The following is a 72,089-nucleotide window of genomic DNA, read 5'->3' as shown; positions in this document are numbered from 1 at the left end:
GACGGCCGTCAGCACAAAAAAAAAGTCTATTAAAGCGATATTAACAGCCAACAGCAGAGGGTGCAAATACAATCACTTATATGCTACGTGTAAAAATAAAACTGAAGAAGAAGAGTCGGCCTACATCATTATTAGACGTGAGTTAATTTCACATCAGCTGGTAAGTGCCAGGAGCAGGAAACATTATAGGCTGCCTTTATCCCTATCTTAGCGAATTGTCAGCTCAACATGAGCATGTGCATCATGATTATGAAAATGATCGTGCCATTTAGTGCTGTCAAACTTAATGTATTTAATAATTTCTGAAAAAAGTTAATTTGAAACATTAAACAAAATGAATCACGGTTTGACCGCGATTTCACTTAGTTGTATATGAGCGGTTGTAGTGAGCTCACTTTTGCTGCTAGGATGAAGACTATGGTATTAAATTAAACGGGAAAACAGCAGGCATGCATTGGTACCACTCTAAACGTGCTAACAAACAGGGAAGGGGGCTAAATAATTCACCAAATTTAACCAAAAGTTTTACCAAAAAATCCTAGCTTGCACTTTCTGTCTTCCATCAGAGTGCAGTTTTTCCTTGTCTTTCATATATGTGTTTACTATTGTGGAACTGGCAAAGACCTGGTGGTTGTTTGTGAAAGCTTCACAGACTTGATAGGGCCTAGTCATTTTCATAATTTCACAGCCTTAATATGAATCAAAAGTGTAATATGACATAATAACTTTACATAATGTATATCATGTAATATGACAAAATATTAAATAGGTGATTCAATGCTAATTATTTAACACAAAGCAACACGTTATATACATTTATATTTGAATAGTTATAGTAGTAACTAACACTCTCAGTGTAGTTTTGGTATAGGCCTACAGAATATCTAACTTCATTAGAGCAATACCCTAAACCCAACAGGAAGTCTGCCATTTTGAATTCAAAGTTCAAAAGTGCGATTTTGGCCATTTCTACATGTCGTACTTTAACGAACTCCTCCTAGAGATTTCATCCGATCAACTTCAAACTCGGTCTGTGTTAAAGATGAAAAGTTGTTAAAAGAAAAACTTTGTCAAGGGTCCAGGCCTGAGGACACCTACAGGCCAAAATCGACTTTTGGTCATAACAGCCATAGCTGGCAACAGGAAATGCGCCTTATATGACAAACATCATCCGATTTACATGAAACTCATAATGTGTTGTCTACATGTGATACTGAGCCACCCCCTATACTTTAACCACACCCACTTACTTAGGCCACGCCCCCTTTCATAACATTTGAACCGTTTAAGGTAGAGTCTTGTGTGAGGTATCATTGAACTCAGCAGAGACTTAATTCTTCATTGGTGATGGTTTGACCCGCCCCCTAAGCTTTAGCCACGCCCCCTTTATAACTAATGATCTGGTTGATGTAGACCCTTGTGTGAGGTATTATTGAACTCAGCAGAGAGTTCCTTTTTAATTGGTGATGGTTAGAACCGCCCCCTATGCTTTAGCCACGCCCCCTTTCACAGCTAATGAAATGTATAATAATAATAATAATAAATTGAATTTATATAGCGCTTTTCATGGACTCAAAGTCGCTTTACAGGGCAGGGTAGATTATAAAAACATAACAAAACAAAACGAGCAAACAAAACAAGTAGAACAAAACAAGATACAGATGAAAAAGGGAGGGGGGCAGGTGGACTATGGGTAGGCTGAGGTGAAGAGATGGGTCTTGAGGCGGGACTGGAAGATGGTGAGGGACTCAGAGGTGCGGATCTCTTGGGGAGGGAGTTCCAGAGCCTGGGAGCTGCTCTGGAGAAGGCTCTGTCCCCAAAACAGCGCAGGTTGGACTTTTGGATGGAAGGGAGACCGGCTGAGGTGGATCTGAGGGACCGTGAAGGGTTGGTAAGGGAAGGGAGGTCAGTGAGGTATGGGGGGCCAGATGGTGGAGGGCTTTATAGGTGAGGACCAGGATTTTGTAGGTGATCCGGTGGGAAATGGGAAGCCAGTGGAGTTGTTTTAGGACTGGAGTGATGTGGTGCCAGGATTTGGAGCAGGTAATGAGGCGAGGCGGCTGAGTTCTGGACCAGTTGGAGTCGGTTGATGTTGGTAGAGCTGATGCCGAGGAGAAGTGAGTTGCAGTAGTCCAGTCGGGAGGAGATGAAGGCGTGAATGAGTCTTTCAGCAGCGGGGGTGTGAGAGAGGGTCTGATTTTGGCGATGTTGCGGAGGTGAAAGAAGGAGGTTTTAATGACTTGACGGATGTGAGGCTCAAGGGGAGGGGTGGAATCAAAGATAACGCCAAGGTTGCGGGGCCTGGGGAGATGGGGGAGACAATGGTGCCGTCGATGGTGAGAGTGGGGTTATTGGTTTTGCTGAGTGTGGATTTGGAGCCGATCAGAAGGAATTCTGTTTTGTGCCGCTGTTGAGTTTGAGGAAGTTGTGTTGCATCCAGGTTTTAATAGCTGACAGACAGGAGTTGATGTGGGGAGAGGGAGGATTGTGGGGGATTTGGTGCTGAGGTAGATCTGGGTGTCGTCAGCATAGCAGTGGAAGTCCAGGTTGAAGTGGCGGAGTATCTGACCAAGAGGGAGGATGTAGATGATGAAGAGGGAGGGGCCAAGTCACGGAGCCTTGGGGAACACCTTAGTGACTGTGGCTGTGGCAGAGGTGTGGTTGTGGAGAGAGATGAAATGGGATCTGTTGGAAAGGTAGGAGTGGAGCCAGCTGAGTGCAGTACCGTCGATACCGAGGTCTTTGAGTCTGGTGAGCAGGATGTTATGGCTCACACAGTATCGAAGGCTGCACTCAGGTCGAGGAGGATGAGGATGTTGAGGGAACCGGTGTCAGCAAAGGTGAGGAGGTCGTTGAGGACTTTGAGGAGAGCGGTTTCTGTGCTGTGTAGGGGCGAAAACCAGATTGGAGAGGTCGAATAGGTTATTGGCAAGAAGATGGGTTTGTAGTTGTGGAGGCAACTATGCGCGTTCCAGGGTTTTTAGACAGAAAGGGGAGGTTGGATATTGGGCGGTAGTTGTTGAGAGAGGAGGGATCCAGACCAGGTTTTTAAGGATTGGGGTGACAGCGGCAGTTTTGAAAGCAGAGGGGACAGTTCCAAGGGACAGTGAGGAGTTGAAGAGGTTAGTGATGTAGGGGCATAGGACCGGGAGGCAGGACTTCAGAAGTGGAGTAGGGAGGGGGTCAAGGGAGCAGGTAGTGGGTTTGGAAGAGCTGATGAGTTTGGAGATTTCAGGAGGAGAGTGACGGGTTAAACTGGGAGAGGAGGAAGTGTGGAGGAGGGGTCGGAGGTCTGGAGGGATGGAGAGAGGAGGGTCCAAGGTAGGTGCTGGAGTAGATCCTGGAAGGTCAGATACAGGGGATAGGGATTTGTAAATGAGATTGATTTTGTCAGTGAAAAAGTGGAGGAATGAGTTGCAGAGATCCGGAGTAGAGGTAAGGAGGCTGTTGGTCCGAGGCTTGATGAGGTTGTTCAATGTGGAGAAGAGGGTTCTGGGGTTTTGGCAGGGGTCGGTGAGGATGGTGGAGAGGTAGGCAGATTTGGCAGCAATGAGGGCATCTTTGTAGGCGATGAGATGGGATTTATAGGCTTCATGATGGACTGTGAGGGATGATTTCTTTGTCAGACGTTCAAGTTGGCGGCCAGTTTGTTTATTTCTTTCGGAGTGCAGGTGTGTACCAGGGTGAAGAGGTGTTAAAAGTGACGGTTTTGTTTTTAGGGGGCCAGGGTGTTGAGGGAGGTAGACAAGGTGGAGTTGAGGTGGTCTGTGAGGTCATCGGGTGAGGTGAGGGTTGAGTCCAGGTGGAGAGTGGTGGAGAGCAGGTCCGAGAGATGGTGGGGATTGATAGATTTGAGGTTGCGGAAGGTGATTTCTCTGAGGAGGCGGGGGGGGGGGTTGGAGAAGGGATGGTGAACCGTAACAGTTTGTGATCAGAGAGGAGAAAGAGGCATGGATGGAGGTCGAGCACTGGTTGGTTGGTGGAGCAGACCAGGTCGAGGATGTGACCTTTTCATGGGTGGGGGAATGTGACATGTTGGGTGAGAGAGAAGTTATCCAGTAAAATTTTGAATTCTGATGAGAGCTTGCAGGTGGGGAGTCCATGTGGATGTTTAAGTCACCGATAGCAGCAGACGTGGAGAGAGAGATGAGGCTAGTGTGAGGAGTTCAGTAAAATCAGAGAGGAAGGAGGGATTTGGTTTAGGTGGCCGGTAAATGAGGATGACTGTCATGGAGGAAAGAGTTTTTGAAGGCAAGATATTCAAACGATGATACTGAGGGGAGGGTGAGTTCTGTGATCCGGAAGTTCTGATTGAAAATGACGGCGAGGCCACCTAACGGTGGGAGGGGCGGGGTTTGCAGATGTAGTTGTAGCCAGGGGGATGCTTGGTTGAGGGAGAAGAAGTCGTTGGGTTGTTGCCAGGTTTCGGTGAGCAGAAGGAAGTCAAGAGTGTTGTCGGGATTAGTTCATGGAGGGCAGGGGCTTTATTGTTGAGCGATCGGGTGTTGAGGGAGGGCAAAGTTGGCATGGTGAATGGGTGGTGGGATGGGGGCAGGCTGGAGAGATCTGAGGTTGTCCCGGTTAGCAGTGCGTGTGGTCGTTGGGGTGTGGGGGTATTGCAGTTGAGGGGGACAGTGAGCCGATTAGCAAATGATTGGAGAGTATGATTGAGTGTATGTGAAGTGGGGAAAGCACTGTAGTCCGGTCCGGGTTTTCTGTGTAGCCTGATGATGCGTTCAGCCCTATGTGAACCAGTGGGTGAAGCATTCAGATGACGCTGGGACAGGTGCAACAGAGCGTGCAGGTGACCAGATGGATGGAATGGATTGTCCGTGGTGGAAGAAAACAAACTTGCGGGCGAGAGCTTCTGTGGATGTAACGGCGTCGACGTAGAAGTCCGAGCTGTTTGATGACTGGGATGCAGGATGGAATGGAGTAGTTGGACGAATTGGACCAGTTGCAGAGAGTTGAATATTTGATCATGATGCCGAGCGGAGGGACGGAGAGCTCCGTGATAGTGGTTAGCCGTGGGCTAGGAGCACAGAGGTGGAGGTGGAGATGGATGAATGAGGTGATTGCCAAAATGATCCACAGCATGACCGAAGGAGAGGAATGTCTAGTCTTGGTCGCGGCTCGCATCTGGTGGAGGTTGCCTATGAGGAGGAGGTCAGCAATCGGGTTAGCCGCCGAAGCAGCTAGGATTTGCCGCCACGCGTTTGGTGAACGGGGGCAGCTAGCTAGCGGCTAACCGACGAGGCAAGAGTCCGGTCAAGGAGCCCCAGCGGCCGGGGAACCAGCAGAGAGACTGTCCAGAGGTACAGAGGCTGTCCAGAGGTAGGGGTACAGCGAACACAAACACAAGAGAATAGCAGATGAATAGCAGACGGAGAAGCGGCGAATAACCAGCGCCAGCGTCCTCTCACGTCGGTGAAATGTATGATGTCTTGTGTTAGGTATCGTTGAACTCGGCAGGGAGTTCCCTTTTCATTGGTGACGATTTGTGGTGTCTGAGTGCCAAAATTTACTTTTGGTCAAAGCACCCCCCGCTGGCAACAGGAAATGCGTCTTATATGACAAACATCATCCAATTTACATGAAACTTATGTGTGGTCTACATACGATACTGAGCCGCCCCCTATACTTATTAGACCTGATCCTGACGATGTATGCTATAAGATGTGGCCCATTTGTAATTTGATTATTTCAATTCAATTCAATTTATTTATAGTATCAAATCATAACAACAGTTATCTCGAGACACTTTACAGATAGAGTAGGTCTAGACCACACTCTATAATTTCCAAAGCCCCAACAATTACAGTAATTCCCTCAAGAGCAAGCATTAGCAGTGGCTGTTGCGACAGTGGCGAAGAAAAACTCCCTTTTAGGAAGAAACCTCGGCAGACCCAGACTCTTGGTAGGTGGTGTCTGACGGGGCCGGTTGGGGGTGTGATGAACAGTGGCAATGATAGTCACATTAAAGATAATGGAACAGTGACTTCGAAGGTAGTCGTTGTAGTTCATATCATAGCAGGACACATCGTGGCATACTGAGTAATGCAGTCTCCTATACCGGATCCTGACTACTCCGTGTGTATGAACATCGCAGCAGGGCGTTGCGGGATGTAACGTGGCGCTGCAGAGCACAGGTGGATGCAGCAGACGCAGCAGGACGCGGCTGGGCATTGCAGGGAAGAAGACACATAAGGACTCCAGGGAGTAAACTCCCCAGAGCTAGGTTAGTAACAAGCAGTTCTGGGACAGGATGCATACAAAAGGAAACAAGTGAAAACAGAGATGAGAGAGCAGCTCAGTGTCTCATAGGAAGGAAGGAACTTCCCCGGTAGTCTAGAATTATAATAGCATAACTAAAAGAGGCAGGTTAGCTTAGAGAGGTGCCGGATCGGGCTTGAACTCTCCCCTGCCGGATCGGGCTATACTGGCCTGCCTCCCTCTACTCTCACTATATTATTGATTATATGATAAATAAATCTGATGACTACGAAGAGAAGCAGGTGGGCCGGGTTAGGCGGACGCTGCAACTCCTCACTCCCTAACTATAAGCTTTATCAAAGAGGAGGGTTTTCAGTTTACTCTTAAATGTGGTAACGGTGTCTGCCCCCCCGAACCCAGACTGGGAGCTGGTTCCATAGGAAAGGAGCCTGGTAGCTGAAGGCTCTGGCCCCCAGTCTACTTTTAGAGACTCTAGGAACCACAAGTAACTCTGCATTCTGGGAGCGCAGTGCTGTAGTGGGACAATAACGTACTAGGAGCTGTTCTAGATAGGATGGTGCTTGACCATTTAGGGCTTTGTAGGTCAGGAGAAGGACTTTAAAGTCAATCCTGAATTTTACAGGAAGCCAATGCAGAGAAGCTAATACAGGAGAAATATGATCTCTTTTCTTAGTTCTTGTCAGAACACGTGCTGCAGCATTCTGGATCAGCTGAAGAGTCTTAAGGGACTTATTTGAGCAACCTGACAGTAGGGAATTACAATAGTCCAGCCTGGAAGTAACGAATGCATGGACTAGTTTTTCAGCATTGTCTTGAGACAGGATATTCCTAATTTTGGCAATGTTACGAAGATGAAAAAAGGCTGTTCTTGAGCTTTGTTTTAGATGGGCGTTAAAGGATATATCCTGATCAAAAATAACTCCTAGATTTCTGACAGTAGTGCTGGAGGCCAGGACAATACCATCCAGAGTGGCTATATCTTTAGATAATGAAGTTCGGAGGTGTTTAGGGCCCAGCACAATAACTTCAGTTTTGTAAGAGTTTAACATCAGAAAATTGTAGGTCATTCAGGATTTTATATCTTTAATGCATGCTTGAAGTTTAGCTAACTGACTGGTTTCATCTGGTTTGATTGACAAGTATAATTTGGTGTCATCCGCATAACAGTGATAGTTAATTGAGAGTTTCCTAATAATATTACCAAGAGGAAGCATATATAAGGAGAATAGAATTGGTCCAAGCAGTGAGCCTGTGGAACGCCATGGCTAACTTTAGCGTACTTGGAGGATTTATCATTAACATTAACAAATTGAGATCGATCAGAGAAATAGGACTTAAACCAGTTTAGTGCGATTCCTTTAATGCCGACTAAGTGTTCCAGTCTCTGTAACAGGATTGTATGGTCAATAGTGTCAAATGCAGCACTAAGATCTAGTAAAACGAGTATGGAGACAAGTCCTCTGTCTGCAGCAGTTCGAACGTCATTAGTAATTTTCACCAGTGCCGTCTCTGTGCTATGATGCTTTCTAAATCCTGATTGAAAGTCTTCAAATAAACTGCTGCTATGGAGAAAATCACATAACTGATTAGCAACTACATTCTCAAGGATCTTGGAGAGAAAGGGAAGGTTAGATATAGATCTATAGTTTGCTAAGACCTCAGGATCGAGGGTGGGTTTTTTCAGAAGAGGTTTTATCATAGCTACTTTAAATGACTGCGGTACATAACCTGTTAATAGAGACATATTGATCATATCTAGTAGTGAAGTGTTAACCACAGGTAATGCTTCTTTGAGTAGCCTCGTTGGGATGGGGTCTAAGAGACAGGTAGATGGCTTAGCTGAAGATACCTTTACCATTAATTGTTGAAGGTCTATAGGATAAAAGCAATCTAAGTATATATCAGGTCTAGGTGTTCTTTCTAGGAGTCCTGCGTTGAAAGGTGAACCGTAAGAAGTTGAGGGCAAAAGGTGATGGATTTTATCTCTAATTGTTATAATTTTATCATTAAAGAAGCTCATGAAGTCATCACTACTCAGAGCTAGAGGTATAGACGGCTCACTAGAGCTGTGACTCTCTGTCAGCCTGGCTACAGTGCTGAAAAGAAACCTTGGGTTGTTCTTGTTTTCTTCTATTGTTGAACGAGAGTATGTGAAAATCCAAAAAACAATTAAAAACTATATTCCTGCTTTTTGAAATATTTTTGCCTTTTGAAATGTATTTGTATTAATCCAAAAGACAAAACTATACTTCTGCTTTTGAAATGTATCAGCTCAAGAACAGTGGAGACTGTACTTCTGCTTTTGACATGAGTTAACCCAAAAACAGCTAAAATATATTTCTGCTCTTGAAACTATAACACTGCCTCTGATTTTGGTTTATGAGTGCTAATGTGCCTTTAGAAATATATGTTTTCGTGTTTCTGATATTACTATAAACATGCCTGGAGACATTTTAGTGTGAGTTACTTTGTGAAGCTGCCTATTTGACCTTGCAGTCGGAAAGAGGAAGTGTCTGCAAGAGGCCTCAGATGCATAAGTAGCTTTGTGTAACTGTCTATCTGAACCTGCACAGCTGGAAAGAGGAAGTGCTGTTGGGGCCCTGTATACATGAGGGGTTAGGCTCTTGATGCATACAAGAGGTGAAAAAGGTTACTGCTCTGACCTATTGATCAATGCAGTTGAAGTGAGCAGTTAGATTCTATGTTAGATAGCAACATGCATATGTATAAAGGAAATATCGTCATATGAGATGGTTTTACGTATATCCAACCTGATTCTTGCTTTAAGACTGTATTACCATGTAAGGTCATATAAAGTGGTTGATCACCCCCAAGCTGCATCTATGAAGGGAGGGGGATGAATTGTGTATAAAAAGAGAAGCTTTGCAAGTCAAAGGGCCTCTTTTTTGGGCAGCACCAGACTCCTAGTGCTCTCAGCACAGGGGTTCAGTACCTCCCTGGATGGCCAGGAAAAGGGCCGAGAGGCACCTCCCTGGGGGACCAAGAAAAAAAAAAAGGAGCTCTCGCTCGCCCGCGCTCGCTCGATCCCTTGGGTTCGTTTTCTGTTTTTTGACCAAGACTCTGTCTTAGAGTATTTTTTGAGTGATTGAACTCTGTTAATTTTTCATTTTATTTTGTTTGCTTGACTTTCTTTCTTTTTTTCCCTTTTTCTTCTTTTTTGTCACTTGCCTGCGTGAGCGGGGACCCCCCGAGAAGAGAAGTGGGGGCCTCCTCTTTAGCCGTGCGGTTTGCAGCAACCCCGGGGACCGACCTGACAAGCAGACCTTTGATCCTCCAGCTGAGCGGAAACCTCTGTGACCAAGGCAGAAGTGGCTGTTCGAGTGTGAGTAATCAATTGTAATTGTTTGGTTGTAAAGATCCTCTGTGTGCTGTGTATTTCACATACGGGGGACATCTAGGTTGTCAATCAAAAGCCTCTTGTCTCGTCATCGGGTTTCCACTGTAGCGAGAACCTGCGAGTGCAGGGGTGTGTGTCTCTCTAAAAATAATCTAAGAAATAGGGAAGTATTTCAATTAATTCCTTTGAACCTATTAATAGTTATAATACAATATTTATAATATTTGAACCTATAATGTTTTAATACCTACAGTATTAAATATAGGGAAGTATCTGAAACAACTCCTCTAATATAGGCTTAACCATCCGCCCCGCTGACAGTATCTGTAACGGCTGTACGGCAGAAGAGGGCTTAGAGGGCGAGGGTTATCGGGGGGGGAGAGGGGGGGTTGGCTTTAAAAGAAAAAGCGATACTATGCCTCGATAACTGTCACATCGTTCCACACTATTAATGATGAGTAATAGTCTGATCTGGCATTTCTTAGGGCCTTCCTATAGGTTTTCAGACTGTCTTGCCAATCCAAACGAGATTCTTCCAGTTTGGTGGAACGCCATTTACTTTCAAGTTTTCGCGAGATTTGCTTTAATTTACAAGTTTGGGAGTTATACCAAGGTGCAAGTTTCCTTTGCTTCATCATCTTCTTTTTGAGGAGAGCAACAGAGTCTAAAGTAGTCCGTAGGCAGGCCGTAGCACCATCTACACAATTGTCAATTTGAGAGGGACTAAAGTTTACATAAAGGTCCTCTGTTGTATTAAAGCACGGTAATGAGTTTAGTGCTGTTGGAATATCTTCCTTAAATTTAGCTATAGCACTGTCAGATAGGCATCTAGTGTAGAAGCTTTAATCTAATTTCGTATAATCGGGTATTAAGAATTCAAAAGTTATTAAGTTGTCTGATAATAAAGGATTTTGCGGGAATACTAATACATCTTCAATTTTTATGCCATATGCCAGCACAAGGTCGAGGGTGTGGTTAAAACAGTGCGTGGCCTCATCAACACTCTGACTGAAACCAATTGAATCTAGTAGTCTAGAGTTGAAAGCAGTACTAAGGCTATCATTGTCAACGTCCACATGGATATTAAAATGACCTACAATAAGTACTTTGTCTGATTTTAGGAATACATATGATAAAAACTCTGAGAATTCCGATAAAAATTCAGAGTATGGACCTGGTGCTCAGTAGACAACAACAAATATAATTGGCTGTACTGATTTCCATGTTGGATGTTGAAGATTAAGAACAAGGCTTCAAAAGAGTTATAATTTAGTTTAGGTTTAGGATTAATTAACAGGCTTGAATCAAATATGGCTGCAACTCCCCCTCCTCGGCCTGAGCTTCTAGGAATTTGGGTATTAATATGACTGGGAGGAGTGGCTTCATTTACACTAACATATTCTTCATGGCCCAGCCATCGGATATCAATTTGTTTACTAGTACTGCTTTAGAAGATAGAGATCTGATATTTAATAGTCCACATCTAATTTTCCTATCCTGTTCTATCATTGCAGTGGTAGTTTTAATTCCAATTAGGTTGTTAAGTATTGCCCCTCTCTTGGTTACCTTTGATCTAACTGATCTGAGTCGAGGAACAGACACCGTCTAATTTTTTGGGACAGGCTGTGGCTGACGTGAACTGGATGCTAAATTGACTGTTTGCAGTCAACTTCTTATTACTTATGGGATTCGCCACTTTGTATGGTCTATTGTTGATTATAACTGGAATAGTACTAGTACTACATGTTACCCTGCAGAAAACATTTTCAGATTCATCCACTTGTATAGTGCTATCAGGATCAATACCTGGGGGGCATGAATATGTGATATTTTCAACAGAATGTCAATACTTGCCTTTTAGTGTGGTCGTTATGTTGTCAGATAGGTTTGGGTGGAGACCATCATGCTTCAGCAGGCTGGGCATTTCCCAGAAAAAGTTGAAGTTGTCAACATAGGGAATGCTCAGGGAAGTAAATGTAAATGGACTGTTTTTATATAGCGCTTTTCTAGTCTTAACGACTACTCAAAGCGCTTTAACATAGTACAGGTGACACCATTCACACACATTCATACAGTGGCCGAGGCCGTTGTACAATCATCAGATAAACATTCACACACATTTACACTCCGATGGCGCAGCATCGGGGGCAACTCGGGGTTCAGTGTCTTGCCCAAGGACACTTCGGCATGGAACTGCAGGGCCAGGGATCTAACCACCAACCTTCCGATTGGCAGGCGACCTCTCTACCACTTAGCCACAGCCGCCAATGCAGAGTGGTTCCAGCCAGGTGTGGAGCCAGAACAGTCGGGACCATCTCTCAGCACCCTTCCTGTAGGTAGGCACAGGTAGTGGGCACATTTGTGGAAAATTCCAGAGCCTTTGCGTGCATTCTAATGTTAACTCAGTTAGCCACTAGTTGGCACTGTTGCATTTTGCTGGTAAATACTGTTGTGCCATTAGAATTAGCCACTATAGTACAGAAATGTCAGTTTATTCTGGATTAATTAAAATTCTTAGTTAACTTGATAATGGGAAATTAACAGACATGTTTTTCTTGTTTGTTTTTGTTTATTTCAGACCACTCACACATAAAAGGAAACAAATATATTCCTAATCACTTCGGAACCTTCCGATTGGCAGGCGACCTCTCTACCACTTAGCCACAGCCGCCACAAGAGAGAAATACCTTGTGTGCTCGCCGGACAATACTGGCGTCTTTTCAACAGAAAGTCGCCAGATTTGTCGCTAGTCATTTTTTTGAAAGAAAGTCGCTAAGGGGGTTTGAAAAGTCGCTAAATCTAGCGACAAAGTTGCTAAATTGGCCACGTAAGGGTTATGAACCTTGTGAACTTTTTGCAGCTGGTGAGAAAGCCCGTGATTGTTTTAAAGTGTCCATGTCTTGATTAGATTAGATTCACCTTTATTGTCATTGTGCAGAGTACAAGTCCAAGACAACGAAATGCAGTTTGCGTCCAACCAGAAGTGCAAAAAGCAGAAAAGTGCAATGTGATATTCAAGTATAGACAGGTGGTGTATAGGCAGGACAAGAAATATATTGCAGTGTTATAAGAGCAGAATAAATATGGCTATGTAATATGAACAGTGTGTGAACAACATGTACAGATATGTACAATGTAGTAGCAGTGACATTATAATAGTAGTAAGAATAATATAGATATATGCAGTGTATTAGCAGAATATATAAAAAAACACAACAACAGAATAAATATGGATATTCTGTATGAACAATATAGACAGATTTCTTTCAACAAACCTACTGAACTCTATCTCTGCATCCCGGTGACAATTAATCTACTAAGCCCCTCCAGGACAATTTGCACTACCCTATCCCACCCATACTGTTCTATTCATTTATTTACAAATGTACATATTGTAATTACACCTATACGTAGCCATATTCTACTGCTCTTCATACTATTCATCCTGCACATACACTTATTCTTACTACTGTAAGAAATCTTAAAGAGAGGTGTTCGTTTGATTTCTGAGGAGGAAGGAGAGGCTGGGGTCGAATTGAAAGTTAAGCAAAAGGTTTAATGAACAACATGATGAAAACGACATGACAAAACAAATGTTACACTGCAGCTGACAGCGGACTGAATCAATGCTTCTCCTTGTGGAGTCACATAAAAACAGCCATGTGACATGACAAACAATTACACTGTAAAACAGCGGTCTGCGAACATGCTTCCCCTTGCGGGGTCACAGTTGCAGTGCTGGGATCATCTAAGGATCCGAATTTCTTCTGAATTTCAGGTCACAGACTAAGGTTGTTTATCATGGTAGTGTCGATTCTACAGAAATATGCATTTCCTTTGTTCTAACCCAGTCTGGCCCCGCAGGGAGTGGCTCCCCAAAAGTTGTTTAAACAATAAGTCTTCTAGAGCATCTACATTCATGCTAAATAACAGACATGACCTAATCAATTCTTTAGAAGCTTGAGAAGGTGTGAGCCAGACAAATGCTGATTAGGCTTAATCACTATTGAAACATTCCTTCACTCAGTCACACAACAGTTTACATTTTTTAAGTTACATTTTTTACCTAAAAGTATATTGTACTAAAACATACGCATGGTTTTAACTTTTTTATCTTCAACACTACTCTTATATTGTTACCACACTGCACATAGCTGTACATACTGTACATATCTGTCTATATGTATGTCTATGGAGATGCATTTATGCATCCAGGTAATTGTAGTTTCAACAAAGCTTTAATTTAAAAACACTGGATTAAAAAATATAAAATACAAGACGTTTCAGTGTTCATCCAAGCACCTTCATCAGTTGTTTAGTGTGCACAGGAAATAACTCTGCTTTAATACACACATGACCTCATGGCATGAAGTCACATGACTGCATTTGTGTTTGCCAGAGAAGATGGTGTCCCAGCAGCTTCAGATAATGCCCCTCCCCCTGCTTAAGAGGTGGAGCAGGATGGTGCATCTGTGAAGTGCCTGTGAATGGTTTTCAGAACCATGTTGTAGACTGAAATGATGTCTCAACCCACCTCCCAACCCACTGTTGTCTCAGTGTCTTTTTAGGTTTAAAATATACAGGGATGTTGTAATTAGAGAACAATCTTCAGAAGTTCTCAGACAGCCCAGCCACATATGGGATAACAACATGGCTTCTTCTGACCTTATGATTTGTTTCTGTTGATGGTTGGGAAACTTTTCGGGGGTTCTTGTGTGTTTTAACGCTCACCAAGGATAGTGACACTGTTTTAATGCGTGTTTTACATGTTTTTGTTCCTCATCCCTGGCCTCCCAATTTGTAGGCACAGTCTCCGCTCGATGTTGCAACATGCGGATAACTCCCAGTTTATGCTCTAGAGGGTGGTGAAAGTCAAACATTAGGTACTGGTCAGTGTGGGTTGGCTTCTGATAAACTTCCACCTGGAGCTCTCTCCCTTCCCGCAATCTTATCCCACAATCCAGGAAGGGGAGTTTATTTTCCTTTCAGCTCCTCTTTTGTGAACTTGAACTGGGCCTGTGTGTGTAATGGCCATTTCCCACCCCAACCCATCTCCCATCCCCTGCCATGACCAACCACACTACCTCTGGACATCTGTGAACTTTCTTCTTATGCTGAAACCTGCTGCCATCTTATACATAGTATGTGTGTTGTCTGGGAAGGACGTATATGTGAGTGGGTGAGTGTGTGTGGGAGAGAGAAAAGAGAGAGTGGAATGTATGTAGGGGATGGGGGGTGTTTGTTAAATATTTTAGATATTTTTATTAATTATTAATCTTTTTTTTAAAAGCACTAATCTGGAGTGGCACCTTGAATTCCGTTGTTTTAATACACTGTATTCACGCAATGACAAATAAAGCTTTATTTGATTGGATTTGATGTGGTTGTCCACTGAATTTATATGGTCTGTGAAGGGACTGATTTCTTTGGTCTTGATTTTCCCCCATGTGTCATCCACGTACCTGAACCAGTGGCTCGGAGGAACTCCCTTGTAGGTCTCTAATGCCTTCCTCTCCACTTCCTCCATGTAGAGGTTGGCCACAATGGGGGACACGGGGGAGCCCATTGCACAGCCATGCTTCTATAATATAAGACATCCTTATATTTGAAATAGGTGGTGTTCAAACGTAGCTCCAACAATGAGTGCACCTGATCTGGATTGAGTTGTGTTCTGTCTTGTAAAGTGTGGTCATGGCACAATCGCTCCCTCACAGTCTCTACTGCCGAGGTAATTGGCACGCATGTGAACAAGGATGTATGACACCATGGTTTCATCCGCCTCCAATGAGAGTCCCTGGACCTTGTCCGCAAAGTCCTTGGAGTTCTGTATGTGATGATTAGTGTTGCCAACCAGTGGTGCTAATATGGTGGCCAGGTATTTAGAAATATTGTACATGACTGAGTTAATATTGCTGACGATGGGTCTGAGGGGATAGTTTTCCTTACGTAAACCATACAGACAAGGTGTGGTATCTCCTGGGTACAGGCGGTAATATAAACTGCGATCTACCACCCCTTGTTTTTCCAGTGTTTGTAAGCAACTGATAACATGTTTCTTATATTTATTAGTGGGATCTCTCTTTAAGGTCTGATATGTGTTGTGGTCACTCAAGAGGGTGGTTACCCTAGAGTGATAATCCTCTGTGTTCAAAACCACTGTGCATCTCCCTTTGTCTGCTGGTAGGATGGTGATATGGGGGGGGGGGGCATCATCTGAAGCTGCTGAGACACCATCTTCTCTGGCAAACACAAATGGACTACATCTTAGCAGTCATGTGACTTCATGCCATGAGGTCATGTGACTGCCTTGTGTATTAAGGCCAGAGTTACTTCCTGTGCACACTAAACAACTGATGAAGGTGCTTGGATCAACACTGAAACGTCTTGTATTTTATATTTTTTAATCCAGTGTTTTTAAATTAAAGCTTTGTTCTACAATTACCTGGATGCATAAATGCATCTCCATATACATACATATAGACAGATATGTACAGTATGTACAGCTATGTGCAGTGTGGTAACAATATAAGAGTAGTAAGAATAAGTGTATGTGCAGGATGAATAGTATGAAGAGCAGTAGAATATGTCTGTGTAGGTGTAATTACAATATGTACATTTGTAAATAAATAAATAGCACATATGGGTAGGGTATGGGTGGGATAGGGTAGTGCAAATTGTCCGGGAGGGGGGACCGGGATGCAGAGCTAGAGTTCAGTAGGGTGACAGCTGCAAGAAAGAAGCTTCCTCTGAACCTGCTGGTACGGGTGCGGAGAGACCTGAGACGCCTCCCGGAGGGGAGTGGGGTGAACAGTCTGTGGTTGGGATGGGAACAGTGTTTGATGAAGCATTGCTTGTCCTGGATGGCCTCGGTGGAGGGGAGTGAGGAACCGGTGATGCGTTAGCCAGTTTTCACCACCCTCTGCAGTGCTTTCCGGTCATGGGCAGAGCAGTTGCCATACCAAACTGTGACATAGTTAGTGAGGATACTCTCGATGGTGCAGCGGTAGAAGTTCACCAGGATCTGAGGAGACAGGTGGACCCTTTTGAGTCTCCTCAGAAAGAAGAGACACTGCTGAGCCTTCTTGATCAGAGTAGAGGTGTTGAGAGTCCAAGAGAGGTCCTCAGATATGTGGACACCAAGAAACTTGAAGCTGGTCACACGCTTCACCTCAGTCCTGTTGATGAGAATGGGTGTGTGTGTGTGCTAGCTTTAGACTTCCTTTGATGTTTCCATTCTAGAGTCCATTCTGTTCTGTTTCTAGAAGTGGTGAGCATAATGGCAGGATTTATTAAAGCTTGCAACATTTGCCAGACACTTGGCAACTTCGAGGAGATGGAGCTGCTGGAGGTTAGGTGTAGATGGATAAGAATAAAACAAAAAAAGTGTTGAAGTGAGGTTAATGTCGAACTTCTTATCTTAATGGTGCTCCATGTCTTGTTAGGCTGTTAGCAAACAAATAATACTGACATTAAGTCAACATCGGTAACACTTTACAATAAGGTACACAAAGAAATAGGTAGTTAATGATTAGTTACTGTTTTGAAAAGGGTAGTTACCCTTTTTGAAAAGGGTAGTTAATATATTATAATATAAAATATAAAAAAGGAGCACAAAACGACAGCAACATTAAAGAAAGGCTTGTTTATTGCAAAGGACATATGGTCAACATTTGATTGATTAATAATGTAATAACATTAACTTCTAACAATTACTTATTTCACCAGTAAATTGCTGGTAAATGACAAAAACAAGCTCAAGATGGGAAAAGGGTATTTTACAATAACTTAAAATGCACCACAAGGCATCTGTGTGCTGTTTTTCCGGCAACGGCAGCTGCGGTCAGACTGTTACTGGTGAAGGAATTCTCTACATGGAAATACAGACACACTTAACTTCGCTGAACATAATCTGTCAGCATTTTAACCGATGTGTTTAATCCAGCTCTTAGCTAACTTTAATGTAGCGTTCCGTGCATCGATGCGTCTTTTTTTCTTATTTGGTCTTGTTACTACCGTTTACATTGCGCTATTGGCACAGTGTTTCGGTACCCAACCATACGTTAAACACTGTGGATGACGGTAAGGAATATATAGCCATTTACAGTGTAATCAATCGTTTTATAATAAACCAAAATCAAAGGCTGAACTTTTTGCGTTTCTTCAGAACAGGCACTGAACTCAAAATAAACAATAGAGCATGCTGTTAGCATCGACACAAATGAAAACATTTTCAACGATTTAACTTATACATATTACGTATGTCATGCACCAATCTTCCAAGGGGACCATCTTTATGTTTATTTGCCAGCCAATGTTTCCATTCAATGAATGCCAGATGTTTTTTCAGTGTCTTCTCTGTTCGGTTTCCCCGCAGTCTCCACACTTGCGACTTGTAGGTTGACCAAGCACAATGTTTTGGGTGTGGGCTCCTGTGTCTGGGTTAATGAATGACTGGCTGTGGTTTACTGAAAAGTGTACAAAACGACTCTCTGCAAGTGCAGTCATGTACGCCCTCCACCTGTCTGTGACAACCTTTGTACCTTGGCGTACATATTTCATGACAATTGGAATCAAGTGTTGCCTTGAACGCTTCTTAACCAGCCTGAGGATAGGTCTTCTCTGACTTCCTTTGATTCCCAGGATTCCAAACACCCATTTTCTCCTCTTCCAGGTATCACCAAATCTCCCCCTACCATACTTTATTAAACAATAAAAAGAAAAAGGATGAAATTAATAAAAGTAAACATTATGACTGTCATTGATAAATAACATAATAATAATAATAAAAATCTAAAAGTCAAAGAATATTCTGTTTCCACAGTTGAGATAGTAATGCTCCTCTGGCCATTGAATATGTTCAATTAAAAATATGAATAATTTTTGCAAGGTAAAGTTACTTAATTTCATATGCACAACGTCCTACACTGTGGCATAGACACAGATAAAAAGATAGACAGATTTTTATCTATCCCAAAAAATGGGAAATAACGGTGTTTCAGCAGCAAAATATCAGACACACACCGCACATATAGAATATACAGTAAATAATAGGAAATAATATACATTAAGTAATAATATAATACTACAAGAGCAAATATTCAAAATATATACAAATTGTAAATAAAATGTACAACTGTTTCACTACATATAGATACACTTATTGTGCAAGTTGGGGAATAAAAATGTACAATTGTTTCACTATTAATGATAGGATGAACCTATTGTGCAAGGTGCATTCAGTGCAGTAAACTATAATTATAAGTGATAATTCGTGCCAACAATACATATGGATAATACATTTTAATTCAAATATTGTAGACTTCATGTGTCACTTCTTTCAGATGTGAGTGTGGTAAAATGGTAAAAAAAGAGGAAAATCATAGAAATAGCATCTCGGTTGATAAAAGTTTGGTTAAAGCAACCTTTTTTGACACTAAAATAAGAGAACTTGAGTCTAAACAAGAAAACAGCAGAAACTCAACATTCATTTAATTGAAGTAAATGTATACATTAGATAAACTAAATCTGTTTGGAGAGATACTTTGTTGTTATTTTTTTGTATTTCTATCATTTCACTGTGTATTTACTGCACCTTGGGCTTTCCTCTCTGTACATGTAACACATGTAAATATTGGAGATGTATTAAAGCACAAAAGGTCAGCGAGTTGGCTAATTTCCTCCTCAGGTAATCATTAAGCATAACGGTAATTGATCAATAGTACTAGGGACTGGCATTTTCAGTCATTTCCACATTAGTGTACTCAGATTGAATGTATAGGGCACTCAAGTTAGTTATTTGCAAAACTAATTGAGACACAGCCAGTAAAGTGATCTAAACTGGTCCTGGTTAATGTTGCCATGCTAACACATGCTACTGCTAACATTGCTGGAAAACCAGGCAAGTCGGCCATGACTGTTTACAACGTGTAGCCTGTTTAGTGCCTGTAGCCTACAAACGGAAAGTAATTTTAAGCCATAAAGGATGGCTGTAAATCGGGTATAGAGGGCCGTGAGTTTAGTTGTTGGTGCCGTAATTTTAGGCAGAGATAGTGTGTCTGTCAGTCGGGTAGAGAGGCTTGCATGGTCATGATGTTTTATCTGTTGTTTCAGTAATTTTAAGCTGAGATAGGGTGACTGTCAGTCGGGTCCAGAGCTCTGAGTGAGCACAGGCTTTTATGAATGTCAATATAGCCAGCATGAGCTTATTTTCTGCGCTGCGGAGTAATGTTTGGCTATGTAAGACTAGCGTCTAGCAAACGTTGTTGGATGCTGCAGTGTAAAACTGGCAATCTCTGTGAACTTTGAGTCTGGGGGGGAGGGTCCGGAGAAGCCAACTTAATCCATTATTTTGAATTTGGACAGCAGTAACTATTTCAAACGCTAGTCAGTATTACATATAGACCACACATTATAATTTTCATGTAAATTGGATCATGTTTGTCGTATAAGGCCGATTTCATGTTGCCAGCACGGGGCACTATGAATATGAATATAATATTGTCATAACGAGCCATTGTTTGATGTCTATTTCTAAAAACACTTTTTTTCAACATTGTGGTGAGTTTTTTAGCATGTTTATGACCTCAAAAGGCAATTAATTATTTTGAATAATAATTGCTTTAGTTTCAAGAGGGCCTTAGTGGATGTTGTCAATTCTGGGGCCTTAATTAATTAACTAATTCATTCAATCATTAATATCTGATCTCAAATGATTATGTTCTTCTCTGGGGTGGCAGTAAGGAGTTGGTTAGCTAGTTCACCTCTTGTGCACTGCAAAGGTCCTTTTGGGCAAGGCACCAAACCCACCCAAATGCTCGGGCGCATGTCCAGCAGTTGCAGCCCCCTCACTCAGACATTTCTCCATTTGTGCATGAATAGGACTTGAGCATTTATGTGTGTATTTCAGGCCTGTGTGTAGTATGTTATAGCAGAGTGTACATATTTTTATTTCCCCACTAGGGATCAATAAAAAGTATAAATTATTATTATTACCCCTGCCATTTTATCCAGACTTTATGTGGGATTGAAGAAAATAAATGTTTAAGTTCTGTAATGTAATGTAAAAGTTGGATTTATGCAAAATGCTTTACATTTCATACACACCTTCCTTTTGTGGTAGAAATTGCTTTCGTCAAGCATGACAAATTCATCCTGTCTTCAAAGTTTCATTTTTCCCCTCCTTTCTCTTCTCTTAATTGCCCTCTGGCATACTTTCATCAACTTGTGGCTCATTTTTGACAGTGTGCGACTGCTTCCTGTAATACCATCCTGCAACATGTCAATTTGCCTGAGCTGCAGCCCCTGGGAAAACCTGGTAAAGATTAATATAAAAATACAAAACATACAAACATTAAACATATGACGACAGATTCATGCAGCACTGATAATGTAATGTTGACGTGTGTCCATATGTAACATACAAGTTCACATTTCTTTTACAAGTTTCCATCTAGTATTCTACAAATGCTCACATCTACTTTATCAGGTCTCACATTTGGCACCATATTTGCCATTATATAATGGAAGGCTTTTTTCAGGTTGCCTAAAGTAAAATTTAATGTGAAACAATTCAGTACATAATACAAAAAATGTCAAAATTGAACTGTTACACTTTTAAGGATTTGCCGGCCACTGGTACATATGAAGTTAACGTTACCTATAAATGTATTTCATCCAGCTGGACAAGGATAATTTGCTCTTTTCGAATAGTGAACTACATCTCGCTGACTTCCTTGTAGTTTGTCCTCTCTGTTGCTTTCCTCGACACTGCCTGCAAAAGATAAATAGTTAATAGACAGATCAAAAATAAATAAATATTTAAAATAACTTTGCATCAACTTGATTATTCTGTTCCCTGAGCTCAATGTTCACAGATTTAAGTTATTTAATTAATTAAACGTTTAATTAATGTCACATTCCAGTGTAACACAGTTTGGCGGATAAAATAGAGGTGTAAATTATAAACTAAACTTTATTGATATTGTTTATGTGCTTACTTTACCTGATTGATTCATATCTTCAACATTCAGTTGAAGAGTAAGTAAGCGTAGTTTTTTTCCCCAACATGTTATCCTCTGGAAAACACAGAGCCCTGTTACATTTATACGCTCTCAAATTGTCATTGTCAGTCATTTCTTTTTCTTGATAAAGTTAAATACTAAAGGTGACATATTATACTTTCCATGTTTTCTGTGAAATCTACAATTTTGTAATGCAGTAATTTCATGTTAAATGTGGCCAAAACTTGAAATAATGATGTAGGCTAAACGTATTTTTATAAAATAACAGTGAGCTAAAACATTGTGAACTTTGTGGTTAAGACAGTTTTGTCTACTCTCAACAAAGTAGTAAAGCAACTCAAAGCTGGCCTTTTATGATTGGTCATCTTCTCCAGATAGGCTTGACTGGAGTGTTTTTTCATTTTTTTTAAATTCCATTTTTGTGTTAACATGTATTTACATGCTACTGTCAGTTAACAATTTCATCGGTGCTGCCAATGTTGTTAAATCCAACACAATTCCAGGTTGCATTACTGCTGAAACATGTCTGATTGGGTAGTGTTTGATTCAGAAGACTTTTTCTACGACTTTTCATGGTAGAAAGTGCTGCTTTTGTCCACTAAAAGCCAACATTAGCATACTGCTAACTATTAAGTAGCTAGCTACATGCAAACGCAACATAAATGTAATCTTGGCCAATGCTGGTCACTTCAGTACTGGGACATGTCCGGTTGTGTAATATTTGTTTTAGAAGCCTTTATTGGTGATATTTCACGGTACATGGTACAAAGTAAGGCAAGCTTCAACTAGTTAAACACGGAGTGTAGGCAAGGGGTTAAGCGAGTGTCCATAAAGCGTAGTTCCTTTGGCACCATTTAGATGCTAACAAGCACTTACCCACCGTTTGCATTCCATTGACTGCTATTCATTTTGGCGTCACTTTGACAGTGAATAACTGTGTCAAATTACTTTATTTGCCCATTGTTTATTTCTTAAGAAACATGACAATGTATAAAAGGCTTCATTACCTTGTATCTCACGTTAAGGCTCCGTAGCAGACTTTTTTGTAAAAATAGGCTAATGATTGTATCATAACCACGCGACTTACTGTCGCATAGTAGAGGAATAGCCGTATAGTACAGGACTTTAGGCCACAGACAGTACCAAACTGTACCAACAGCTCCCGTTGATCTGGACGGAGAACAGTGAAAGACATAAGAAGCACTTTTCCGGTGATAGCTGAGCGTTACCGCACAGCCTCCAACTGAGAGAGACGATGGAGATGTGACTTGGGCAATCTGTCTGATAGTTGTAAGTCTTCTGGTAGCTGTGCCAAAACATATCTCAATCATTTTGAATCTTGCAGAGACGGAGAGCGTAGGTATATGTAAGGAGATATCATATGCACTGGCTAATTAACGCTAACTAAAATGCTAGCTAACATTAGTAATTAGTAAAAACTTAATCAGCTAATGTAAGTCCAAACTGCTTGCGAGTTTCTCCTGTACTATACAGCGATTCCTCTATATGCGACAGTAACATGCGTGGTTATGACACAATCATTAGCCTATTTTTCCAAAATGAACACCAAAATGAATGGCAGTCAATGGAATGCTAACGGCGGGTGAATGCTTCTTAGCATCAAACAGGGAGTTTCGCATTATGGACGCTTGCTTACCCCTTTGGTGTAGGCTCCAGAGATTTCAGGAAACGCTCACAAAATGCTATATTATAGTTTCCCTTTAATTAATGGGACCAAACTTAAATTTCTGACATTACATATCAGGCCCGTTTGTAACAACATGCACCAGAAAATGCACAAACCGCAGAACAACTCACAAATAAATTTACATTAAATATAACTGTATTTATATTTTTTACACAAGAGGCGCTTTTACAGTGCATTGGATATGTTTTAGTGTCAAAGTGCATCAATTACTGTATGTCAACAATCAAGAAATTTCTTGACTGTAGCCAAAGTGTTCAAATCATAGGCCTAAGTAACAAACCTTTGCTAATCATTACGTGATTCAGTAATAAAGGTGAAAAGACACTAAAAAAATAAGAGAATTTTATAGGAGTTGTATGGCAATAACAAACTAATTATAATTTCTTTTTACATAATGTTGCATTAATTTCAAAATAGTACTAATGGCACTTGGAACAGATAAAGAAAGGTATAGTGAAGGGTTAACATTAAATAACTGTTGTTTATAGCAATTTTAAAGATATCAGTCCCTCTTGAATGGTTTATTTTATCCATCACTTAATGCTGGCCCTTTGTATAGAAAATGGCGGTTACTCAGCTTGAAAGCTGCACGCAGATTTGGCGACCTATTCAATATTCTAACCTAATATTCCAACCTCAATTTGGTCAAGTTTGCCCACCACTAAAAATAGGAATAGGGAAATTAAAAACGTACTTAATTAAACATTACTTACCACTGCAATCTATCAACGTTTGGGTGTTTCTTCATTTTCATGCTCTTTTTGCAGATTTTGCATTTCACTTTCGCTTTAAGCAACTTCTTTTTCTGGAGCCATTCTATAATTTTTTTGTTTCTTTTAAAAGTTTGTTTGCCCTCAATGAGACGGCGTACTTTCACGTACAGTACCATACCCTTGTTACATACTGTCTATGGCTACAACAGGCAGGAAGAGACGAGGGTTTACACATGCGCACATGTACACGTGTCGCAGTAATGTACGACACGTTCAAGGCACCTGACGTTTAAGTGACCCGCTCACATTTGTCTTTAGCTATTGCCGAAACCATCACGTTAAAATTAGCTACTGTTTGTTTGTGTTTTATGGAAAATGGCATCCCATACTTAGCAGTAGCTACTGCCTCAACACATTAACCTGTAATGGAGACTGCAAGTAAAAGCAGAAGAAAAAAGATGCCTAACCGGCGTCTTTTAGATAACGAGGTTGTGTCAGTTCGTAAGTACATATTTACAATTTTAATATTAAAAGTGGGTTACATTGCTTCACAAAAGTAGCTAACTTGACATCATACCATGTGCTTTTCGACAAATATTGTTATTTGCTTCATAAATTAGCTAACGTTAATCTACTGACTAAGTAATTGTTAGCTACAGAACGTTAGCTAGCTAGCTATGTGTTTTAAGGTTGAGAGCCAACCGGGTCTCACAGAATTCCGTGAGAATGCCACATATTTAGAGTTGAGGGGCTGTGTTCATTTCACGGCAAGTAAATTGTTAGTCAAACAGTTAACATATAGCTACTCTTCAAAATGACAATTTACAACGTTTTAACATTTTGTCGATTTTTATTTGAATACATAGCTAGCTATGTGATGACAATAGTGAAAACAGGTTTGAAAAGGTACCTTTCAGTTAGCTACAGATGAGATGATGAAGATTTCTCTCTCGCCATTATATATGATGATACATGTTATTATAACCTGTAACAACATAACAAACAATGGGTAACGTTAATGTTATTGCCCGAATTAAAATAAAAACTCTTGACTCTATGTCATTAACATGCATATTGATTTGTAAGTATCCATAACATTTTAAAATTAACCAAAAGTACATTCTGTATTAATTCATAGACGTACTTTCATCTAGTTTTCTGAATTATACAAAAAACAACTGTTTCTGTTTCCAAACATTTTACAGCGGCCACAGAAGGTTCTGAAGAATCAGAGCAAAACAGAAGACAAACTGTGGAAGTGGAAACAGGTAATTCATTGTTAATTTAAAATTTTGTAAATGTACTAAACACATGCACTCAGATTAACTGAGTGGTTACGGAGTACTTGCATTATGGACATAGTTTGAGATGGAGATAAATCTTATATAATTAAAAAATCACGTGATAACATGCCTCAAATCATTCATTTTTTGGTGTGACAAAAGAAATCACACCATTGAGCCATGTGATCATATTTATTTATTTTTTGTTAAAACTTTTTTATTTACCTTTATTTAGTTCATTAAGAACAATGTCACATTTGCAACGCCAACCTGTCACATTCACACTGTTACACATTCATACCTGTAAGCTCCCCAGTACAACCACAGTCTGATCTGCTGGCCACTGAGCAGCTCCACTGAAGCAGTTGGAGGTTAAGGGCCTTGCCTTCCCAAGCACGCTTCCATAAGCCCTAGACACCACTGCCCACGTGATTAATTACGTGAAAATAGCAACTTATATTTAACTCTTAAATTGTGCCTACAAATGTGATGGTGTCACTCATTTATGCCGATGGCGATATATCCAAATCTTTCTGTAATTTAACAGAAGCTAAGTGTTGGCTGTACTCTGTTTACCCTATTAATGTCATTTTTGGTAGATACATACATTAAAGAAGACAAACTCAATTTGATTATACAATACTTTTTGACATAGACATGCACCCCTGAACAATAGCTGCATTATTTTAGTTGTGGGAAAATTTATTATATGCCAGTGCCACGTTATATTTTAAAGTAAAACTGTAATAAGCAAGCTACATATGTTTTGGGAGCTGCAAACATTTATAAAGTGATAGTGTTATTTTCAGGCATTTTTTTTCATTTGTAACAATTATATAGCTTAATGAAAGTCCAGTTTAATAAATACCCGGGAAAAGGTTTTCATCATAACAGCATAATTGAGGAAAATAAAACCAAAGATCCTGTTAGTTTTTATGACTATTCAGGGTTTCTCAAGGTTGGCAAGGGAGAGATCAATAAAGCAACATTTTGAGGAGCAACTACTCACCAAAAAGAGAATAGCTAGTCAACCTTAAAGTCAGCCCATCTTAAGTTAGTTTTGTAAAGTTGTCACTATGTCCATAAAGGCTAACCAACTTCACTTTCTGTACCAGCAGCTATCTCTTTTTTCAATTCTAGACAGTTTTGACAACTCTATTACTACTATATAATTTTGGTTTCTGAACTTTTTGCAATGATGGGTCTGAGTCACCAACAGAAGATCTGCCTACTAAAGGTTAAGTTGTGTCGAAACATTGTATTACATATACATATTATCTACAGTTTATTCAGTTTTATGATTGTGTGTTGTTTTGTAATACACAGTAAGCAAGAACATAACTACTATTTTGTAGAGCTAGGTTTTCATTGTAGTCTAGTAGCCAGCCCATAGAGCCCCATTGTGAACCCAGAAATGTTGAGTACACCAAAGTTTTATTGCAGAAATGTGAAGTATGGGTCCCCAGCACACAGAAACTGCCGGATGCTAATTTGCATATGTTGAGCAATTTGCATAATTAGCATAATTTGCATTATTAGCTTAATCGTCCATTTTGACCACATATTTTGCACTGTATGGCCAATTTCTATAATATGTGAGTGGTTTTATAGGTTTTAGAGGATGCTGAATTCAATTATGGCACTTTCAGACTTCAAAATGGTAACTCTATTTCAAATTTGGATAAATTTAGAATTTGTTTTTATTAATTTCGGGCAAAATATTAAGTTATTTTCATGGTAAACGCAATAATCTCACATTTCACAATCCAAATAGCTCTTGCTCTTTGATGTGAATGTTGATAACCTAAATTTGTTTACATTTCTTGAGGTCCGGTCATGTTTTTATGCAAATAAGCTGTTGCAGCTAGCTGTTGTAGTTGTAATAAGTATGTTGTAAAGCAAGGGAGCATATTCTAGTTTTAAAGCTGCCTAGCTTCGGCCATAGACCACATGAGTGCAAACAAGTCAGTGACTTGGACTGTCTCCGAATTACATGATGTTTTTGTAGCTAATTCTGGGAGTTTGTGCCGGAAGCAAATGCTAGCCAACCTGTGTGATTATTATGGTGATGCCGTTATTGTACTGAGAGTTGAAGGATGCCAGACGATTGTTGGCTTTAGGCAGTACATTGGTAAATCACTCAAATTAGTAGGACAAACTGACCTCTCCAATGACGACGATGATGTCAACAAGGTTGTCAGAAAAGTGCGGGCAGAGGTCCAGAATATTCCCTTGCCTCGTGAATACGACCTTGGTAGCTTTAGGCATGAAAGGGTCATACAAGCTACAAGTCCAACTCTCCTTAGACTTGTCTCCAGTCTTTTGTCCAGGGAAGAAACAGTGACCAAGCCAGCACTCACAATTGCTCAATGCATCCAGCAGCACATCAGTAAAAGCTGGAATCAGACAACTTTGGGGCTAGCTGTAAAACTTCATCATAAGCATGGTAGTTCAGAACTGGTTCGGAACCTAAATGAGCATGGTCTTGCTGTAACAAGTCCTCCGGTTCCGGAAGTCAGCTGCCAAATATGCCTCAGATGATGCAGATAAGTACCTGCGGGGTATTAGGACTGGAGAAGTGCATTGGCCCTATTCACAGTTGGGGTGATCATTTTGATCTTGTAGTCTTCACACCCAATGGTTGCCGCACAACACATGCCATGGCCACTCAGTTTGTGCAAAATCCTGCAGGGATCCTGTTCCCTGGAGTGGCGACTCCAGACGGTGGAATTACATCGCTAAAAGTACCCCGTTTGACAAAGCTCCAAGCTGAAAAATTCTGTCTGGTTGCTAACCAAAATCTTACCATTGAACATTATACAGGCCCTAAGAAGCTGACTCAACCCGCTCGGAAAGAAGTGCCAAGAACACTACTTTCCAAGAGAGGATTTCTAAAGCACAGAGGAGGGATGCTGCCTACAATGTTGTACAAGATCGTAACAGTGATGAAGGTGTGTCTAAAATGAAGACTATAAGTGTCTTTGGACCACTGCTCGGCTCACCTCCTGCTCATCCTGATACAGTGCTCCGTACCATTACATACCTGGACACATCACTCAAGCGGCTTGGCATGAGCTACAGTCATATAACATTTGACATGCAGCTGTACAAGATGGCTTGCCAGATCAAATGGGGTGACCCACAGCGATGGGCATCAGTGGTGCTTAGACCTGGAATGATGCACACCCTGATGTCATTCATTTGCTCAATTGGGGAGCTGATGAATTCAACAGGCCTTGAGGAGCTTGTCTATCATTGATGACAATGGATGCCTCCGAAAGGGCAATAAGTCAGTGCTTGTCCAACTGCAGAGAATCTGGGTGACCAATGTGGTTCCATTCTGGCCATGCATGCTCTTTCGGGATGTGATACCACCTCATATCCTGTCGGGAAGGGGAAGGTGTCTGCACTCAAGGCTATGAGAGTCGTACCTGGTAAGCTTCTCCACTGTATTGGAGAGGCAGAAGCCACAGATATACAGATCAAACCCTTTCTGGCTCTGTACAATCAGAGGAACTCTTTAACCTTGGATGCAGCCCGGTATGAAATTTACCGAAAGCGAAAAAGGCCCCTAGCACTGAAGACACTACCTCCTACAGAGTGCAATATGCGCCTTCATGGAAGACGTGCCCACCTACAGGTGCTGCTATGGAAAGCAGCAGCCCAGCCTGAACCACCGGCTGTGGATATCACCTTGTTTGGGTGGGACAAGAAGATGGGCCTAAAGAAAGGAGAAGAACTGATTATGCCCTCCCAGGATTCAAGTCCAGTTGCTCCTCCTGCTTTGTTAGATGTTGTCAGCTGTGGTTAAACCTTGCACATCAGCAAAGTGCAACTGTGCGGCTGCAGGTCTGGCCTGTACCAGTTATTGTTCCTGCAAAGGCAATGATGGTATATGCTGCAACATACTTACACAACACCAAGAACACAAAGAGAGGGATGAAGGGTCTGGAGAAGATGATGACAGAACAGACGTGGATAGTGAAGATGAGGAGGCTGCCTTTTTGTTAATTAATTGTGAGGCATAGCAGTTTGCCTGAAGGTGGTGTGTGCTTTTTGTGGTGCGGAGGTGAGGCCCTCTTGGTTAGCCTTGCGTCTGGCAGGCTGACCCGGGTTGCCCAGACTCAGTTTTAACTCTTGCGCCTGGCGGAGTTTTAACTGGATCCACGTTGGCTCTTGCAACTTGCGGACCAACCTGGACAGTCCTTCTGCCATTCGGGCGTTGCCCTAGCGACTTGCGTGGTCTTTCTTTTATGGCATGTATATAGTGTATATTTGTACCTAGTTCGTTGATCACACAAGGTGATAAGCTTAGATGATGTCATGTCATTGGGTGTCTTAATAAGCTACCCCATTAATATGTATTGTACAGTAGCAGGATCCAAGTTATGTCAAATACCCGCATTGCTTTTTAACAAAGATTCATCTTTTATTCAAAAAGCAATTTTGAATATTCAAAAGTGTCAGGAGGGGATTCAGTTTCACTACACCCTGAAAACAATGCATCAACATTCACAAGAGCACTCATGATTCTGAAATGTAAGATTATTGTGTTTACCATAAAAATAACCTAAAATGATACCTGAAAGTAATCAGAATTTGCCTAAATAAATCAAAATATGTAATAAAATTAGCTCTTTCAAATCTGAAAATGCCGGAAATGAAATCAGCATCCTCTAAAACCTATAAAACCACTCACATATTGTAGAAATTGGCCATACAGTGCAAAATATGTGGTCAAAATGGACGATTAAGCTAATAATGCTAATTATGCTAATTATGCAAATTGCTCAACATATGCAAATTAGCATCCAGCAGTTTTAGTATACTGGGGACCCATACTTCACATTTCTGCAATAAAACTTTGGTGTACTCAACATTTCCGGGTTCACCTAGTTGGCTACTAGACTAGTGTTTGTATGCAGCTGGAAGCCTCATTGTAGAATTAAACAGTCCATGTTAAGTGTGAACAATTACATGTCTACACGACAACTCTATATTAAAGAGGTGATATTATGCTCATTTTCAGGTTCATAATTGTATTTAGAGGTTGTACCAGAATAGGTTTACATGGTTTCATTTTCAAAAAACATCATATTTTTGTTGTACTGCACATTGCTGCAGCTCCTGTTTTACTCTATTTCAACAGAGACTGTTGAGCTCTCTGTTTTAGCTACAGAGTGAAGCATCTTACCGCTATCCCATCTTTGTTTGGAGTCACACATGCGCAGTACCTAGGTAAGGACAACTAGCCACTTAGATGCAGAGTAGGGCGGGCCCTGATAGCATGATAGTGTGATCCAAAACAAACGGATCCGATCTAGCATCTATCTACCGGTAACCATGGCTTCAGCTCAGCCATACATGTTCGAACCAGAGTCTGATCCCGAAACAGAAGCCGAACTAGCTTCACAACCTAGACTGGAGCAAGATGTTTCAGAGTGGTAAGTTAATTAAGTATTTCAGTTTGAATTCTGCACCGTTTCTATCACAGTAACAACTTTATATCCATTGACTGTCTGGAGGGTGTCTAACGTTTTTTATTTTATATTTAGGTGTACTTGTGGAAATTGCTCGACAATGTCCACTGAAGTTGAAAACATCTGTTGCCAAGAAATACAAATGGTAATTATATTAGAACGTATACAACAGTCATGCAAAGTGGATATGATGTTGACTAACCTTCCTCTGTTGTAAAATACTACAAAATGTGTTGTCATGTTTACTTATACCGTTGTGTAAAAATGTATAATTTCACATCACCTCCTGGATGTAATTATTTGTAATCAATTATATTATATTATAGGGGCCAATCATTTCTATGATCTTTGACAACACCATTTGTTTTATACATACAAGGTTAACAAATAAATGTAGCTTCACCAATCAGTATCTCCATTTTGCAGTAATGTTGCCTCCTCAGGTAATATTTATTCTAAATGAGTTACTTATTTTTATTATTAGGTTGTTACACAAATGCAACAGGTTCCTGTCCCACCTACCTGCATGGTTTACCATCCAGACCTAGAGCCAACCTGTTTGAACCACTACACCCTGCGGAACATCTACACTATATACGTGGGTATCTCGTGACGTCACACATTAAAGACGGCGCCATCTTTAGGACCACCCAGGGACCGGAAGTAAACAGGTAACTATCGGTAACTATGCCTTCTATCTGCTGTGCCGTGGGCTGTGATAACAGCAAGTCAAAAAAATCGGGACATACGTTTTATAATATTCCTAAAAATACTGAAAGGAGACATAAATGGTTAGCTGCCATTAAAAGGGATCAGAGGACTCCCACAGAACACTCCAGACTGTGCAATGAACACTTTATTTCGGGTAAGTTAACTCCTTAACTGACGTTAGCTAGCTAGCTATGTTAGCTACCCTACCGAAAGATAAGTTGACATCTCACACAACAATGTTGATGATGACAGTGATTCACAAAGTAAGATCAGTAACAATTATTGCATCTCTGCTCATCAATGTTGCATTATTTGATTTTCGGTCAAGTAACTTTACTTATTTCTAGAGCTAAAGTTACAGGGAGGCTACACCAGGCACGTAACTGAAGTAACTGATGTGTTCGTTCGCGTTGCGTCTGCTGTAACCTTCTGCTATGATCAGTGAACTGGCTACACCAGATGTGATGGCCGCGCTTACGTTAAAAAATAAATAAAATAAACTATTATTTGCGCGTCGCGAACGGAGCGTTTCACTTACCGGTGTAGCCTTCCTGTTAGTGTCACACACTGTTCATTAATGTGTCACTATATATCATTCTACCCCTGTAGGTCAGAAGAGCGAGAATCCATTAAACCCCGACTATGTGCCAAGTTTGTTTGCTTATCTCACACCTGAGCAACGCAAAAGAAAAATAAATGGTTACAGCAAATTTGAGCAAATGCAAGCTATCAAAAGAAAGAGAAGGACGCATGATGTTGGACCGGTGGCACCCTGTGATACCACCAGCCATATGCGGATGGATGACTGTGGAGACACCTCAGCTCAGGAGGATAGAGGTCAGACAGCTGATCACAGCTGCTGTAATTCTGTAGTCTATGCTGACAGCAGTGTACCATGCTCCAATGAAGCCTGCAAAGAAACTGTGAGGAGACTGACAGAAGAGTGTACTGCACTGAGGTCAGAGGTTTATCAACTCAGGGAAAAGGTTATCAAGTTATCCTTCAGCCAGGAAACCTTCAAGGACAATGATGACATGGTGCAGGACTTAACTGGCCTTCCATCCTTTGCCAAGCTGATGGTTGTGTTCACTTTTGTGTCAGCGTTCCTCAGGGTGGGACCTGGATTGAATCCCTTTCAAAGCTTTTTAATGACTCTAATGAGAATGAGACTGAATTTACCACTGCACTTCTTTTCATATATATTTCATGTGTCAAAGCCTATTGCGGGCCGAATTTTTAACAGTACATTAAATGTCTTGCATGATAGGTTGTTTAGATTTATACTGTGGCCCAGTAAGGAACAAATTCAAATTAGTTTACCCATGTGTTTCAAAAATAGTAGTTACAGAAATTGTACATCCATAATAGACTGCTTTGAAATTTTCATTGAGAGACCTAAAAACTTGAGAGCCCAAGCACAAACATACTCACAATATAAGCACCACAATACTGCCAAGTACTTGATATCAATAACTCCACAGGGAGTCATATCGTTTGTGTCTCGTGGTTGGGGAGGGCGAGCAAGTGACAGGCACATTACAGAGAACTGTGGCTACCTGGAAAATCTGTTACCTGGTGATTTGGTCCTAGCAGATTGAGGGTTCACAGTAGGAGATGCTGTGGGATTGTACAGTGCTCATCTCAAAATACCTGCCTTTACTAGAGGGAAAAAGCAACTGCATCCAAGTGAACTTGAGTATTCAAGGGGGCTAGCAGCTGTTCGAATTCATGTTGAACGAGTGATTGGTCTTGTGAGGAATAAGTACACCATTTTACAAAGCACAATACCCATTTCTCTCTGTCTGACTGCAACTCCAGGAGAGCTTACATCTCTTGACAAAATTGTCAGAGTGTGCTGTGCTCTGTGCAACATTTGCCAATCTGTTGTGCCCTCGCAATAGCATGGCATGGGTGTCAGTAACATTGTTTTCCTTAGTGTCACAATGTTAAATGTACAAATGTAATATATTTTTGAATCAGTTTTTTTATACAAGGCTGTTACTTTAGCCTGACAAGCCAGACCCACATTAAGATGTTGGGTCTGGGAACTCACCATTGACGGGGCTTGATCAGAGGGGCGGGATAAATGGTTGTCTTTCAAATTCCCTCTGCAAGCAATAGGATATAACCAGGCAGAGCAACGAAGAAGGTAGCGGAGCTAGTTGATGGATTAAACTTTTGCCGTATCCGGTCGGCAAAACTCTGAACACATCTTCCTTTTTTTAAGAATGACTTCAGAGCCGTTCTTTGTTCTTTTCTCAAAGAAAAGCTGAACCCCAAGTCTTCCAGAAGACCGCTGTTCCCAGCAGCAGCAGCAGCCATAAGCCCCGCCCACCCACTCTATACACGATGTGATTGGCCTGACCAAAATTTGGTTTTTCCAGCTCTCAAGTCAATGGAGAGTGCCTAGACCCCCCCTGGCTGCATAATAAATTTGCTGCCACTAGGGTGGTCTAGATTTCTAGACTACTGTTATTTATGAGTTTCATGTAAAATTGTTTTGTGTTTGTCTTGTTTTTAAAACAAGTAGACTATCACAAATGTGTGTGTATATTGATATTGGCTGAAATTACTTTGGAAATAAATTGTTATTCATTCAATTACAACACTTTGATGTTTATTTTACATGGTCACATTGCAGTAACAATACATGTGCAATTTATACATTTTTCATTAGGCAGTGTTGTAATGTAACAAAATACAAATACTTCACTACTGTACTTAAGTAGAATTTTCACACACTTTTTTTCCTTCTCTCTCTCAAATATAAATAAATATATATATATATATATATATATATATATATATATATATATATATATTTTTTTCCTTCTCTCTCTCTCATATACATATATATATATGTGAAGAGGAAAATATATATATATATATATATATATATATATATATACACACGAATATATACATATATATACACACACACATTTAATATCAGAAAATTACTTTTATACTTAAGTACGTAAATAACAGACACTTTAAGACTTACTTTAAGTAATATTCTAAAAGGAAACTAACTTCTACCAAGTAATTTTCTGGTAATATATATATATATATATATATATATATATATATATATATATATATAATTTAACGTTTATTTAACCATGTAGGCTGTTGAGAACAGGTTCTCATTTGCAACAGTGACCTGACTAAGAAAGCGTGAGGGTGCGAGACAACATACGGTTTCACATTTAATACAATACAATACAGGAGTACAAAATACAATAGGCTACATAAAAGCTACATAAAGTGCAGAATAAGTAGCCATTACAAGACTGACACAAACGTGTGATGAGTAAGCCGAAGGATATGTGAAAGTGATAAGGACGTAACGCAGTATACATTAATAGACAGTCTGTATCACCGCTTAAAAGGTCAAAATACAGATATTGCAAAATGTGGACTAGTTAGTGAATTAGAACTATTATAACGCAATAAGCATACATAGACGGTCTGTAAGAAGCTAAAACGTAGTGAAGAGCCATATATACAGTGTAGTTACTCATGTAGATGAGAGAGTACACACTAAACCTGAAATGACTGTCTATAAGAATGTTGAATGTAGTAAAAAGTCAATATACAGATAGTGCAAGTATAACAGACAGAATTATACAATATACATAAGAGTCAAAAATATCAATCAGTGTTCAGAACAGTACATGAGTGCAGGGGCAGATGCTTATCTGACAGTGCTATAGCTAAATTTAAAGAAGATATTCCAACAGCATTCGACTCTATGTCATGCCTTAACATAACAGAGGACCTGTATGTTAACCTCAGTCCCTCTCAAATTGATGCATTTGTAGACGGTGTTACGACATGCCTACGGACGACCTTAGACTCCGTCGCTCCCCTGAAAAAGAAGATGATGAAGCAAAGGAAACTAGCACCTTGGTATAACTCCCAAACTCGCAAATTAAAACAAATCTCGCGAAACCTCGAATGTAAGTGGCGTTCCACCAAGGTGGAAGAATCTCGTTTGGATTGGCAAGACAGTCTGAAAACCTATAGGAAGGCCCTAAGAAAGGCCAGATCAGACTATTACTCATCACTAATAGAAGAAAACAAGAACAACCCAAGGTTTCTTTTCAGCACTGTCGCCAGGCTGACAGATAGCCACAGCTCTACTGAGCCATCTATTCCTCTAGCTCTGAGTAGTGATGACTTCATGAGCTTCTTCAATGATAAAATTACAACAATTAGAGATAAAATTCATCACCTTTTACACTCAACTTCTAACGGTTCACCTTTAAACGCAGAGTCGTTAGAAATAAAGACTAGTCTCGACATATACTTAGACTGCTTTTATCCTATAGATCTTCAACAATTAATGTTAAAGATATCCTCAGCTAAGCCATCTACCTGTCTCTTGGACCCCATCCCAACGAGACTACTCAAAGAAGCATTACCTGTGGTTAACACCTCATTACTAGATATGATCAATATGTCTCTATTAACAGGTTATGTACCACAGTCATTTAAAGTAGCTGTGATAAAACCTCTTCTTAAAAAACCCACCCTGGATCCTGAGGTCTTAGCAAACTATAGACCTATATCTAACCTTCCTTTTCTATCCAAGATCCTTGAGAAGGTGGTTGCTAATCAGTTATGTGATTTTCTACATAGCAATAGTTTATTTGATGACTTTCAATCAGGATTTAGAAAGAATCATAGCACAGAGACGGCACTGGTGAAAATTACTAACGACCTTTTAAATGCTGCAGACAAAGGTCTTGTCTCCATTCTTGTTTTACTAGATCTTAGTGCTGCATTTGACACAATTGACCATTCAATCCTGTTACAGAGATTGGAACACTTGGTTGGCATTAAAGGAATTGCTTTGAGTTGGTTTAGGTCCCATTTCTCTGACCGATCTCAATTTGTTAATGTTAAAGCTAAATCCTCGATAAATCCTCCAATCGCGCTAAAGTTAGCCATGGGGTTCCTCAAGGCTCAGTGCTTGGACCAATTCTATTTTCCTTATATATGCTTCCTCTAGGCAATATTATTAGAAAACACTCAATTAACTTTCACTGTTATGCGGATGACACCCAATTATACGCGTCAATCAAACCAGACCGAACCCAGACAGCTAGCAAAATTTCAAGAGTGCATTAAGGATATAAAATCCTGGATGACCTATAATTTTCTGATGTTAAACCCTAACAAAACTGAAGTTATTGTGCTGGGCCCTAAACACCTCCGAACTTCATTATCTAGAGATATAGCTACTCTGGACGGTGTTGCCCTGACCTCCAGCACCACTGTTAGAAATTTAGGAGTTATCTTTGATCAGGATATATCCTTTAATGCCAATCTAAAACAAACCTCAAGAACAGCCTTTTTTCATCTTCGTAACATTGCCAAAATTAGGAATATCCTGTCTCAAAACGATGCTGAAAAACTAGTCCATGCATTTGTTACTTCCAGGCTGGACTATTGTAATTCCCTACTGTCAGGTTGCTCAAATAAGTCTCTTAAGACTCTCCAGCTGATCCAGAATGCTGCAGCGCGTGTTCTCACAAGAACTAAGAAAAGAGATCATATTTCTCCTGTATTGGCTTCTCTGCATTGGCTTCCTGTTGAATCCAGGATTTAGTTTAAAGTCCTTCTCTTGACCTACAAAGCTCTAAATGGTCTAGCACCATCATATCTAGAAGAGCTCCTAATACCCTATTGTCCTACTAGAGCACTGCGCTCCCAGAATGCAGAGTTACTGGTGGTACCTAGAGTCTCTAAAAGTAGAATGGGAGCTAGAGCCTTCAGTTATCAGGCTCCTCTCCTATGGAACCAGCTCCCGATCTGGGTTCGGGGGGCAGAAACTGTCACCTCATTCAAGAATGAACTTAAAACTCTCCTATTTGATAAAGCTTATAGTTAGGGAGTGAGGAGTTGCAGTGTTCACCTAACTGGCCCAACTGCTTCTCTTCATAATTGTTAGATTAATAATACATAACAAAGTAGAGGGAGGCAGGCCAGCCAAGCCAGATCCGGCAGGGGGAGAGTTCTAAGCCCGAAAAAGCTACCTCTCCTTATGACCTGTCTCTCTTAGTTACCTGTTATAGTTACGCTGTTATAGTTCTAGACTGCCGGGGGACTTCCTTCCTTTGACACACTGAGCTGCTCTCTCCTCTCCCTTTCTATTACTGTTACTATTACTATTACTATTTGTGTGCAGCCCGTCCCAGAAATGCTTGTTACTAATCCTAGCTTCTGGGGAGTTTACTCCCCGGAGTCCTTATGCTTTTTTCCCCCAGCGTATTTCCTTGGAGAACGTTGGCACCAAGATCCTGGTTGCAGCTGTCGCCGTGGTCCTGCTGCACTCCCTGCTGAGCTCAGCGATGCCCTGCAATGTCATGCTGCGTCCTGCTGAACCCTGCAGCTTCCCGCTACATCCAGTCACTGTTCCATTATTAATGTGACTACTATCGCCACTGTTCATCACACCCCCAACCGGCTCGTCAGACACCGCCTACCAAGAGCCTGGGTCTGTCCGAGGTTTCTTCCCAAGAGGGAGTTTTTCCTCGCCACTGTCGCACTGCTTGCTCTTGAGGGAATTACTGGAATTGTTGGAATTGTTGGGGCTTTGTAAATGATAGAGTGTGGTCTAGACCTACTCTATCTGTAAAGTGTCTCGAGATAACTTATGTTATGATTTGATACTATAAATAAAATTGAATTGAATTGAATTGCAGGTGCGGATGTGCATCGGAGCAAAAATACAGTGGGGCATGACAGCGATATTGTAATTAAGTTGTGCAAAAACAGATTGTGCAGGAACCAGATACTTGTACTTTTACTCAAGTATTGCTTTCAAGTATTTTATACAAGACAGTCAGCTCCCCTGTCACAGACTGATAATACTAAACTTGTTTTCTGCACTCCACACATTTCCATGTCTTAGGCACCCTTGTCAGCTTAAGGCAGGTCTTGTGAAAGTGCTTTCGCCTACAGTTTCAAGATGTGCAAATGATGACATCTGTGCATGCAGGTTGACCACAGTAGCATCCTACTTCAGGTGGCTGTTTTGTGGCTGTGTTGTATATGGGAGTAAAGCTTCCCCAGAAGCTCAAGTAGCACTCCAGTCTTGATGAAATTCACCACTTTGCCGTAAGCATCGTGGAAGAAGACAGGATCATATGGAATTCGCTGGGTGAAAACTTCCTGTGGTGTCCACACCATGAAATCACAGTAACTCACCTCTGCAATGTGCATTTGTGCCTGCACTTGATACATGTACTTGTGGATATGTCTCAGTGCCATGACCCCATCCTCTCCTATGCCAAGACAGAATGAGGAATCCTTGCAGCTTTCAGTGAGGGAGCAGTTCCTGGTTTTGAAGGGGCATTTTATCTCTAAAACGCCATCTCCATGGCAAGTGCAGGCTACCACACCATCAGGTGATGCTCCAATCCAGGGGAGTTCTGGATTGATGATGAACCCTGATGCCCTCACCTGGAAGTCTTCATGGTGGTCTTGCATCATAGCAACATAGCTTTCCCTTGCTTGGTCCTCATTTTGTTGACCCCATCTGACAAAGATTGGAATGTAAGCATGCAGGTAAATATGGTGCAAAATGTGAGAGCTTGTAGAATACGATGTGAGAACTTGCAGAACAATAAATCTGTACTCTGTACTCAAAATTTGCACTTGTAGAAATGTTTACACACCTGTCACAGAAAAAAAATATTCACAAATGTGTAGATTGATATGTACATGAACACGACAGCTGCAAACATGTAATGCAAAAGTCGAGGCGCACAGATTTGCCACTTTGTGATGCAAGCTCTATTGACAGTGTTTTTATTTTCTTTTGTGTGACTTCAAATTCAGATCACGTGTGAATATTTTTTACAAGTGCAAATTTTAACATACAAGTTCAGATTTTTGTTTTGCAAGTTCTCACATCGTATTCTACAAGCTCTCACATTAAAATGTGAACACGTTTATCATTTAGGTGTTGCATTATGACAATTAAAAAAAAAAACATTGATTTACTGGCTTATAAACAGTGGCTTCACAAACTTGTAAGCACTATTGTATACAAGCTGTAAGCCTTAGAACAAACTAGACCAATTAATCTTGCTTTATGCATGGTTGTCTAGCAAAGTAGGCCTATGAATAGCTCTCCTATGAAACTGTTCTGTTATCGATGTACCTTGTTGCCTCAGTGGAGAACCGAGAAGCACGGGGATAGCAAATTCTTTTGATCAAGGATGCAGGTGTGCCTGCTCTGGCTGCCTCACTGAAAACTGACGCTGTGACTCTTCCTGCCCTCTGATCAAACCATACTCTAGATTTACTTTGCTCCCTGGTCTCCTCCTCAACTATCAAACACTGGGGAAAAAAGTTAGTGACACATTACTGTTTGGAGATTAACCTACCACTGAAGAGTATAGATTGACTAAAACTGATTACATTCAAGAAAATCATCCATAGGAATACTTTCAAAATGGAAAGGCTAAATTTATTTCACCTGAACTGATACACTGAAATATTAAGAGTTGTACCAAAACAGCTTGATCATATTGCACTCCAATACAATTGAAGTAGGCCTATGGCAAACTAAAAGGAGAATGTTTATGTTTACCTGTTGCTTTGTTAGATGTAGATCATCAAAGACCTTGATACTCTCAACCAGCAGCAAGGGAAAGTCCATCTCCAGCCAGGTGCTTGAGTACAATGTGGAAAGAGGAGCTGGCAAGTCCAGTTGCATCACCTTTGGGATGTACCTGTGAGAGAGAAACAGAAACAAGACTATTTAAAGTGACCAAAGAACATATGTGCAGTTAAATATTCTAGTCCTGTAGTAATTACTCATTATAATTAGCCCATGTTTTTGTTTTCCCCCTGTCATAACTGAGATGAGTTGTAAAGTATTATGTGCAAGCCACAAAAGAGCTCTTCAGTCTCTCTGTGGAGCAGAGTATCTTACCTGTGGGAGTGGCCCTCAATGACAGAGAGGATGGCACTCTTCTTTGGTTTGGACTCCTGCAATTCACTATTATGAAGCGCCTCAAAGAATGCTTGGCAGTCTTTATCTGATGGTCTGATATCAGGACAACCAGGACCTTGATCTTCACGGCTTGAACATGGCTCTTGTTTATGAGAGAAACTGATGTTGCAGATCTCTTCATATGGTACCCCTCTGACAGAGTTCATACTTGTCTGAGCCCAAGCACAGGGCTTCTCGGTGCAAGCCTGCCCGTTTTTAATATCAGCAGCAGCCAACACAGAGTACAGAAGAGCTGTTGCATGAGAGCAGACCTCTCCTAGGCCTGCCTTACAGGTGCAATGAGCCATAAGTACTGTCCCATCCTCTTGGACTGTGATCCAGTGTTACGGTCCGGCACTGTTGTTCCTGTCCCCGCTTGTTTTCCTTTTCCCTTTTTCCCTGTGTGTGTTGTCTGTGTCTGTCTCCTCCTGCTGTGCAGCCCAGTCAGAGGATCTAGGTCAGGGGGCGTGGCCATTCTCTCACCTGCTCAGTTACCTCCAGCTGCAGCTCATTGTCACCAATCAACAAGCAGTTATCTACCCGGGCTGGCCACCTCTCCAGCGCCAGTTCGTTCCTACACCACCTGTGGTAACTTGGCTCCGTACTGCGATCTCAGTTCAGTTGTTACCCTCTCAGCATTATAGTTGTCTCTGCCACGTTTGTAACCTGTCTCTCCTTCGACCAGATCCCGTCTGTTCCTGCTGCCTGCCTGCCTGCCACTCCCACGCCGCAACCTGCTCATCTGTTGTCTGATATCCTCGTCATCCAGCTCTCAGTGCTACTGGCTCTCCACCCCACTCAGCTCCTATCCCGGTCTGAAGCTGCTCCACCCTGAACTGTTTTCTCTCAGCCAAATCACGCTGAATAAACAACATCTTAATACACCCTTTTTGTCCGTGTGTCCGTCTCTGCGCCTGAGTCCCCACCAAGCTTAACATCCAGGGATGTGTTGGGGTCACAGAAAGGTTTTGGGAATGCTTAACCTTAAGTTTGAAACACAAATTGAGAATTATAAATTTAGCAATACAGCCAGATTAATCCATGATATTTAAATTCAACATATATAACATTATCTACGACTCATAGCTATTTTCTACATTATGTTTTCGCTAACAAACGTAAGGTCAGTTTTAAAAAACGAAATTCCATTGGCAATTGTTAATTATTATCCTAGCTAGCTTTGCTACCTATCTAGCACCACGTAGCAAGTTAGTAGCGTAGCTAGTAAAGTTAAGTAAACAAATATCTTACCTTTCCTGTAAATAAGAAAAGTTTCTTCATCTCCAGATGATAAACTCGAGGATCATTCACCCATCCTGATTTAAAATACATGTACGCTTCAGTGCTCTTGTATGCCTTAAGGGACTCCCCGGTGTAAGGAGAAGGATTGTGGACGAGGTAGATGTAAATGTCGCCAAAAGACATGTTTGGCAAGCTAACGACAGATTTCAGCAGGGTCAGTAGTTGATTCGGAAGTAAATACGGATCAAAACCCAAAATATCAATTTTATTGTAATAGCGTTGCTTTTCTTTATCAGAGAGATGAGCGATTTTTGTCTGAATAACGTTAGCAGAACCCGTTTCTTTGGCGTTTGCCATTTTCCCTGGAATCATAGACAGTATAATTAAGCCTGGAATCTATGCCTGGAATCGACGGTTGGTGGCACTACGGTCCTAAAGATGGCGGCCACAACAAAAAGGTGACGTCATTGATACCCGTGTATACAGAGCAGACTATGGACCTTTGAGGTGTCGAACAGAAAAAGAGTAAGTTTTTAAAACATGTAATTAACTGTCCCATAAAATTATTTTACCAATAAACCAAAGACCTAATGAAGAAATCACAATTACAATGTCTTTATTTTCATCAAATGTTGAAATGCTTATATAAATAGAACAATCTTAATATACATAATAGGAAAAAAATACAGATATACACTATAAATAAGATTTCACTATTGTCCAATCCTGTACATACAGGCGCTACAGGCACCTTGCCTATCTTGGCTTTGTGAACTGGTGCTGGGGCTACTTGGGAAGGACTGCTAGGGTGGTAATCCCGTCGTGCGTTGTACGCCGGATACGCCTGCAGTTTCTTGATCCGGGTGCATAGTATGTAGGGTTCCGACTGTCCCTTGAGCAAAGCGGGACAGATGGCGGGCAACCACTTCCTCCTTTGAGGGTCTCTCATGTTCCGATGCCAGGTCCTTGGGGATGGGGATCAGTTTTAGCACCTCAACAAATGGAGTTGGGTCCTCAAACACCTCCTTGAAAACCAGCCTCATAAGTTCTTCCACATATTCTGTGAATTAATGCATATAAATAATCACTTAAGTGCTTAAGAAGAGTGTTCTTCTCAGACGCCACCTTATTTCTACATTTGTTTTTTAGACTTAACTATTTATTTGTTACGTTTACAATACTTGTATACACACACACACATATATATACACACATATACACACAAGTGTCACTATTTGTAATTACAAAAGATGTTTTTCTAAAGTTAACACTACTTGTAAATATTCAATGTGTCACTATTGATGTTACATTATTTGTTATATAAATAAAAGTAGTTTAAAACTTACTGTATGTAGGGTCTGGTTTTACTGGCCTCGCAGTCACCTCCCCCTTCCTGGACTTGGGAAACACAACCTTGAATACTGGTTGTCCTGCAGATGTTGTGGCTTGCTCGCGGTCTGCATTTTCATTGTAGTGCATGGCTGCAAGGTACAACCTACAAAAATACAATTGCAAACTGAAGTGACACAACAATTTTGATATTTTATATATATAAGCCATTAGGCAGTAGCTGTGGTGTATAATGTTACTGAATGTATTCATTGTATTACCTGCAAAGCATGCCCATGAAAGGGAAAACCACATTCTTGGGTGTGAAGCGAAGGATCAAACTGTGGAAAGCCTCCAGGGATGATTAAATAGCAAAAAATTGCCGGTGCAACACGTTTTGATGCATAGTTACATCTTCATCAGAGTCCTTGAGGACTCTGATGAAGATGTAACTATGCATCGAAACGTTAGTCATTGTTATGCACCTTAAGAAATAAAATCATCAAGTAGAAGACATCCGGCAATTTTTTGCTATTTATTCTGTTGTGTCCCGCCTTGGTTGCACCGGATTGTTGTGGTCTGCAGAAGCGCAGAGAACTCCCCCTTTTTTCCTCCAGGGATGATGTTTGGTAGTGGTGGCTCAGCTTCTCCACATCTTTGACAACTCTCTTATTGACCAGGATTTTTTCCACTTTGTAGAGCGCCATTGACCCTTAAATAAAATTAAAAAACATTTTATTAAAATTGCAGCCCATTAACACAGTAAATACAGCAATAATATTTCATTATAAAGGGCATTTGAGGTGAAGTTGTTTTTTGTTATTAATATTATAAGCAAAAAAGGTTTTGCATTTTAAACTTCTTTTAAATTCTTTTACTCACATTTTGTTTACATACCTGGTTGAAACCACCCGCTTCGAATGTTATCATTGGATTGAATGGGCGTTATCAGTGGTTATCAGCCTCATAGATATGGGTCAGTAGGGGCCTGCTGCGCCTACTGGTAGGCTCAGAAGGCTGTTATCATCCATTCGCATGGTTAATCACGGATAAATACACGAAGACTCCAGATCCAATCCCAGAACAATCCAGGTCGCCACTAACCGAAGTCTGCTGGATAACGGCATATGTATACACAGGTAAGACCATTAAAATGAGAGCCTTTAAACTGTGATTATTTAGTCAATAAGCGTCAATAAGCGAAAACAATACGAAAAAAATGTTTTATGATGGCGTGATATTAGTGTTGACATGAGATAATTGTTGCAATTGGCGTTAGCTAACGTTATTGTATTATTATTAGCCTAAATGCGATACGTTAGCATAAAACGTTACTAATTAGCATGTTTTGTTTTAGTAAATGTCCCCATTAGCTTGAAAGTAAGTAGTTTTCCACACTGTTCACAGTGTAAATAGTAGTTTTCCACACTGTTCACAGTGTTAATAGTAAGGCCTATTGCATGTAGCTGCTCATTAATGTAATCTACGCCTATTGAGTGAAATATTCAAACCCAAAACGGTATTTTTATGGTTGCACCAAGGATTGCACCTGTAGCATTGAGGATACATCAAATGGACTCCAGGTGTCCAGAGGTTCATTGTATATGCATATCCATGAATTTAAGCCTGCCATGTTTGTTATAAGATGACTGTCAGTCTATTAGAAATAGACGTGGTATGGTATCTATGTTGCTTATTTTTAAAAAAAAAAAAAAAAAAAAACAAAAATTTATTTTTTTTCTGACAAAAAAAAAAAAAAAAAAAAAAAAATTTAAATAAAAAAAAAAAAAAAAAAAAATAAATTTTTTTACAATACCCAAAAGCTAGGTCTGTCTGTCTGTCTCCATGTATGTTTGTATGTCTGTCTGTCTGTCTGTCTGTCTGTGTAACGTTAATACAAATCTGTCATGTGCAAGTTTCTCTCTGTTTGTGTTTCAGGTTGAAGATGGCCCAGAGAGGTAAGCCTTACAATTGATAATCTAGGAGCATTAGGCGAGTGTGTATGAGAAAGATAGTATGATATTAAAATACATAATTAACAATGACACTTGTTTATTACTGATTTATTGCTGACCAGCTTTTTCTTTATTATTAAACAAGAGAGAACACAAATTAATGAAGAACAAAGGGAAACTTTGAAAACATTTTTTGAGGATGGAATGACACGGGTTGGTTCCCCCCTCATATCAAGAGCTGCATCAGATACTGGTTTGGAAACCAGTGTCATTGAAGTAAGGTTTACTTTAATTCCATGCTTACAATCAACATATCAAATAAATACATAATTCTTCTGTACTGCTGGTAAAAATCTAAAGTTTTTGTTAACATCCCTTCTCTTCTCTGCTTATCTTCATAGTTGTCAGATTTCTCTACCAACCCTTATAGAGTTGGCTCAGGTCAGAATCAGAATCAGAAAAGCTTTATTGCCAAGTATGTTTACACACACGAGGGATGTGTCTTGGTATCATAAGTGCAAATCACATTAAAACATTAAAGCAACATGCACAAACACACCGAGTCGCCATATGCGGCGCCATCTCAACTCTCTCCTAACTCTCGCAACAGATACAGCATGACATTGGGAGAGGAGAGGGAAATAAAAAAGCCGCTCTCAGACTATCCTCATAAAGATAAGAACAGTGTGGGAACAGGAAAAAACACCTCAGCACATAAGCACACAAGCAATACATTTGCACTGCTGCACACCACATAACAGTACATTTGCACTGCTGCACATAACACAACATAACAATATAACATGACACGCAGTGGGGGTGGGATGTTGGGTGCATCGGGATGGGGGTGATGGAGTAGAGGTAGTCCAGGACAGGCAAACAGACATCTGGTCCTGCAGCCAAACAAAGGCGCTGGCCCTAGACCTGCCCGCCTGACTGGGGAAGAAGGCGATGAGGCGTTGGATAGGCTGGGGTGTGGTTGCAAATCTGTATGTATGTCAAAGTTCGGTGTATGTGTAAGCCTGTTAAGTCAAGCTACGTCTGGCCCCCGTATTCTGGTTTAATCAGTCCGCACGATTGTCATTGCGATACACAGCCGGTTGCCATGGAGTCAGCCCTGAAACAGGACCCAGGACGAGTCAACAATCAACAGGTGTCAGTGGGAGTCGGGTGGGGAAATGAAGAGTGTGCCTCGCTGTAGTGCTCCAGGGGGAGTGAGTATTCAACACCGGCCTTGGCCAAGGCCAGCGCTGGTTCAGGAGCCGAAAAGATAAGGTTGGAATTTGTTTTGTCTTGGGGCGAGGAGCCGGCAGCAGTTAGTCACTCCCGACTTCTCTAAAATCAGCTGCTGCTGGGGTCCTGCTCAACGCCCTGCTATGCCCTGCAGTGCCCTGTTACGTCCTGCTATACCCTGCTACGTCCTGTTACACCCAGCTACAGCCTGCAGTGCCCTGCTACACACTGCTATGCCCTGAAGCGCCCTGCTACGTCCTGCTATACCCTGCAGTGCCCTGCTACGTCCTGCTATGCCCTGCTACGTCCTGCTACACCTTGCAGTGCCTTTCAGTGCCCTGCTACGCTATAACAACGGACACGGCACACACACACACACACACACACACACAAACACACACAGTAACTCTTGGGGGTAATTATTGTAATTGTTGGGTATTTGTAAATTATAGTGTGGTCTAGACCTACTCTATCTGTAAAGTGTTATGAGACAACTGTTATGATTTGATACTATGAATAAAATTTAATTGGATTCAGTTTAATTGTATATTGTATTCTTTTGTGTTTGCTCTCTTTCAGAACTGGATTGGTAACTACAAGAGGTCCTTAAAGCTTGTTCTAAGCCAGGGCTGCCAAAACAAAAACTTTACACAAGAGAGCTGTCACCGTACAATCTTTTTTGTCGGGACATTCTCAAAAACAAAGGTGATGAACAATATTTAATTGATGCTTTTAATTGTTATACTAAATGGACGGTTGTTGTACATAGCGGCCCTGTTTACATCAGGGGTTCACAAGGGTCATTAAACAGATTTTCAAGAAAGTATTTGCCAAGTATTTCACAGACTCAGTGTAAGACTGCTGTGTCTATTGAAAAGAATCATCAGGTGATCTACTGCAAACGTTATATTGTTTTTGCAGCGTTGTTACAGGGTTTTACAAGCCAAGTGAACCAGTGTGTTGGACAGATTGTCAGATTTTCTCTGTATGAATTTACTATATAAAGAGATGCTGACTCTATGGTGTTAAGTTTTCTGTTCATCTATTTTTGTTCTCAGGCACAATGAATGACATTAAGGGTAGGTGGTCCACATTGAGGGAAGATGTGAAGAAGCAGTATGTTCAGGAGGCAGCAGCACTGAAGGCACATGGGCAGTCACAGGACCTTAGCCCTGAGATGAGGGATCTTAAAATAAAAGGGCATCTGAAGAACCTGAAGTTAGAGGTTTGGAAAGAAGCTTTCTTTGCTAGGCATTAGTGGTATCATTATAGTATTAGATGTAAGGATGATTGATGGCAATTGTGATGTGAGCAGTACATTGTGACAGACAATTGGAGTGTTTATCTGTAGATTATTTTAGAATTTCAAATGAATTCATCCCAAATAAACATTCCATCTGATTTTTAAACATCTAGGGTATACTAAATCAGGTCCTCCGATGATTCACGTACTCAAACCATATCCATCCAAATGTATTTTATAAGCAATTATTAAACATGAAATGGGAAGGATAAAATAAATAAAAATAAAAGAATAAACACTGTAAGACCACAATTAATCTGTAAAACAAAGTAGTTGGGTCAAGTGTTTACAAGGCTATCGGCATCAAATATTCTCACATTAAAAAGATTGTCGAAGGCTTATACCACCCCTCTCAAACAAAAATTTTACTGGTTGGGCTAGTCTATTCAGATCAAGGTGGTCAATTGAAACATTAGTAGTCACATATGGCTATGAGTCCATTAGACTCCATGTATATGGAGCTAATGTATAGTTTATGTAATCTCCATAAGCACTTATTTCTCACCTGTGACAACACTGTTTTCATAGATATTGCCTAGCCCCGTTAAGAGTTGTTTCGTCAGTGTGTGTTGGATCTTTAAAATTAACGTTTGTCCATTTTGTTTATAATCAATTATTTACTATTTTTGTGGTTTGCTTGTTTCTCTAAATATTATAAAGGTGTCCAAGCTTGAGGCTCTGGGTGTGGAGACGGCCATTTTATCTTTTGACACTCAAAAGGCCAGCTTAGAGGTCTTTGAAACGAGTAGCAAGAAAGCCACTGTGTTCCTTGACTCAACGGACACAGTGAACAATTTTGCACTGCATTTCAAAGGTAATATTTGTTGTATGAAAGTCCACAGAAATGGACTCAGCCCCATAATAGTGCAAATATACATAAAACAGTTTTATGGAATTAATTGTTGTCTGTTTTCACATCTGCAGCCAGCTCCTCAGCCAGCTCCTCAGCCGCAACACCTACTAAAGAGCCCATCAGTGTGCTTTTGAAAAAAGTACAAGATCTTTTCAACCAAAGATATAGTAAGCATACGTTCAAACACTTTTTTATTATCAAATTAATAAATTATGTATCTAATGTACCCATCAACCATAAGATTATGACACTTTAACAAAACTAGCTTTCAACAGGAGGGAAGTCAGAATTATCCAACTGTGTAACATGTGCATGCATATGTGTGCCCATGTCTTTCAGAGGAGGCCGGAGGTACTGGAAGGCTCCCCTACCTATCCATTTTAAATAACGATGATGTAACAATCAGAGTTGCTGGGCTGCCCATTGGACTTGACCTCAAGAAGCCCTCCTTCTACGGAAGAAACCAATTAGAGGCCATTTTGGCAGCTGCTGACCAAATTTCATTTGAAATAAGTAAGTGATATTAACAGTGGCTGTTGTCTTTCTTCACTTGTGTTCCTGCAGACCATTTGGCTCTATGCAAAGTTGGGAAAATAAGTTAACTAAAGAATAATACAGGCCTTCATGTGAGTCTTTGTATAGTGCTGGGCCATTGCAGACATCCAGAACAGCTTTATTGCATTTTGCGTCTTTGACAGTTTGTAAGGTTGATGTTACAATATTCCCTCAGTTGGAGTTTTCATCATTATGGGGGTTCAAGTCCCAGTACGGACCAAAGTACAGATTGTGGATTGGTAGATCTAGAGATGCCAGTTCCTGGGCACTGCCAGCAAGGCACGCACCACCTCCCCAACCCACTCACTCTGACTCTCCATTTGTGCATGAATAGGTCCTGAGCATGTCTGTGTGTGTTTCAGGCCTGTGTGTAGTGATTTCTAACAAACAGAGTGTAAATTGTAATTTCCCCACTGGCGATCAATAAACAGTATAAATTAATTAAAATGATAGTATAACACGTTTTCTAAAAAGGCACCTCTCCAGAATATCCTGTAAGTGTTTAGTTGAATGTGACTGGGATGGCCCTTGGCAATGGTTTACATATTTTTCTCATTTTGCTCATTAAACTATTAACTATAAACTAGAAAATGCATTTCCTGTGGAAAATGCATTTCCTGCAGAAAATGCATTTCCTGCAGAAAATGCGTGAGAATGCTGAATAGCTGAATTGCTAAAGCTAAACTGGTTGAATAGCTTAAATCCGTAAGAAGAAGTTGAAGTAGTGAAAATAGTTGAAAAAGCAGAAATCATTTTAATAAGTAGTATCTGGGTGTGTCTGTGAAAGTGTTGTCATGGTAACGAATGGCCAGTGGATATGTTTATAAACATGCTTTGATGTCTGTAATCAAGTTGATGAGCAACACCTGCTGAATCTGTCAGCTGTGCTGTGCTTCAGCTATTCAGAGTCCCTGAGATCGAGCTCTCAAACAAAGTCTCACAGTGGCAAAACGATAACTGCTATCAGTCAAATGACGACATCCTGAGCACCACAAGGCCTTTGTGAACGTATCGGTATAACATTTATATGGATAAACGTAAAAATGTGGTCATATCAGCGATTTCAAAAAGTGGTTCGTTCAGTGTTTCGCTGGGAAATATCCAGGAGTTTTAACATTGGAGCCACTGCAGAAGATATGTTTATCCTCGTCATTTGGAAGCTCACCCAGCCAAAAGTATAAGACGTAACACAACACTGAGCAGATTTTCTGAAACTAGACAAAAATACCTACGTTTTGATGTATAAATTGTGTATGACAAGTAGATATTGTGGGCGTGGAGAGCAGTTTATAGACAAGGAACTAAGATAATTTTTTTGAAGCTTCACCCTCTAGCTGTGATGTCATCCACTCTAGCAAACGCATCACACACCCTGTTTAATCGATAAAATTTCCTGAAATAATCACTAAACTTAAAACAGCTTTTTCCAAAAACTGTAAAAGATATCAAAACACTGAAGTACACCCCGATACCTGAATATTTTGTGAACATTTTAAATTTTGAATCACGTCTGTAGGTGGAAGAATGTAGGAGGAGATACATTTTGAAGCAGAAGAGGATTTTGCGAATTTGAAGCTTGCTCTCATTGACTTTAATGTTAAAGTTAAAAAAAGTGTTAAAATTTTAATTTAAAAAGTATAAATAGTAGAAAAAAAGTTGAAGAAGTCCCATCATTAGCTGAAAGAGCTGAACATTTGAAAAGTTGAATGGTTTAAATAGGTGAAAGTATGCAGAAGTTACAGAGAGCCAAAAACGTACGGAATAATAAAATTCAAAGTTAAAAAAACTAGAAAAATGCATTTCCTGCGAAAAATGCTGGGAATGCTGAACAGCTGAATTGCTAAAGCTAAACTGGTTGAATAGCTTAAATCTGTAAGAAGAAGTTGAAGTAGTCAAAATAGTTGAAAAAGCCGAAATCGTTTTAATTAAAGTATGAATTTCATTAAAAAGTTTAAACTTTATGCTAAACTGAACTGTTTGCTTTAAATGTTGAATAATGACAAAATGTGTAGAACATTGTGAGGTGTGAGTAGATTTTCTAACTGATAATGACTCACATATGCAGAAATATGAAACAAATTAATACTGTAATACTGTTAAAGATGAAAGTTGAAAAGGCTGAAAGAAGAAATATTTTTATTATTATCAGATATATACACTGCATAGAACGAAAAAGCATCAATCTAGCTGAGATGAGATGTGAAATATATTAGGGGAAAAAACTGGGGCTGAACAGGAAGAAAGAGAGGAAAGAGACAAGGAGAGAAAGAGAGAAGAAAGAAGAGCAGGAGAGAGGAGAGAAGAGAAGAGAGAGGAGATAAAGAGAATAAAGAGAGGAGAGAAAGAATAAAGAGGAGAGAGAGAGGAAAGAGGAAAGAGAGGAGAGAAAAAAGAGAGGAAAGATAGAAAAAATTAGAAAGAGAGCAACTTTGACTAAAATTGACTAAAAAGGCTTAAAGTTTGACTGTCTGTGAAAGGGTTGTCATGGCTACTAAGTGTCTGTGACGTGTTTATAAACATGCTTTGTGTGTGTCTGTGTGTGCTTGCGTGTGTGTGTGTATCTGTGTGTGCTTGCGTGTGTGTGTGTCTGTGTGTCTGTCTGTGTTTGTGTGTCTGTGTCTCTGTGTGTGTCTTTGTGTGTGTGTGTGTGTGTAGGTGTGTGTCTGTCTGTGTGTGTGTGTGTGTGTGTGTGTGTGTGTGTGTGTAGGTGTGTGTCTGTGTGTGTGTGTGTGTGGGTGTGTGTCTGTCTGTTCTTGTGTGTGTGTGTATCTGTGTGTGTCTGTCTGTCTGTGTGTGTGTGTGTGTATCTGTGTGTGTCTTGTCTGTCTGTGTGTGTGTGTGTGTGTGTGTGTGTCTGTGTGTGTGTGTGTGTGGGTGTGTGTGTGTGTGTGTGTGTGTGTATAGGTGTGTGTCTGTGTGTGTCTTTGTGTGTGTGTCTGCTAAACTGGATGAATAGCTTAAATACGTAAGAATAAGTTGAAGTAGCGAGAGTGGTTGAAAAAGTATAACAACATCCTACACTTGGACACATTGATTGATGTACCACAGCAGGATTCGAACCCTGGTCCTCCACACCAAAGTCCAGCAGCATAACCACTGGGCTATCTTTAGATGAGGCAAGCAGTGGTCCTTCGTTATTTATAAAGCATCCCTTTGATCATTAATCGCCACACCTAATGAGTGAGAGACAGTGTGAGAGAACCCTTCAAACAAGCCTTAATAAATCCACAACAGTAAATGCTATCGAAACAGCGACTTGACCGTGTAGAGGCACACGGCCTTTGTGAACGTGACGGTATAAAATTTATATGGATAAACATAAAAATGTGGGCATGTCAGCGATTTAAAAAGTGGTTCGTTCCTGCTCTTCGCTGGAAAATATGGACGCCTTTTATCATTGGGGGCGGATTGAGAGAAATTTCTTGATCTCGTCATTTGGAAGCTCGCTGAGCCAAAAGTATGAGACGTATCACAAAACTGAGCAGATTTTCTGAAACTAGACAAACATACCTACGTTTTGATGTATAAATTGTGTATGACAAGTAGATATTGTGGGCGTGAGAGCAGTTTACAGACAAGGAACTAAGATAATTTTTTCGAAGCTTCACCCTCTAGCTGTGATGTCATCCACTCTAAGCAGCGCAATAATACACCCCTGTTTAATCGATAAAATTTCCTGAAATAATCACTAAACTTAAACAGCTTTTTCACAAAAACTGTAAAAGATATCAAACTGAAAAGTAGACCCCGGATAGCTGAATATTTTGTGAACATTTTAAAGTTTGTTTGGCGTCTGTAGGTGAAAGTATGAAGGAGTTGAAACTTTTGGGAGCAGAAGAAGATTTTAAGGGGTAGAAGCCTGCTCTCATTCACTTCAATGTAAAAAAAAAGTGTTAAAAAGCTTAAAATTTTAAAAAGTATAAATAGTAGAAAAAAAGTTGAAGAAGTCCCATCATTAGCTGAAAGAGCTGAACATTTGAAAAGTTGAATGGTTTAAATAGCTGAAAGTATGCAGAAGTTACGGAGAGCCAAAAAACGTACGGAATAAAGTTAAAATTAAAAACTAGAAAATGCATTTCCTGCAGAAAATGCGTGGGAATGCTGAACAGCTGAATTGCTAAAGCTAAACTGGTTCAATAGCTTAAATCTGTAAGAAGAAGTTGAAGTAGTCAAAATAGTTGAAAAAGCCGAAATCGTTTTAATTAAAGTATGAATTTCATTAAAAAGTTAAAACTTTATGCTAAACTGAACTGTTTGCTTTAAATGTTGAATAATGACAAAATGTGTAGAACATTGTGAGGTGTGAGTAGATTTTCTAACTGATAATGACTCACATATGCAGAAATATGAAACAAATTAATACTGTAATACTGTTAAAGATGAAAGTTGAAAAGGCTGAAAGAAGAAATATTTTTATTATTATCAGATATAATCACTGCATAGAACGAAAAAGCATCAATCTAGCTGAGATGAGATGTGAAATATATTAGGTGAAAAAACTGGGGCTAAACAAGAAGAAAGAGAGGAAAGAGACAAGGAGAGAAAGAGAGAAGAAAGAAGAGCAGGAGAGAAGAGAAGAGAGAGGAGAGAAAGAGAATAAAGAGAGGAGAGAAAGAATAAAGAGGAGAGAGAGAGGAAAGAGGAAAGAGAGAAAAAAGAGAGGAAAGATAGAAAAAATTAGAAAGAGAGCAACTTTGACTAAAATTGACTAAAAAGGCTTAAAGTTTGACTGTCTGTGAAAGGGTTGTCATGGTTACTAAGTGTCTGTGACGTGTTTATAAACATGCTTTGTGTATGTGTGTCTGTGTATGTCTGCATGTGTGTGTGTGTGTGTGTGCTTGAGTGTGTGTGTTTGTGTGTCTGTCTGTGTGTGTGTTTGTGTGTCTGTGTCTCTGTGTGTGTCTTTGTGTGTGCGTGTGTGTGTGTGTAGGTGTGTGTCTGTCTGTGTGTGCTTGCGTGTGTGTGTGTATCTGTGTGTGCTTGCGTGTGTGTGTGTCTGTGTGTCTGTCTGTGTGTGTGTTTGTGTGTCTGTGTCTCTGTGTGTCTTTGTGTGTGTGTGTGTGTGTGTGTGTGTAGGTGTGTGTCTGTCTGTGTGTGTGTGTGTGTGTGTTGTGTGTGTGTGTGTATAGGTGTGTGTGTGTGTGTGTGTGTGTGTAGGTGTGTGTCTGTCTGTCTGTCTGTGTGTGTGTATCTGTGTGTGTCTGTCTGTCTGTGTGTGTGTGTATCTGTGTGTGTCTGTCTGTCTGTGTGTGTGTGTATCTTTTGTGTGTCTGTGCGTGTGTGTGTGTATAGGTGTCTGTGTGTGTGTCTTCGCGTGTGTGTGTGTGTATAGGTGTGTGTCTGTGTGTGTCTTTGTGTGTGTGTCTACTAAACTGGATGAATAGCTTAAATACGTAAGAATAAGTTGAAGTAGCGAGAGTGGTTGAAAAAGTACAACAACATCCTACACTGGGACACATTGATTGATGTACCACAGCAGGATTCGAACCCTGGTCCTCCACACCAAAGTCCTGCAGCATAACCACTGGGCTATCTTTAGATGAGGCAAGCAGTGGTCCTTCTTTATTTATAAAGCCTCCCTTTGATCATTAATCGCCACACCTAATGAGTGAGAGACAGTGTGAGAGAACCCTTCAAACAAGCCTTAATAAATCCACAACAGTAAATGCTATCGAAACAGCGACTTGACCGTTAGAGGCACACGGCCTTTGTGAACGTATCGGTATAAAATTTATATGGATAAACATAAAAATGTGGGCATGTCAGCGATTTAAAAAAGTGGTTCGTTCTGCTCTTCGCTGGAAAATATGGACGCCTTTTATCATTGCTGCGGATTGAGAGAAATTTGTTGATCTCGTCATTTGGAAGCTCGCTGAGCCAAAAGTATAAGACATATTGCTTAACCGAGCAAGTTTTCTGAAACTAGACAAAAATACCTACGTTTTGATGTATAAATTGTGTATGACAAGTAGATATTGTGGGCGTGAGAGCAGTTTACAGACAAGGAACTAAGATAATTTTTTCGAAGCTTCACCCTCTAGCTGTGATGTCATCCACTCTAAGCAGCGCAATACACACCCTGTTTAATCGATAAAATTCCCTGAAATAATCACTAAACTTAAAACAGCTTTTTCACAAAAACTGTAAAAGATATCAAACTGAAAAGTAGACCCCGGATAGCTGAATATTTTGTGAACATTTTAAAGTTTGTTTGGCGTCTGTAGGTGAAAGTATGAAGGAGTTGAAACTTTTGGGAGCAGAAGAAGATTTTAAGGGTGAAAGTCTGCTCTCATTGACTTCAATGTAAAAAAAAGTGTTAAAAAGCTTAAAATATTAAAAAGTATAAATAGTAGAAAAAAAAGTTGAAGAAGTCCCATCATTAGCTGAAAGAGCTGAACATTTGAAAAGTTGAATGGTTTAAATAGCTGAAAGTATGCAGAAGTTACGGAGAGCCAAAAACGTACGGAATAAAGTTAAAAATAATAAATAAAAAAATAAAATATGGAATGCTTAAAACATTCCCAAAACTGGTGGTGAAAAAAACAAAAAAAACGAAAAAAAGTAGAACAATTAACTAGAAAATGCATTTCCTCGCGGAAAATGCGTGGAATGCTGAATAGCTGAACTGCTAAAGCTAACTGGTTGAATAGCTGAAATCTGTAAGAAGAAGTTGAAGTAGAAAGAATAGTTGAAAAAGAGGGAAATCGCAAAAGTTCAAAGTTGACGCTTAAATTGTTGGCTTTAAAAGCTGAAAAATGACAAAATATGTAGAACATTGTGAAGTCTTTAGCTGAAGCTGAAGAATAGTTGAAAAAGTGGAAATTGGTTCAATAAGTTAAAGAAAGTAAGAGAGGGAGGGAGGAGGGATGGAGAAAGAAGGAGAGAGAGAGAAAAAGAGAAAGAGACAGGGAGAGAGGGAGGGAGAAGGCGGGATGAGAGAGAAGGAGAGAGAGAGAAAAAGAGAGAGAGAGACAGAGAGAGATGGAGGGAGAAGGAGGGATGGAGAGAGAACAGAGAGAGGGAGGGAGAAGGAGGGATGGAGAGAGGACAGAGAGAGAAAAGAGAAAGAAACAGGGGAGAGAGAGAAAGAAAAGAGAAACAGAGAGATAGAGAGGGAGGGAGAAGGCGGGATGGAGAAAGAGAGAGAGAGAAAGAGAGAGAGACAGAGAGAGAGAGGGAGGGATGGAGAGAGGAAGAGAGAGGGAGAAGGAGGGATGGAGAGAGAAAAGAGAGAGAAACAGGGGAGAGAAGAGAGAAAGAAAAGAGAAACAGAGAGATAGAGAGGGAGGGAGAAGGCGGGATGGAGAAAGAAGGAGAGAGAGAGAAAAAGAGAAAGAGACAGGGAGAGAGGGAGGGAGAAGGCGGGATGAGAGAGAAGGAGAGAGAGAAAAAAAAAGAGAGAGAGAGAGAGAGATGGAGGGATGGAGAGAGGACAGAGAGAGAGAAAAGAGAGAGAAACAGGAGAGAGAGAGAAAGAAAAGAGAAACAGAGAGATAGAGAGGGAGGGAGAAGGCGGATGGAGAAAGAAGGAGAGAGAGAGAAAAAGAGAGAGAGAGAGAGAGAGAGACAGAGAGAGAGGAGGGATGGAGAGAGGACAGAGAGAGAAACAGGGGGAGAGAGAGAGAAAGAAAAGAGAAACAGAGAGATAGAGAGGGGGAGAGAGAAGACAGTCAGAGAGAAGTGGAAGACCACAGACTACTGTTCATATACTGCCTGTAGTATCTGTATAGACTATGTTACGCTGTATACTGTATGGCTGTACTCGTTATATTACTGCCTGTAGTATCTGTATAGACTACTGTTCATATTACTGCCTGTAGTATCTGTATAGACTACTGTTCATATTACTGCCTGTAGTATCTGTATAGACTACTGTTCATATTACTGCCTGTAGTATCTGTATAGACTACTGTTGATATTACTGCCTGTAGTATCTGTATAGACCAGTGTTTCTCAACGGGGGCGGTACCGCCCCCCAGGGGGCGTTCAGAGGATGATGGGGGGCGTTGGAAGCAATATTTTGGAAAGGGGGCTTGAGGTGCCGTTGGGGCGTTTTGGTTTGAAAGCTAGTTTAAACCAAAGATCCACAATAACAATACATGTTTACACTTAAAAACTACTAAAGAATAAGTAGTCTGCAACATTAAAAGCTGCCAGTTTACAGCACTGCGACTGGACCAGACGGGTTATTTCTCTGTGCTTCTGTCAGCTTTGATTGGTGCAGCTCCGTGCTGCCTTCATGGAAACGGGCCGTCAGAGTATCGTCTTAAATGAGCTCTGTAGCTACTACGTGAAGCTGCGTTCAGATAAAGAAAAAAAAAGCAATCGCTGCGACGTCCTGTTGTATTCTTTAACCCCCCCCCCACCAATGTAGCACACCACAGTAACAGTTTTTCGTCAGATTGTTTACACAACGTTTCCTACTGTACCTGAATGCAGCTTCATTTCACGGAGAAAGAGAGAAAGAAAAGAGACGTGCGAGAGATATCGACTGTGCTTTGTTGTTTGGCAAACAGTCAGCTGTTCCATAAACCCGCGGGCAGTTCAGGGCTTATATTTGGTGTTTTAAAACTTTCTTATGGAAGCGATAGAGGAAGTGATGTCACTGTTTACTGTATCGGGACTCTACACCTCCACAAAACACAGCGCGATGTGGGGTGCGTTTTCTCCAAACGCTTTTTTCTGCTATTTACTCCCAAGACAGGCGATAGCAAACATAGCTAGACTCTTCTAAGCATTAAAAAACGCCTCTCACTAACTTTCAAAGGTTGTAAACTTATGTCCATTCGGCAGTAGGTGTCGTTCTTCAAGTCGTTTGTCATCACCAAAATACGTGTGTGTGTGTGTGTGTAAAGGCATACGCGCGCGCGCGTTCCTTCTGCTTTTACCCCTTGATAAGTGCCAGCTTGTTTTCCGTTGGCACAATTCAATTTTAGATTTGAATGAAAAATATATTTGATTGTTAAATTGCTAGCTGTTTCTGATTGGCTACTGTTAGTGTTTGTAATAATAATAACAATAATAATAATAAGTATAATACATTTTATTTAAAGCTAATTTCATGACACCCAAGGTCACTTCAAATTATAGTCCTCTTCTAAAGGTGCTGAGGTTCACACCATGCAGCAGGTCTTTTGATAATACCTATTTATAGTTTGAATGTTACATATCTAGTCGTTCTGATTGGCTGCTGTTATTTAATTTGAATGTCAAATGGTTGCATTTGATATTTAAAAAAAATGTAAATATATATAATTTCTATTCATGTGTTGATTGTCATTCAATGATTTGATTTTTTTATTATTTTTGATAACAATAGTAACAACAATAATAGGCCTATATTAGGGCGTAATCATTAATATTCGGGGCATTTAGCCTACATAATATTTGATGGGGGGCGTTAGGGACCTGGATAATGGATAGGGGGGCGCTGGCACAAAAAAGGTTGAGAACCACTGGTATAGACTACTGTTGATATTACTGCCTGTAGTATCTGTATAGACTACTGTTGATATTACTGCCTGTAGTATCTGTATAGACTAGTGTTCATATTACTGCCTGTAGTATCTGTATAGACTACTGTTCATATTACTGCCTGTAGTATCTGTATAGACTACTGTTCATATTACTGCCTGTAGTATCTGTATAGACTACTGTTCATATTACTGCCTGTAGTATCTGGGTGTGTCTGTGAAAGTGTTGTCATGGTAACGAATGGCCAGTGGATATGTTTATAAACATGATTTGATGTCTGTAATCAAGTTGATGAGCAACACCTGCTGAATCTGTCAGCTGTGCTGTGCTTCAGCTATTCAGAGTCCCTGAGAGCGAGCTCTCAAACAAAGCCTCACAGTGGCAAAACGATAACTGCTATCAGTCAAATGACGTGATCCTGAGCATCACAAGGCCTTTGTGAACGTATCGGTATAAAATTTATATGGATAAACGTAAAAATGTGGTCATATCAGCGATTTCAAAAAGTGGTTCGTTCAGTGTTTCGCTGGGAAATATCTAGGAGTTTGATCATTGAAGCCAATGGAGAACGATATGGACATCTTGTCATTTGGAAGCTCAACCAGCCAAAAGTAAAAGGCGTATCACAAAACTGAGCAGATCTTCTGAAACTAGACAAAAATACCTACGTTTTGATGTATAAATTGTGTATGACAAGTAGATATTGTGGGCGTGAGAGCAGTTTACAGACAAGGAACTAAGATAATTTTTTCGAAGCTTCACCCTCTAGCTGTGATGTCATCCACTCTAGCAAACGCAATACACACCCTGTTTAATCGATAAAATTTCCTGAAATAATCACTAAACTTAAACAGATTTTTCACAAAAACTGTAAAAGATATCAAAACACTGAGCACACCCCGAATACCTGAATATTTTGTGAACATTTTACATTTTGAATCACGTCTGTAGGTGGAAGAATGTAGGAGGAGATACATGTTGAAGCAGAAGAGGATTTCAAGTTGAAAAGGCTGCTCTCATTGACTTCAATGTTAAAAAAAAGTGTTAAAAAGCTTAAAATTTGAAAAAGTATAAATAGTAGAAAAAAAGTTGAAGAAGTCCCATCATTAGCTGAAAGAGCTGAACATTTGAAAAGTTGAATGGTTTAAATAGGTGAAAGTATGCAGAAGTTACAGAGAGCCAAAAAACGTACGGAAGAGGGAATAAGCAGAAGAAAAACTAGAAAATGCATTTCCTGCAGAAAATGCGTGGGAATGCTGAACAGCTGAATTGCTAAAGCTAAACTGGTTGAATAGCTTAAATCTGTAAGAAGAAGTTGAAGTAGTCAAAATAGTTGAAAAAGCCGAAATCGTTTTAATTAAAGTATGAATTTCATTAAAAAGTTAAAACTTTATGCTAAACTGAACTGTTTGCTTTAAATGTTGAATAATGACAAAATGTGTAGAACATTGTGAGGTGTGAGTAGATTTTCTAACTGATAATGACTCACATATGCAGAAATATGAAACAAATTAATACTGTAATACTGTTAAAGATGAAAGTTGAAAAGGCTGAAAGAAGAAATATTTTTATTATTATCAGATATATACACTGCATAGAACGAAAAAGCATCAATCTAGCTGAGATGAGATGTGAAATATATTAGGGGAAAAACCTGGCCTGAACAAGAAGAAAGAGAGGAAAGAGACAAGGAGAGAAAGAGAGAAGAAAGAAGAGCCGGAGAGAGGAGAGAAGAGAAGAGAGAGGAGAGAAAGAGAATAAAGAGAGGAGAGAAAGAATAAAGAGGAGAGAGAGAGGAAAGAGGAAAGAGAGGAGAGAAAAAAGAGAGGAAAGATAGAAAAAATTAGAAAGAGAGCAACTTTGACTAAAATTGACTAAAAAGGCTTAAAGTTTGACTGTCTGTGAAATGTATTGTCTGTGTCTGTTTCTCTGTGTGTGGTTTTGTGTGTGCTGCGTGTGTGTGTGTGTGTATGTGTGTCTGTCTTGTGTGTGCTTGCGTGTGTGTGTGTATATCTGTGTGTGCTTGGCGTGTGTGTGTTGTGTGTCTGTCTGTGTGTGTGTTTGTGTGTCTGTGTCTCTGTGTTGTCTTTGTGTGTGTGTGTGTGTGTGTGTGTGTGTGTGTAGGTGTGTCTGTCTGTCTGTGTGTGTGTGTGTGTGTGTGTGTGTCTGTGCGTGTGTGTGTGTATAGGTGTGTGTCTGTGTGTGTGTGTGTAGGTGTGTGTCTGTCTGTCTGTGTGTGTATCTGTGTGTGTGTGTCTGTCTGTCTGTGTGTGTGTGTGTATCTGTGTGTGTCTGTCTGTCTGTGTGTGTGTATCTGTGTGTGTGTCTGTGCGTGTGTGTGTGTATAGGTGTGTGTCTGTGTGTGTGTGTCTGTGTGTGTGTGTGTATCTGTGTGTGCTTGCGTGTGTGTGTCTGTGTGTCTGTCTGTGTGTGTGTTTGTGTGTCTGTGTCTCTGTGTGTCTTTGTGTGTGTGTGTGTGTGTGTGTGTGTAGGTGTGTCTGTCTGTCTGTGTGTGTGTGTGTGTGTGTGTGTGCGCTGTGTGTGTATAGGTGTGTGTCTGTGTGTGTGTGTAGGTGTGTGTCTGTCTGTGTGTGTGTATCTGTGTGTGTCTGTCTGTCTGTCTGTGTGTGTGTGTTATCTGTGTTGTCTGTCTGTCTGTGTGTGTGTATCTGTGTGTGTGTCTGTGCGGTGTGTGTGTATAGGTGTGTGTCTGTGTTTGCGTGGTGTGTGTGTATAGGTGTGTGTCTGTGTGTGTCTTTGTGTGTGTGTCTGCTAAACTGGATGAATAGCTTTAAATACGTAAGAATAAGTTGAAGTAGCGAGAGTGGTTGAAAAAGTATAACAACATCCTACACTGGGACACATTGATTGATGTACCACAGCAGGATCGAACCCTGGTCCTCCAAACCAAAGTCCAGCAGCATAACCACTGGGCTATCTTTAGATGAGGCAAGCAATGGTCCTTCGTTTATTTATAAAGCATCCCTTTGATCATTAATCGCCACACCTAATGAGTGAGAGACAGTGTGAGAGAACCCTTCAAACAAGCCTTAATAAATCCACAACAGTAAATGCTATCGAAACAGCGACTTGACCTTGTAGGCAGCACGGCCTTTGTGAACGTATCGGTATAAAATTTATATGGATAAACATAAAAATGTGGGCATGTCAGCGATTTAAAAAAGTGGTTCGTTCTGCTCTTCGCTGGAAAATATGGACGCCTTTTATCATTGGAGCCGATGGACAGAAATTTGTTTATCTCGTCATTTGGAAGCTCGCTGAGCCAAAAGTATGAGACGTATCACATGACTGAGCAGATTTTCTGAAACTAGACAAAAATACCTACGTTTTGATGTATAAATTGTGTATGACAAGTAGATATTGTGGGGGTGAGAGCAGTTTACAGACAAGGAACTAAGATAATTTTTTCGAAGCTTCACCCTCTAGCTGTGATGTCATCCACTCTAGCAAACGCAATACACACCCTGTTTAATCGATAAAATTTCCTGAAATAATTACTAAACTTAAACAGATTTTTCACAAAAACTGTAAAAGATATCAAAACACTGAGCACACCCCGAATACCTGAATATTTTGTGAACATTTTAAATTTTGAATCACGTCTGTAGGTGGAAGAATGTAGGAGGAGATACATTTTGAAGCAGAAGAGGATTTGAAGGCTTTGAAGCCTGCTCTCATTGACTTTAATGTTAAAAAAAAGTGTTAAAAAGCTTAAAATTTTAAAAAGTATAAATAGTAGAAAAAAAGTTGAAGAAGTCCCATCATTAGCTGAAAGAGCTGAACATTTGAAAAGTTGAATGGTTTAAATAGGTGAAAGTATGCAGAAGTTACAGAGAGCCAAAAAACGTACGGAATAATAAAATTAAAGTTAAAAAAAACTAGAAAATGCATTTCCTGCAGAAAATGCGTGGGAATGCTGAACAGCTGAATTGCTAAAGCTAAACTGGTTGAATAGCTTAAATCTGTAAGAAGAAGTTGAAGTAGTCAAAATAGTTGAAAAAGCCGAAATCGTTTTAATTAAAGTATGAATTTCATTAAAAAGTTTAAACTTTATGCTAAACTGAACTGTTTGCTTTAAATGTTGAATAATGACAAAATGTGTAGAACATTGTGAGGTGTGAGTAGATTTTCTAACTGATAATGACTCACATATGCAGAAATATGAAACAAATTAATACTGTAATACTGTTAAAGATGAAAGTTGAAAAGGCTGAAAGAAGAAATATTTTTATTATTATCAGATATATACACTGCATAGAACGAAAAAGCATCAATCTAGCTGAGATGAGATGTGAAATATATTAGGGGAAAAAACTGGGGCTGAACAAGAAGAAAGAGAGGAAAGAGACAAGGAGAGAAAGAGAGAAGAAAGAAGAGCAGGAGAGAGGAGAGAAGAGAAGAGAGAGGAGATAAAGAGAATAAAGAGAGGAGAGAAAGAATAAAGAGGAGAGAGAGAGGAAAGAGGAAAGAGAGGAGAGAAAAAAGAGAGGAAAGATAGAAAAAATTAGAAAGAGAGCAACTTTGACTAAAATTGACTAAAAAGGCTTAAAGTTTGACTGTCTGTGAAAGGGTTGTCATGGCTACTAAGTGTCTGTGACGTGTTTATAAACATGCTTTGTGTATTGTGTCTGTGTATGTTCGTATGTGTGTGTGTGTCTGTGTGTGCGGTTGTGTGTTTGTGTGTCTTGTCTGTGTGTGTGTTTGTGTGTTCTGTGTCTCTGTGTGGTCTTTGTGTGCGTTTTGTGTGTGTAGGTGTGTGTCTGTCTGTGTGTGCTTGCGTGTGTGTGTGCTCTGTGTGTCTGTCTGTGTGTGTTTGTGTGTGTGTATGTGTGTGTCTCTTTGTGTGTGTGTGTGTGTGTTGTAGGTGTGTCTGTCTCGTGTGTGTGTGTGTGTGTGTGTTAGTTGGTATAGGTGTGTGTGTGTGTGTGTGGTGTGTGTCTGTCTGTCTGTCTGTGTGTGTGTATCTGTGTGTGTGTCTGTCTGTCTGTGTGTGTGTGTGTGTGTATCTGTGTGTGTCTGTCTGTCTGTGTGTGTGTGTATCTGTGTGTGTGTGTCTGTGCGTGTGTGTGTGTATAGGTGTGTGTCTGTGTGTGTGTGTATAGGTGTGTGTCTGTGTGTGTCTTTGTGTGTGTGTCTGCTAAACTGGATGAATAGCTTAAATACGTAAGAATAAGTTGAAGTAGCGAGAGTGGTTGAAAAAGTACAACATCCTACACTGGGAAACATTGATTGATGTACCACAGCAGGATTCGAACCCTGGTCCTCCACACCAAAGTCCTGCAGCATAACCACTGGGCTATCTTTAGATGAGGCAAGCAGTGGTCCTTCTTTATTTATAAAGCCTCCCCTTTGATCATTAATCGCCACACCTAATGAGTGAGAGACAGTGTGAGAGAACCCTTCAAACAAGCCTTAATAAATCCACAACAGTAAATGCTATCGAAACAGCGACTTGACCGTTAGAGGCACACGGCCTTTGTGAACGTGCCGGTATAAAATTTATATGGATAAACATAAAAATGTGGGCATGTCAGCGATTTAAAAAGTGGTTCGTTCTGCTCTTCGCTGGAAAATATGGACGCCTTTATCATTGGAGCGGGATGGACAGAAATTTGTTTATCTCGTCATTTGAAGCTCGCTGAGCCAAAAGTATGAGACGTATCACATGACTGAGCAGATTTTCTGAAACTAGACAAAAATACCTACGTTTTGATGTATAAATTGTGTATGACAAGTAGATATTGTGGGGTGGAGAGCAGTTTACAGACAAGGAACTAAGATAATTTTTTCGAGCTTCACCCTCTAGCTGTGATGTCATCCACTCTAGCAAACGCAATACACACCCTGTTTAATCGATAAAATTTCCTGAAATAATTACTAAACTTAAACAGATTTTTCACAAAAACTGTAAAAGATATCAAAACACTGAGCACACCCCCGAATACCTGAATATTTTGTGAACATTTTAAATTTTGAATCACGTCTGTAGGTGGAAGAATGTAGGAGGAGATACATTTTGAAGCAGAAGAGATTTGAAGGCGTTGAAGCCTGCTCTCATTGACTTTAATGTTAAAAAAAAGTGTTAAAAAAGCTTAAAATTTTTAAAAAGTATAAATAGTAGAAAAAAAGTTGAAGAAGTCCCATCATTAGCTGAAAGAGCTGAACATTTGAAAAGTTGAATGGTTTAAATAGGTGAAAGTATGCAGAAGTTACAGAGAGCCAAAAAACGTACGGAATAAAAAATTAAAGTTAAAAAACTAGAAAATGCATTTCCTGCAGAAAATGCGTGGGAATGCTGAACAGCTGAATTGCTAAAGCCAAACTGGTTGAATAGCTTAAATCTGTAAGAAGAAGTTGAAGTAGTCAAAATAGTTGAAAAAGCGGAAATCGTTTTAATTAAAGTATGAATTTCATTAAAAAGTTTAAACTTTATGCTAAACTGAACTGTTTGCTTTAAATGTTGAATAATGACAAAATGTGTAGAACATTGTGAGGTGTGAGTAGATTTTCTAACTGATAATGACTCACATATGCAGAAATATGAAACAAATTAATACTGTAATACTGTTAAAGATGAAAGTTGAAAAGGCGGAAAGAAGAAATATTTTTATTATTATCAGATATATACACTGCATAGAACGAAAAAGCATCAATCTAGCTGAGATGAGATGTGAAATATATTAGGGGAAAAAACTGGGGCTGAAACAAGAAGAAAGAGAGGAAAGAGACGCAGGATTTGAACCCTGGTCCTCCACAACCAAAGCCCGCAGCATAACCACTGGGCTATCTTTAGATGAGGCAAGCAGTGGTCCTTCGTTATTTATAAAGCCTCCCTTGATCATTAATCGCCACACCTAATGAGTGAGAGACAGTGTGAGAGAACCCTTCAAACAAGCCTTAATAAATCCACAACAGTAAATGCTATCGAAAACAGCGACTTGACCGTTAGAGGCACACCGCCTTTGTGAACGTGATCGGGTATAAAATTTATATGGATAAACATAAAAAATGTGCAGCTGCATTTAAAAAGTGGTTCGGTTCTGCTCTTCGCTGGAAAATATGGACGCCTTTATCATTAAGCGCGGATTGAGAGAAATTTCTTGATCCTCATTTGAAGCTCGCTGAGCCAAAAGTATGAGACGTATCACAAAACTGGAGCAGATTTTCTGAAACTAGACAAACATACCTACGTTTTGATGTATAAATTGTGTATGACAAGTAGATATTGTGGGCGTGAGAGCAGTTTACAGACAAGGAACTAAGATAATTTTTTTCGGCTTCACCCTCTAGCGTGTGATGTCATCCACTCTAACCAGCAACAAACCCTGTTTAATCGACAAAATTCCTGAAATAATCACTAAACTTTAAAACAGGTTTTTCACAAAAACTGTAAAAGATATCAAACCGAAAAGACGACCCCGGATAGCTGAATATTTTGTGAACATTTTAAAGTTTGATTTCGTCTGTAGGTGAAAGAATGAAGGAGTTGAAACTTTTGGGAGCAGAAGAAGATTTTAAGGGTAGAAGCCTGCTCCTCATTGACTTCAATGTAAAAAAAAGTGTTAAAAAAGCTTTAAAATTTTAAAAAGTATAAATAGTAGAAAAAAAGTTGAAGAAGTCCCATCATTAGCTGAAAGAGCTGAACATTTGAAAAGTTGAATGGTTTAAATAGGTGAAAGTATGCAGAAAGCCGGAGAGCCAAAAACGCACGGAATAAAGTTAAAATTAAAAAAAAAAAGAAAGACCCCAAAAAAAAAAAAGTGAATGGCGAACAGCATCCCCAACTAGAAAATGCATTCCTGCAGAAAAGACGGGAATGCTGAATAGCTGAATTGCTAAAGCTAACTGGATGAATAGCTTAAACCGTAAGAAGAAGATGAAGTAGTGAAAATAGTTGAAAAGAAGGAATGGTTTTAAATTTCATAATACACACCACTAATGTACAAAAATATGTGGGAATAATTTAAGTTTTTTGAAAAGCTTATGTTATAGCTAAACTGGATTGTTGGTTAAAATGTGTAAGAAAAAGGTGAAGTTGTCAGACAGACAGATGGACGGACGGAGAGAGGAAAGAGGAAAGAGATAGGACAGAGAAAGAGGCCAGATAACAGAGAAAGAGAACAGAAAAAGAAAGAAGACAGTGAAGAGGACAGAGAACAGAAAGAGGAAAGAGAACAGAGGACAGAAAGAGGAAAGAGGACAGAAAGAAGAAAGAGGATAGAAAGAGGAAAGAGGACAGAAAAAGAAAGAGAAAGAGGAAAGAGAAGAGAGAAAAAAAAGAAAAGAAGAAAGAGGACAGAAAGAGGAAAGAGGACAGAGGACAAAGCAGAACGAGGACAGAAAGAAGAAAGAGGACAGAAAGAAGAAAAAAGAGGACAGAAGAAAGAGGACAGAAAAAGGAAAGAAGAAAGAGGACAGAAAGAAGAAAGAGGAAAAGAGAAAAGAAAGAAAAGACAGGAGCCAGAGGAAAGAAAGAGGGAAGAAGAAAGAGGACAGAAAGAGGAAAGAGGACAGGGAGCAAGAGGACAGAAAGAGGAAAGAAAGAAGAAAGAGGACAGAGGGAAGAATAAAGAGGGAAGAAAGAGGACAGAAAGAGGAAAGAGAACAGAGAGCAAGAGAACAGAAAGAGGAAAGAAGAAAGGACAGAAAGAGGACAGAAAGAAGAAAGAAGAGAACAGAGAGGAACAAGAGAAAAAAAGGAAGAGGAAAGAGAAACAGAGGAAGAAAGAGGAAAGAGAAAAAGAGAGAGCCGAGGACAGAAAGAGAACAAAGAGGACAGAAAAGAGGAAAGAAGACAGAAAGAGGAAAGAAGAAAGGGAAGGAAAGAGAAAGAAGAAAGAGGACAGGAAAGAAGAAAGAGGAAAGAAGAAAGAGGACAGAAAGAGGAAAGAAAGAGGAACAGAAAAAGAAGAAAGAGGAAAGAAAGAAGAAAGAGGACAGAAGAAGAAAGAGAGAAGAAAGAGGACAGAAAGAGGAAAGAAGAAAGAGGAAAGAAGATGACAGAAAGGAAAGACAACAGAGAGCGAGAGGATAGAAAGGAAAGAAGAAAGAGAACAGAAAGAGGAAAGAAGACAGAAAGAAAGAGGACAGAAAGAAGAAAGAGGACAGAAAGAGGGAAGAAGAAAGAGGAAAGAGGACAGGGAGCGAGAGGACAGAAAGAGGGAAGAAGAAAGAGGACAGAAAGAGGAAAGAGGACAGGGAGCGAGAGGACAGAAAGAGGGAAGAAGAAAGAGGACAGAAAGAGGAAAGAGGAAAGAAAGAAGAAAGAGGACAGAGGGAAGAAAAAAGAGAGAAGAAAGAGGACAGAAAGAGGAAAGAGAACAGGGAGCAAGAGGACAGAAAGAAGAAAGAGGACAGAAAGAGGGAAGAAGAAAGAGGACAGAAAGAGGAAAGAGGACAGGGAGCAGAAAGAGGACAGAAAGAGGAAAGAGGAAAGAAAGAAGAAAGAGGACAGAGGGAAGAATAAAGAGGGAAGAAAGAGGACAGAAAGAGGAAAGAGGACAGGGAGCAAGAGGACAGAAAGAAGAAAGAGGACAGAAAGAGGGAAGAAGAAAGAGGAAAGAGGACAGGGAGCGAGAGGACAGAAAGAGGGAAGAAGAAAGAGGACAGAAAGAGGAAAGAGGACAGGGAGCGAGAGGACAGAAAGAGGAAAGAGGAAAGAAAGAAGAAAGAGGACAGAGGGAAGAAGAAAAGAGAGAAGAAAGAGAGAAAAAGAGGAAAGAGAACAGAGAGCAAGAGAACAGAAAGAGGAAAGAAGAAAGGACAGAAAGAGGAAGAAAGAAGAAAGAAGAAAGAGGACAGGGAGCGAGAGGACAGAAAGAGGAAAGAAAGAAGAAAGAGGACAGAGGGAAGAATAAAGAGGGAAGAAAGAGGACAGAAAGAGGAAAGAGAACAGAGAGCAAGAGAACAGAAAGAGGAAAGAAGAAAGGACAGAAAGAGGACAGAAAGAAGAAAGAAGAAAGAGGACAGAGAGGAACGAAGAGGAAAGGAAGAGGAAAGAGAACAGAGGACAGAAAGAGGAAAGAGAAAAGAGAGGAAGACAGAAAGAGAACAGAGGACAGAAAGAGGAAAGAAGAAAGAGGACAGAAAGAGGAAAGAAGAAAGAGGACAGAAAGAAGAAAGAGGAAAGAAGAAAGAGGACAGAAAGAGGAAAGTAGAAAGAGGACAGAAAGAAGAAAGAGGAAAGAAGAAAGAGGACAGAAGACAGAAAGAGGAAAGAAGAAAGAGATCAGAAAGAGGAAAGAGGACAGAAAGAGGAAAGAAGAAAGAGGACAGAAAGAGGAAAGAGAACAGAGAGCGAGAGGACAGAAAGAGGAAAGAGGAAAGAAAGAAGAAAGAGGACAGAAAGAGGAAAGAAGAAAGAGGAAAGAAGATGAAAGAAAGGAAAGACAACAGAGAGCGAGAGGACAGAAAGGAAAGAAGAAAGAGAACAGAAAGAGGAAAAAAAAGAAAGAAAGAGGACAGGAAAGAAGAAAGAGGACAGAAGGAAGAAGAAAGAGGAAAGAGGACACGGAGCGAGGACAGAAAGAAGAAAAAGACAGAAAAGAGGGAAGAAGAAAGAGGACAGAAAGAGGAAAGAGGACAGGGAGCAGAGGACAGAAAGAGGAAAGAAGAAAGAGGACAGAAGACAGAAAGAGGAAAGAAGAAAGAGAACAGAAAGAGAGGAAAAAGAGGAGAAGAAAGAGGAACAGAGGACAGAAAAGAGGAAAGAGGAAAGAAAAAGAAAGAGGACAGAAAGAGGAAAGAAGAAAGAGGAAAGAAGATGACAGAAAGGAAAGACAACAGAGAGCGAGAGGACAGAAAGGAAAGAAGAAAGAGAACAGAAAGAGGAAAGAAGACAGAAAGAAAGAGGACAGAAAGAAGAAAGAGGACAGAAAGAGGGAAGAAGAAAGAGGAAAGAGGACAGGGAGCGAGAGGACAGAAAGAAGAAAAAGGACAGAAAGAGGGAAGAAGAAAGAGGACAGAAAGAGGAAAGAGGAAGGAGCAGAGGACAGAAAGAGGGAAGAAGAAAGAGGACAGAAAGAGGACAGGAGCGAAAGAGGACAGAAAGAGGGAAGAAGAAAGAGGACAGAAAGAGGAAAGAAAGAAGAAAGAGGACAGAGGGAAGAATAAAGAGGGAAGAAAGAGGACAGAAAGAGGAAAAGAGAACAAGGAGCAAGAAAGAAAGAAAAAAGAGGACAAAAGAGGGAAGAAGAAAGAGGAAAGAAAGAGGAAAGAGGACAGGGAGCGAGAGGACAGAAAGAGGGAAGAAGAAAGAGGACAGAAAGAGGAAAGAAGACAAGGAGAGAACAGAAAGAGGAAAGAGGAAAGAAAGAAGAAAGAGGACAGAGGGAAGAATAAAGAGGGAAGAAAGAGTACAGAAAGAGGAAAGAGGACAGGGAGCGAGAGGACAGAAAGAAGAAAGAGGACAGAAAGAGGGAAGAAGAAAGAGGAAAGAGGACAGGGAGCGAGAGGACAGAAAGAGGGAAGAAGAAAGAGGACAGAAAGAGGAAAGAGGACAGGGAGCAAGAGGACAGAAAGAGGAAAGAGGAAAGAAAGAAGACAGAGGACAGAGGGAAGAATAAAGAGGGAAGAAAGAGGACAGAAAGAGGAAAGAGAACAGAGAGCAAGAGAACAGAAAGAGGAAAGAAGAAAGGACAGAAAGAGGACAGAAAGAAGAAAGGAAGAGGAAAGAGAACAGAGGACAGAAAGAGGAAAGAGAAAAGAGAGCGAGAGGACAGAAAGAGAACAGAGGACAGAAAGAGGAAAGAAGACAGAAAGAGGAAAGAAGAAAGAGGACAGAAAGAGGATGGACAGACAGAGAAGACAGACGGACAGAAGTGGAAGGCCAAAGAGACTACTGTTCATACTGCCTGTAGTACTGTAAGACTACTCATATACTGCCTGTAGTATCTGCATAGACTACTGTTCATATTACTGCCTGTAGTATCTGTATAGAATAACGCCTAGTATCTGTATAGACTACTGTTCATATTACTGCCTGTAGTATCTGGGTGTGTGTCTGTGAAAGTGTTGTCATGGTAAACCAGGTGGGAATGTTATACTTGCTTTGATGTCTGTAATCAAGCTAACGAGCCTGTCACCCGCTGAATCTGTCAGCTGTGCTGTGCTGCAGCTATTCAGAGTCCCTGAGAGCCAGCCCCCAAACAAAGCCTCACTGTGGCAACACCATAACTGCTATCAGTCAAATGACGCCGATCCTGAGCATCACAAGGCCTTTGTGAACGATCGGGTATAAAAATTTATATGGATAAACGTAAAAATGTGGTCATATCAGCGATTTAAAAAGTGGTTCGTTCAGTGTTTCGCTGGGAAATATCTAGGAGTTTGATCATTGAAGCCAATGGAGAACGATATGGACATCTTGTCATTTGGAAGCTCAACCAGCCAAAAGTAAAAGGCGTATCACAAAACTGAGCAGATTTTCTGAAACTAGACAAAAATACCTACGTTTTGATGTATAAATTGTGTATGACAAGTAGATATTGTGGGCGTGAGAGCAGTTTACAGACAAGGAACTAAGATAATTTTTTGAAGCTTCACCCTCTAGCTGTGATGTCATCCACTCTAGCAAACGCAATACACACCCTGTTTAATCGAAAAAATTTCCTGAAATAATCACTAAACTTAAACAGATTTTTCACAAAAAACTGTAAAAGATATCAAAACACTGAGCACAACCTCAATAACGATAAATATTTTGTGAACATTTTACATTTTGAATCACGTCTGTAGGTGGAAGAATGTAGGAGGAGATACATGTTGAAGCAGAAGAGGATTTCAAGTTGTTGAAGGCTGCTGTCATTCACTTTCAATGTTAAAAAAAGTGTTAAAAAAGCTTAAAATTTGAAAAAGTATAAATAGTAGAAAAAAGGAAAAAGTCCCATCATTAGCTGAAAGAGCTGAACATTTGAAAAGTTGAATGGTTTAAATAGGTGAAAGTATGCAGAAGTTACAGAGAGCCAAAAAACGTACGGAAGAGGGAATAAGCAGAAAAATAAAGAAAATGGCCGACAGAAACAACAATAGTTGGAATGCTGTAGAACAGCATTCCCACTAAAAATAAAGAACAGGATAACAATAGGTGGAATGCTGTAGAACAGCATTCCCCCAACTAGAAAAAGCATTTCCTGCGGAAAATGCGTGGGAATGCTGAATAGCTGAATTGCTAAAGCTAACTGTATGAATAGCTTAAATCTGTAAGAAGAAGTTGAAATAGTGAGAATAGTTGAAAAAGTGGAAATCGTTTTAATAAGTATGAATTTCATTAAAAAGTTAAAAGCTTATGCTAAACTGAACTTTTGGCTTCAAAGGTTGAATATGACAAAATATGTAGAACATTGTGAGGTCTGAGTATATGTTCTAACTGATAATGACTCACATATGCAGAAATATGAAACAAATTGTATGAAAAATCTTAAAGCTCAAATGCATTGCACTGAACTGCTGAAACATCTGGAGAGGAGAGAAAGAGAATAAAGAGAGAAGGAGAGAGCGTAAAGAGAGAAGAGGAAAATAAGAGGAAAGATAGAAACATTGAGAATGAGATCAACTTTGACTAAAATTGACTAAAAAGGCTGAAAGTTTGAATACTTTGTATTATT

At 40.2% G+C, this 72,089-nt stretch overlaps 1 protein-coding gene and 2 long non-coding RNA genes across 3 annotated transcripts; all 3 read left to right on the top strand.

Annotated features, from left to right (window-relative positions):
• The first annotated feature begins 30,722 nt into the window (after nt 1-30,722).
• Nucleotides 30,723-31,369, top strand: LOC120543668. Its single transcript, XR_005636381.1, has 3 exons — nt 30,723-30,760; nt 30,872-30,941; nt 31,281-31,369. It is a non-coding gene; the product is annotated as an uncharacterized LOC120543668 (long non-coding RNA).
• Nucleotides 31,370-44,203: 12,834 nt separating this feature from the next.
• On the top strand, nt 44,204-45,312 carry LOC120543602. The gene is made up of 3 exons (XR_005636376.1): nt 44,204-44,230; nt 45,030-45,049; nt 45,192-45,312. It is a non-coding gene; the product is annotated as an uncharacterized LOC120543602 (long non-coding RNA).
• Nucleotides 45,313-46,890: 1,578 nt separating this feature from the next.
• LOC120543601 (general transcription factor II-I repeat domain-containing protein 1-like) lies at nt 46,891-49,072 on the top strand. The gene is made up of 5 exons (XM_039776741.1): nt 46,891-46,984; nt 47,338-47,504; nt 48,243-48,396; nt 48,519-48,602; nt 48,775-49,072. Exons 2-5 carry the CDS (start codon nt 47,343-47,345, stop codon nt 48,954-48,956), a joined length of 582 nt encoding a protein of 193 aa, XP_039632675.1. The 5' UTR covers nt 46,891-46,984; nt 47,338-47,342; the 3' UTR covers nt 48,957-49,072.
• Nucleotides 49,073-72,089: the final 23,017 nt, after the last annotated feature.

Source organism: Perca fluviatilis, chromosome 16 (genome assembly GCF_010015445.1).
Source record: "Perca fluviatilis chromosome 16, GENO_Pfluv_1.0, whole genome shotgun sequence".
In the NCBI taxonomy this organism is placed as follows: Eukaryota; Metazoa; Chordata; class Actinopteri; order Perciformes; family Percidae; genus Perca; species Perca fluviatilis.
This window is presented reverse-complemented; position numbering and strand designations above follow the sequence as displayed.

What these genes read in the sequence shown, in the direction of transcription:
- LOC120543601 (XM_039776741.1), top strand. Translation starts at nt 47,343, where the DNA reads ATGAATGACATTAAGGGTAGGTGGTCCACATTGAGGGAAGATGTGAAG. An exon ending in TGAAGAACCTGAAGTTAGAG is followed by an intron (nt 47,505 to 48,242) that starts GTTTGGAAAGAA and finishes AATATTATAAAG; the next exon opens with GTGTCCAAGCTTGAGGCTCT. An exon ending in TTTTGCACTGCATTTCAAAG is followed by an intron (nt 48,397 to 48,518) that starts GTAATATTTGTT and finishes CCAGCTCCTCAG; the next exon opens with CCAGCTCCTCAGCCGCAACA.